Consider the following 72,089-nt stretch of genomic DNA (forward strand, 5'->3'; position numbering starts at 1 on the left):
CCCCCTTCCCCCTTCCCCTTTCCCCCTTCCCCTTTTCCTTTCCCCCTTCCCCTTTCCCCCTTCCCCTTTTCCTTTCCCCCTTCCCCTTTTCCTTTCCCCCTTCCCCTTTTCCTTTCTCCCTTCCCCTTTTCCTTTCTCCCTTCCCCTTTTCCTTTCTCCCTTCCCCTTTCCTCCTTTTCCTTTCCCCCTTCCCCTTTTCTTTTACCTTTTTCCCCTTTCTTTTCTCCCTTGCCCTTTTCTTTCCCCTATTATCCTTTTCCATTTTGCTGTCCCTTCTTCCTTCCATTTCCCCTTTCTTTCTCCATTCCTCTTTCCATCTCTCTTTTATTCATTCCTTCCTCCTTCCATTCCCCTGTCCCTTCCTCCTTCCATTTCCCCTTCCCTTTTCCCTTCCTCTTTCCTTCACTCTTCTGTTCCCCTGTCCTATCCATCTTTAATTTTCCCTTCCCTCCTCTCTTCCCTTCCCTCTTCCCTCTTCCATTCCCCTGTCCCTCCCATCTTCAATCTCCCCTTCCACTTCCCTTCCCTCTTCTGTTCCCCTGTCCCTTCTGTCTTCAATTTCCCCTTCCCTTGTCCCTTCCTCTTCCCCTCCCTCTTCTGTTCCCCTGTCCATTCCTCCTTCCATTTCCCCTTTCCTTGTCCCTTCCATTTCCCATTCCTCTTCCATTCATTCCTTCCTCCTTCCTTTCTCCCTTCCTCTTCCCTTCCTTCTTCCTTCTTCCCTTCCTTCTTCCCTTCCCTCTTTCGTTCCCCTGTCTTTTCCTCCTTCAGTTTCCTCTTCCGTTGTTCCTTCCTCTTCCTATCCCTCTTCCATTCACTTGTTCCTTCCTCTTCCTATCCCTCTTCCATTCCCCTGTCCCTTCCTCTTCCCATCCCTCTTCCCTTCCCCTGTCCCATTCCTCTTGCCCTTCTTCCTTCCCTTGCTGTCATTGTGATGCTTTGGTCTCAATGCTTTTTGAGCCTCTCACCTGAAAGAGAGTATAAAGATGAATTCTGACTCTTGTTTAGAGCATGCATGATTCTAATCTGTGATGAAAAATACTGTCATCAGTTTGTCATTTCCCCTTCCCTTTTCCCTTCCTCTTCGGTTCTCCTATCCCTTCCTCTTCCCTTCCCACTTCTGTTCCCCCGTCCCTTCCATCTTTAATTTCCCCTTCCTTTTTCCCTTCTTCTTCCCTTCCGTCTTCTGTTCTCGTCCCTTCCGTCTTCAATTTTCCCTTCCCTCTTCTGTTCCCCTGTCCCTTCCTCCTTCCATTTCCCCTTTCCTTGTCTTTTTCCATTTCCCCTTTCCCCTTTCCTTGTCTTTTTCCATTTCCCCTTTCCTTGTCCCTTCCCTCTTCCCTTCTGTCTTTTCATCCTTCAATTTCCTCTTCCCTTGTCCCTTCCTCCTCCCATCCCTCTTCCATTCCCCTGTCCCATTCCTCTGGGCCTCCTTCCTTCCCTTGCTGTCATTGTGATTCTTTGGCCTCAATGCTTTTTGAGCCTCTAACCTGAAAGAGAGTAGAAAGATGAATTCTGACTCTTGTTTAGAGCATGCATGATTCTAATCTGTGATGAAAAATACTCTCATCAGTCTTGGGCACAGTCAGCAACCAGCATCCTCCCCCCACATACAGTACAGTTATCGAATAATAGGAGCACGTTAAAGTTTGATTGACATTTGCAAAATAGTAATAGTTTTTTTATTTCAGCTGAAATTTTCCTTTTTTTTTTCTTTTTGATAGCTTGAGAAAGGGTTCCCCAGTGGGACACAGCATGGTACAAACCGGGGTTCTGACCCTTCCCGCCACTATATCCAAAACGTAAATCAAAAGTGTTGGCCAGAGTACCAGAAGTGGCCCTCCCCATGGCCAAAGAGAATGATTCTTTCAGTCTTCTTTATTAGACATGTAGGAGGGTGGTTGTTGTCAAACACTAGTTTTTGCATTTGATCAGAGCGCTGCTGTAATGTTCAATAATGTTTAATAACAAGTCGCAACAAAGGGCTGTTTGGCCCGCATTGTCTGTAATACAAATGGATTTTAATAGGATCTTCTCCGTTCACCAAAGAAATACCAAGTAGGTCAAATGCAGCCTCAGAAATGTCATTCATACTGCTCCACTGAGTTAATGGAATCTGCTGAACTTGACATCAAACACATGAAAATACCTCCCCTATACACAAAGCTGAAGTTCCCAAAAGAGCATTACACCATATGTTCCTTCATGCCAAACTGGCCAAACCATGTCTTTATGGAGCTGGCTTTGTACACAGGGGGCACAGCCATGCTGGGACAGAGAAGGGTCTTCACCAAACTGTTACCACAAGGCTGGAAGAGCACTAATGTCTAAAATATCTTTGCATGCTGTAGTATTAACAATACCCTTCGCTGCAGACACCTGACCGTCACACCTTCACATTACAAATCCATGGTTTAATATGGAGTTGCCCTCCATCCTCCCCACTAGCCATTAATATGGAGTTGCCCTCCATCTTCCCCACTAGCCATTAATATGGAGTTGCCCTCCATCTTCCCCACTAGCCATTAATATGGAGTTGCCCTCCATCCTCCCCACTAGCCATTAATATGGAGTTGCCCTCCATCCTCCCCACTAGCCATTAATATGGAGTTGTCCTCCACCCCCCCCCCCCCCCCAGGCCTCCCTGTGTGGCTATAACATCTTCCAATCTTTTGGGAAGGCTTTCTACAAGATTTTGGAGTGTCTGCGGGAATTTGTTCCCATGTGTGAGGTGAAGTACTAATGTGTGATGAGAAGACCTGGTTCACAGTTGGTGTTCCAGTTCATCCCATAGGTGTTCAGTAGGGTTGATGTCAGGGCTCTGTGCAGGACACTCTGGTTCTTCCACAACAAACTGGTTAAACCATGTTTTTACGAAGCTGGCTTTGTACACAGGACAGGCATACTGGATCACTTGGGCATTCCCAAAAACTGTTACCACATGGCTGGAAGCACAATTGTCTTCAATGTCTTTATATGATGTAGTATTAACATTACCCTTCACTGAAGACGCATGACCATCACACCTGCATCAGCCTGTTGGACACCCCATTTCAAATCCATGGTCATTAATTTAGGGTTGCTCTGCCACGCTCCTAACACAGTCCCCCACCATCATGGCCATTATTGTGGAGTTGCCCTCCATCACCCCATGGCCATTAATATGGAGTTGGTCACTTTTTGTAGCTATAACATCCTCCACTCTTCTGGGAAGGCTTTCCCAAACGTGTCTGTGGGAATTTGTTCTAATTTGGAAGGTCAAGTATTGATGTCAGATGAGAAGACCTAGTTCAGAATTGGTGCTCAATTTCTTCTCAAGGTGTTCAGTAGGGTTGAGGTCAAACATTTTGTGCAGGACACTCAAGTTCCTCCACACCAAATTAGTCAAACCATGTCTTTATGGAGCTGGCTTTGTACACAGGGTTACAGTCATGCTGGAACAGGAAAATATCTTCACCAAACTGTTACCTCAAGCCTGGAAGAGCACAATTGTTTACACTATCTTCATATGATGTTATATTAACAGTACCGTTTACTAGAGACACCTGACCATCACACCTGTAATCGGCTTGTTAGACACCCCATTTCAAATCCATGGCCATTAAGATGGGGTTGTTTTCCATCCCCCCCATGATCATTAAAATGGAGTTACCCTCCATCCCACCTTGGCCATTCATATGGAGTTGGTCACTCTTTGTGGCTATAACATCCTCCACTCTTCTGGGAAGGAAAGATTTTGGTGTATCTGTGGGAATGTGTTCCCATTTGTATGGTTGGGAAATGATGTTGGATGAGAAAACCTGGCTCACAATCTGTTCAAATTCATCCCAAGTGTGTTCAGTAGGGTTGAGGTCAGAGCTCTTTGCAGGACTTTTGAGTTCCTCAGACTGGTCAAACCATGTCTTAATGAAGCTGGCTTTGTACACAGGGCACAGTCATACTGGAACAGAAAAGGGTCTTCACCAAACTGTTACTGTAAGGCTGGAAAGACAAAATTTTCTACAATGTCTTTGTATGATGTAATATTAACAGTACTCTTCACTGGAGTACTATGGAGTATGGCATTGACTTCCTCTCCCCCCCCCCTTGAATCTTAATATGGGGGTTTCCTCCCCCCCCCACCCCCATGGCTAACAATATGGAGGTGCCTTCCTCCCCCCCCCCCCCCCCCATGGCCAGTAGTATGGAGTTACCCTCCATCCCCCACAAATGACCATTCATATGGAGTTAGTTCCTCTTTGTGACTAGAACATCCTCCACTCTTCTGGGAATGCTTTTTACAAGATTTTGGAGTGTGTCAGTGGGAATTTGTTCCCATTTGTACAGTCAGAGACCAATGTTGGATGAGAAGACCTGGCTCACAATCCATTCCAATTCATCCCAAAGGTGTTCAGTAGGGTTGAGGTCAGGGCTCTGTGTAGGACACTTGCGTTCCTCCACAACAAACTGGTCAAACCATGTCTTTATGGAGCTGGCTTCGTACATAGTGGCACAATCATACTGGAACAGGAAAGAGTCTTCACCAAATTGTGATTACAAGGTTGGAAAAGCTCAATTGTCTAAAATGTCCTTGTATGATGTAGGATTACCAGGTCCGTGGTTCACGTTCTTGTCCATCTAGTGTAAAAATAAGTTAGAATGTAGCACAGCTTTTCTTAACACAGAGGAACCCTTAAAATAACTTTCTGGTCTCAGAGAACCCCTACTAAAAATTTTTATATATATAACATGTGAAGCAATAGTGAGGTGTCCATTGGGAAGAAGTACAGTTGTGTTCAAAATACTAGCAGTCAGACATCACTAACCGGATCAATCCCTGTTTTTGGTGGAAATGATATTTCTACATGGCAAATAATTTCCTAGCAAGTGTAGTAGAGTAATAGAAATCCAACAGACCCAACAGTCATGACATGCATGCTGCTGATTCTGTGTCATTGAATCACTCATTGAAAGGGGCGTGTTCAATATAATAGCCGTGTGGAGTTCTATTAGTGAGGTCATTCATTCTTTGAAAAACAGGCGGCAGTTATTGCCCTTATTTAAGGAAGGAAGGCAAAAAATGTTGGACATGCTGGTTACAGTGCATTTCTCTCTGAAATTCTGAGGAAAATGGGTCGTTCCAGACATTGTTCAGAAGAACAGCGTACCTTGATTAAAAAGTTGATTGGAGAGGAGAAAACATATAAAGAAGTGCGGAAAATGATCGGCTACTCAGCTAAAATGATGGCAAATGCTTTAAAATGGCAACCAAAACCTGAAAGACGCTGAAGAAAGCGAAAAACTACCATTGGAATGGATAGAAGAATAGCCAAAATGGGGCGGACTCAGCCAACAATCAGCTCCAGGAAGATGAAAGAAGGTGTGACATTCCCTGTGAGGACTCAGCCAACAATCAGCTCCAGGAAGATGAAAGAAGGTGTGACATTCCCTGTGAGGACTCAGCCAACAATCAGCTCCAGGAAGATGAAAGAAGGTGTGACGTTCCCTGTGAGGACTGTTACAATTAGAAGACGCCGATGTGAAGCCAAGCTATCTGCAAGAAGTCCCCGCAAAGTCCCACTGTTGGGAAAAAGACGTGTGCTGAAGAGGTTACAATCTGCCAAAGAGCACATTGACCGGCCTAAAGAGAAATGGTGCAACATTTTGTGGACTGATGGAAGTAAGATTGTTCTTTTTGGGTCTAGTGGGCAGAGACAGTTTGTCAGACGACCCCCAAACACTGAATTCAAGCCACAGTACACAGTGAAGACCGTGAAGCATGGTGGTGCAAGCATCATGATATGGGGATGTTTCTCATACTACGGTGTTGGGCCTATTTATCGCATAGCAGGAATCATGGATCAGTTTGAATACATCAGAATACTTGAAGAGGTCATGCTGCCTTATGCTGAAGAGGAAATGCCCTTGAAATGGGTGTTCCAACAAGACAACGACCCCAAACACACCAGTAAACATGCAACATCTTGGTTCCAGACCAACAAGATGGACGTTATGGAGTGGCCAGCCCAATCCCCGGATCTTCATCCAATAGAAAACTTGTGGGGTGACATCAAAAATGCCGTTTCTGAGGCAAAACCAAGAAATAGAGAAGAACTGTGGAATGTGGTCCAATCATCCTGGGCTGGAATACCTGATCACAGGGGCCAGAAGTTGGTTGACTCCATGCAACACAGATGTACAGCAGTTCTCAGAAACAGTGCGACTACAACCAAATATTCATGAAGTCATTCAAAGGAAAGCAAAATCTTCAAACATTTCTCAGTTTATATAGTGAATGTTTGAGTTTGTAAAGAAGAATACAAACACGGCCATTTTTTTGAACCGTCTAATATTCACTTTTCTTCCATTTTTTTTAGAGGAACAACACAAATTTGATGTATTTTTCTTCATGTTTTGATTTGGAATAGAATGTGTCGTGTTCCCAATGCATTTGTGTGGATGGAAATAAAAGTATTAGAAGGATTTTCAGCTTTTTTAACTTTTTTCAACACTCTGCTATTATTTTGAACACAACTGTACGCCCTTGTAGATAGCTAAAAAGATCAATGGTGCCAGTAAGAAGTTATCTGAGAGGCAGGAACCCTTAGCAACCTCTGGAGGAACCCTAGTTGAGAAACCCTGATGTAGCAAAGGAATCACAAAATATAAAGGAAAAAAAATTATTTTATTTCCCTGTAAATAATTTTTACAACAGAATAGACCTCCACTCCCCAGATTTAATCAAAAAGTAACAAGTTATTGCAATATGTCAATCTAACATAAAAATGACAGTTGTACTAAAAAGCATTTAACGTCCAAACTGAAGCCATAAAAAAAAAAAAAAAACTGAGATGTCATCAGATTCATCCCCTTAGATCTTCGGACACTCCGTATTGCCTCTGACGCGCGTGAAAATGGATTGGAAAATAATCTGTGCCAAGAGCTAATTTACCCCCCCAGAAAAAGATGAATGTGTGGCGACCGGCCAGCATGATGGACTGGTGAGAACAATGGATTAAAACTAGTGCATGTTTAAAGTAAACTTGTCATGGGAGCCTTATGGGGCAGCCATGGATGATCTCCTTCTGTAAATGGCCTTCAAACCGACCCTCTGGCTTTGATACTTTTGGAGTCACGGACTTGGCACAAGCATCCAGGTCAGGAAAATCGAGGAAAAGTCCTCATCTGCATGCTTGCTTTGAGACTCTGGGCTCCAATTGAAGCCAGAAGACCAGCAAGACAGCCAGGCGGTTAGCATTTTAAGAAGGATGGTCAGCTATGGCGGCCTCCAAGTCTCTCTTGTGACAGGTTTCCTTTAACCCCCCCCCCCCGCTGCTGCGATAAGGGTGCGCAATGTGTGTTGCCGATGGCGGTGGTGGGATTAATGTGAGACACACATGTAAAAGGTGCAATGGTGTATATTTTTTTTTTTTAGGATCGGGTCGTCATTCATCCCCTCCTCAAATCATGCAGTTTGTGGGCGACATTTTCCAGCTCAGCCTCGATAGCGGCCAGGCTCTCCAGTTCTTGATCCTGCAGGAAAGGAAGAGAAATGGAATCTCGTTTTGGCATTTTCAGCAGAATTTTAGAACAGAAGCTCAATAACCCACCTTGGCCAATAGGATCTTTACATTGCATCAGTATTCAGTATATGTTGGACGAAGGCCACAGGTATTTGCCCAGCCCAGACAAATTCTGACCGTATTTGTTCAATACACCGATTTCCTATTTTCATCAGAATTTTATAACAGAAACTCAATAACCCACCTTGGCCAATAGGATCTTTACATTGCATCAGTATTCAGTATATGTTGGACGAAGGCCATAGGTATTTGCCCAGCCCACACAAATTCTGACCATATTTGCTCAATACACCCATTTCCTATGAGCTCCATCTAGTGGCCACAATGCAGTATTTTTCCTGGTTGAGTTATTTCAGGCAAATACCACATTATGGTCAGTAGAGGGAGCTATCAATCATCACTGTCAATCATCTCTGTATTAAGCAAAATATGGCCTGAATTTGTGGGCGCTGAGCCAATGCTTGTGAAATTTTCCCAGTTAATTTTTATGGCTAGACCCCTAACAGGGGTAAACCTAATTAGTCAAATCTCATCTGAGCTTTAACATGTTAATGTATTTCAAAGGGGATTTCAAATCCTTTGCTGCTTTTATTACAATATTCCCTGGTGATCCGGCTATAAAGGTCCTTTCAAATCCTTTGCTGCTTTTATTACAATATTCCCTGGTGATCCGGCTATAAAGGTCCTTGTTCAGGCACTTCCTGTTATAGCGTGACAACGCTTTGTCTCTGTCTCCTAATTGTGCTCCTCTTGTTGTCACCCTGTTCTAAGCACTTCCAATGGAGGTTAATGTGTGCTTGGCTGTACAACACACTTGACGCAGGACCGGTGTGGTCACCATCAGGAAACCCACCCTGGGAAAGGCTATGCAGTGCATGCAGACATGAAGTGGCTGCAAAGAGCCTTCAGAAGATGGGTAGCAGCGCACAAAAACAAGAAATTCATTTTAAAAATATGGCAATTATTTCTATCGTACTGTATTTAAGAAAGATGAGAGCAAACATCATTTTCTTCACACAAATAGAGCTTTCTTCTGGTGGTATGTGACCGCCAGGGGCAGACTGACAACTCATGGGGCCCCTGGGCAATAGGGGATCATGGGGCCCCTGTGTCCTTGCCCAAACTCAAAAAAGCCTATGAAAAAGGTACCAGGGACATATCATGGGGCCCCCTACTGACCCCGGGCCCTTGGGCAGTGCCCGAGTTTTCAAATGGTCAGTCCGCCCCTGGTGATTGCCACTAGGATTTCTATTCTTTATTATATAAATAAATATATGTAAAAAAAGACTGCCAATTAAAAAAAAAAAAACAACATATTATCTACTTCATGTTATAAAACATATATAAAAAAAATAAAATCTAATTGCGCGATCATGCAACACTGTACCCAAATTAGATCATTTTCTTGCAATCACCACTGGGATTTCTATTCTTTATTATATAAGTATTTTTCAAAAACAAAAATACATATTTTCTATTTCCTGTTATAAAACATATCCAATAAAAAAAATCTAATTGCGCGGTCATGCAACACTGTACCCAAATTAAATTTATATAATTTTCTTCACACAAATAGATCTTTCTTCTGGTGGTATGTGATCACCACTGGGATTTCTATTCTTTATTATATAAATAAATATATAAAAAAGACTGACATTTTTGAAAAATAAAACATATTTTCTACTTCCTGTTATAAAGCATATCCAATAAAAAAAATTAATTGCGCGGTCATGCAACACTGTACCCAAATGAAATTTAGATCATTTTCTTCATACAAATAGAGCTTTCTTCTGGTGGTATGTCATAGCCACTGGAATTTCTATTCTTTATTATATAAATAAATATATATGAAAAAAGACTGACATTTTTGAAAAAAAAAAAAAAACATTTTCTACTTCCTGTTATAAAACATATCCAATGAAAAAAAAATCTAATTTCTTCATAAATTTAGGCCAAAATGTATAAAATAAATCATATTAAGTGTATATTGATTGATTTTTGTGAATGTTATAGCATCTACAAACTATATACTGTATACAGGAATTTACGCAGCTAGAGACGATATACTACTAATGGCGGAGATATAGTTATAGTGGAACTGTGACAGTGTGGTGGGCAATCTGGTGCTAACAGACACTGGCTGGGAAGATAACTAACTAACTGACACTGATGTCGCTATTGACACTAATAAAGTGATCAATGATAATACTATACACTGTACTAATGACACTGGCTGAGAAGGGGGTGATATCAAGGGGAAATCGAGTGGGTTAACTGTGTGTCTAACAAGTGTGATACGTATTATAAAAGTCCTGGATTCTTTCTTGGATACACAAAATATACCTGAATATAACATTTATAGGTAAAGTTGATCCAGGGAATATCTGATTGCCTCTCGGGGGATCAGGAAGGATTTTTTTTTTCCCTGCAGGAGCAAATTGGATCGTGCTTTGCTGGGTTTTTTTTTTACCTTCCTCTGGATCAACTGTGGGTGTCGGATTATAACTTTTTTTTTCTATGGTTGAACTGGATGGACTTTTGTCTTTTTTCAGCCAGACTAACTATGTAAGAAACTATGTATAATATGTGCTGCTTTTACTCACAGATCTGGCTGTTTTTGTTCCCTGCTTTTCAGGGAGAAGAAACAGCCAGACTGCTGTTCTCTGTGTTACAGAGTTCTGTGTGTTTGTGAACACAGAACTCTGTGCTGTGATTGGACATAACCAATCAGCAGGTTTCCACCGAAATCACTGACTAAAATCTGATGCCAAATTCGTGCTGTATCCAATCGCAGCAGGGGTCAGCAGAGGGGTCCGCGCATGCGCGCTGCCAAACCAGGAAGTGCCTGGCTGTGCTACCTGCTCACAGTTGATCTACTGTGAGCAGGTCAAACTAACACATTCCTGTGGTTCTAAGGTGCCATTATCATGGCTTTAACTATATGAACGCTTTTTGGACTCTATTCAGGGCCAGGCCAGGCCAAGCAGTAGGCAGAAGAGGTGGCCTCCTTGGATGATTAAGCATGCGAAAAGTGCAGGAACTGCAACCTATGCTGCTGAAGTTGTTCATATCTCATGGTTGGGTGCCCTTTGGCCTTTTCGTCTTGGTTGCTAAAGTACCTTTTCCCAGCACTAAAGCTGGCCATACACACTTCTAAGAATCAGCAGAGGAATGAACCTCACGCTGAGGCTGCAGGTGTGAAAATATCCCAACAGTGGCTGCATCTGATTATATGAAGCCACTCTTCGGCCAGCAATTTTCTGCTTGACTCCTTCGCTTTTGCAATCGGAGGATGTTGGGTGGGAAGGGGATAAGCAGGGCCACCCACTAAGAAAATTCTCACAGTGTATGGTGAAGCTAACTCTTGAGGTGGTGCTCCATCAATTCTAGGTATCTCATGGTTTGCACCCTAGGTTCTACTCAGAGCATCCCCAAATCTGTATAGGAAATGTAATCATGGCAATATGGTACGAGAAGTATGTAAAAAGTGCAAGGGTTGCATTATGTTCAGATCTACAGCATGATGGGATGGTGGTGGTGTATGGTGGTGGTGGTGATGTATGTTGGTGGTGATGTATGTTGGTGGTGATGTATGGTGGTGGTGGTGTATGTTGGTGGTGATGTATGGTGGTGGTGATGTATGGTGGTGGTGGTGTATAGACATGTCACGGTTATGGACAACGTACCATTGTGTAGTGGACAATGGCACGAGCTGCTGCTTTTACTGTGACCATTCTGATGTTCTAACACCAACCTCGGTCTTCCTGTTGGCACTGCCCTCTTCCTCCTTCCTCTCTTCTGGCCGTTTGGATATTTTAGGCTCCATGTCCTCTCTTGAGGTTTTCTGCTGTTGTCTGTCTTCATGCTCCTCGCTAGCCGGCTCGTACTTCTGGTCTTTGATGGGAATTTTCATGGACCGGTCTGGGTCCTCCTCACTAGTATCACGCTTGGCGCATCTCTTGGCTCGAAGCTCCTTGGCCAGCTCATCCATTTTGTTCCATCGTTTGGAATCCTCGAGGTCTTTGGTGGTTTCATCGTCAGAACAGTCAGCTGTCTCACTTTCCTGTTGTTTGCTTTCCTTGCTGGTCTCCGCTTCTGATCTGGTGTCTTCAGGAATCCTCATCGAATCTAAGAAGGCAAGGAATTAATGGACAAGTCGAATGGGTTCTGCTACTCCTTCTATCTAACTCTACTCTCCTTAAATACTCTGTACTGCTGAAGGACTCTGCTCCTTCCTCTATAACTCTCCTCTCCTGAAATACTCTGCGCTGCTGAAGGACTCCGCTCCTGCCTCTTCCACTCCTCCTTCTCATTTTCCTCTCCCCTGTTCCCAAAATCCATTCACTATATCCCTCTGCTCCTCCCAAACATTTGTATATTGTGCCCTCACTGCTTCCCTCACCCCTCTATGGCACCCACCACCTCCTCCTATTACTCCACTCTCCAACTGACCCCAACACCTCCACTAGTAGTTTCTCACGCTCCTGCACATCCCGCTCCCATGCCACCTTTCTCACCCTTCTCCTCCTCATAACCGCGGGGGACATCTCCCCGAATCCTGGCCCTCCACCACCCGCACAAAACCCTCCCGCCTCCACGTCCTGCCGCAACCCCCGCAACTTAGTATCTGTCCCCCTGCTCCCTAAAATCTCCCCCCCGGTTTCATGTGCACTCCTGAACGCCCGATCGGTGTGCAACAAGCTTACCGCCATCCACGACCTCTTTGTTTCCCGCTCCCTCAACCTCCTGGCGATTACGGAAACCTGGATCCAGCCCACTGACTCTACCTCCCCTGCTGCACTCTCCTACGGCGGTCTCACCTGGACCCACTCACCCAGGCCCAACGGTCGTAAAGGTGGTGGGGTTGGCCTGCTCCTGTCACCGCTGAGCACCTTCCGAGTCCTCCCAAACCCCCCCTCCCTATCCTTCTCCTCCTTCGAGGCCCACTGCGTCCGACTATTCTCCCCAACCCTCCTGAAGATTGCTGTGATATACCGGCCTCCTGGATCCATACCCCGCTTCCTGGAAGACTTCTCCTCCTGGCTACCCTTCTTCCTCTCCTCTGAGCTACCCACTATCATCCTTGGGGATTTCAACATCCCTGTCAACCTCGACAACCCGGACACAGCCCGTCTCCTCCACTTAACCTCCTCCTTTGCACTTGCACAGTGCATACAATCCACCACCCACTCCGACGGTAATATCCTTGATCTTGTCTTCTCCAACCGCTGCGCTCCCCACAACCTCACTAACACCCCCTTCCCTCTCTCTGACCACAACCTGATTACTTTCTCTATCTCCTCATCCTCCAACGCCTACCCTTCCAAATGTCACACTACTACCAGCCGTAACCTCCGCAACCTTAACCCTGCCTCCCTCCACTCCGCAGTTGATCAACTCCATGACCGCATCCTCCCCCTGTCCTGCCCCGACTTGGCTATGACCGCCTACAACAATGCGCTGTCAACCGCCCTTGACTCACTAGCGCCTTTAACCACACGCAACATCAGACCCCGACCGCTCCAGCCCTGGCAGACTGATCACACCAAAACCCTCAAACGACACAGTCGTGCCCTGGAGCGACTATGGCGCAAAACCAAATCCCAACAAGCCTTCACCCGATACAAATCTGCCTTCCACACCTACACCTCCTCCCTCCATACTGCCAAACAAGCCTACTTCCTGACCCTCATCAAGGCCCTCTCCTCCAATCCTCGCCGACTCTTCTCCACCTTCAACTCTCTACTCTCGCCACCCCCACCTCCACCCAGCACCTCACTCACTGCCCTTGAGATTGCCAATCACTTCAAAAACAAGATTGACACAATTCGCAAGGACATTGCCGCAACTCACACGCCTTCTCAACCCGTCCCCTCTCACACAGCTACCCCCTCATCCCCCCTCCCCCTCGACATAACCCACAGGGACTTCGTCGCTGCTCAAACTCCCTCCAACCCCCTTCCCCCTCACTCAGCTACCCCCTCTACACCCCTCTCCCACGGCCCCACCACTGCTCTGACCTCCTCTCCCACCCCACCCTACATTCCTCATACTGAAGCTCCCCCAACACTCCGCACCTTTGACCTTACTACCATCGAAGAAGTCTCCGAGATCCTCTCTGATGCCCGCCTCACCACCTGCCCCCTTGACCTTATCCCCACACAACTCCTACAACCTCCCTCCCCCTCCATCCTATGCTCCCTCACCCACATCTTCAATCTCTCCCTCTCCTCCGGCACTTTCCCTTCCCCTCTGAAACATGCACACATCACCCCCATACTTAAAAAGCCCTCCCTGGACCCCAATGACCCGAACAACCTCAGACCCATCTCCCTGCTCCCATTTACATCTAAACTCCTCGAGCGCCTAGTCTACGCCCGCCTATGCTCTCACCTCAACGACAACAACCTCCTCGATCCCCTACAGTCCGGCTTCCGTCCCCTACACTCCACCGAAACTGCCTTACTCAAACTCTCCAACGACCTGCTAACCGCCAAAGCTAATGGCCACTATTCAGTGCTCCTACTCCTTGACCTCTCTGCGGCCTTTGACACAGTCGACCACCCCCTCCTCCTCAAAAAACTACACTCCCTCGGCCTCAGAGATTCTGCTCTCTCCTGGCTCTCATCCTACCTGTCACAACGCTCTTTCAGCGTTACCTATAATGCCACCACCTCCCTCTCACTCCCCCTCTCTGTTGGGGTCCCTCAAGGCTCTGTCCTCGGGCCCCTTCTCTTCTCCATCTACACCTCCTCCCTTGGCCAACTCATACACTCTCACGGCTTCAACTACCACCTCTATGCCGACGACACACAAATCTATCTCTCAACCCCCCACCTCACCCCCTCGGTCTCCGCCCGAATCACACACCTGTTGAGCGACATATCAGACTGGATGTCGCTCCACTTCCTTAAACTGAACCTCTCCAAAACCGAGTTTCTTGTCTTCCCCCCAGCCCGGACACCACCCCCCATTGACTTCTCCATCATGTCCAACAACGCCACCATCAAACCCGCCCCGCAGGCCAGAGTACTTGGTGTCATTTTGGACTCCAACCTATCCTTCCAGCCCCAAGTCCACTCTTTAACAAACTTGTGCAGACTCCACCTCCGCAACATCGCCAAAATCCGCACGTTCCTAACTCCAGAAACCACTAAACAGCTCATCCACTCCCTCATCATATCGCGACTCGACTACTGCAACTCCCTCCTCACTGGCCTGCCTCGCCGCTGGCTATCCCCGCTTCAGTCCATCCTGAATACGGCTGCCAGACTCATTCACCTTTCCAACCGCTCCGTTTCCGCCACCCCCCTCTGCCAATCCCTCCACTGGCTTCCGATTGCGCAACGGATCAAATTCAAAATCCTAACGCTGACGTACAAAGCTGTCCACCATACTGCCCCGAACTACATCACTGACCTAATATCCAAGTACCGCCCAACACGCACACTCCGCTCCTCACAAGACCTCCTTCTCTCTAGTTCCCTGGTCTCCTCCTCCCATGCCCGCCTCCAGGACTTCTCCAGGGTGTCACCCATCCTCTGGAACTCCCTGCCCCAACCCATCAGATTATCACCTACTCTCCTCTCCTTTAGGCACACCCTGAAAACCCATCTCTTCAGGGAAGCCTACCCCGCCCCCTGTTAACTTGCCGACCTCCTCCACTCTTCCTACCACTCCATCCCCCACAGCTATCTCCTCCTGTACCACCATCCCCTCCCTCCTAGATTGTAAGCTCCAAGGAGCAGGGCCCTCGATCCCCTCATGTTTTGCATTGTATTGGTATGGTTCTGTCACATGTTCTGTCCCCCTTTGTAATGTACAGCGCTGAGCGAACTATCGGAGCTTTATAAATACTGTATAATAATAATAATAATAATAATAACTCTCCTCTCCTGAAATACTCTGCGCTGCTGGAGGACTCCGCTCCTTCCTCTATAACTCTCCTCTCCTGAAATACTCTGTGCTGCTGGAGGACTCCGCTCCTTCCTCTATACGTCTCCTCTCCTGAAATACTCTGCTCTGCTGGAGGACTCCGCTCCTTCCTCTATAACTCTCCTCTCCTGAAATACTCTGCGCTGCTGGAGGACTCCGCTCCTTCCTCTATAACTCCTCTCCTGAAATACTCTGCGCTGCTGGAGGACTCCGCTCCTTCCTCTATAACTCTCCTCTCCTGAAATACTCTGCACTGCTGGAGGACTCCGCTCCTTCCTCTATAACTCTCCTCTCCTGAAATACTCTGCACTGCTGGAGGACTCCGCTCCTTCCGCTATAACTCTCCTCTCCTGAAATACTCTGCCCTGCTGGAGGACTCCGCTCCTTCCGCTATAACTCTCCTCTCCTGAAATACTCTGCCCTGCTGGAGGACTCCGCTCCTTCTCTATAACTCTCCTCTCCTGAAATACTCTGCACTGCTGGAGGACTCCGCTCCTTCCTCTATAACTCTCCTCTCCTGAAATACTCTGCGCTGCTGGAGGACTCCGCTCCTTCCTCTATAACTCTCCTCTCCTGAAATACTCTGCACTGCTGGAGGACTCCGCTCCTTCCTCTATAACTCTCCTCTCCTGAAATACTCTGCGCTGCTGGAGGACTCCGCTCCTTCCTCTATAACTCCTCTCCTGAAATACTCTGCGCTGCTGGAGGACTCCGCTCCTTCCTCTATAACTCTCCTCTCCTGAAATACTCTGCACTGCTGGAGGACTCCGCTCCTTCCTCTATAACTCTCCTCTCCTGAAATACTCTGCACTGCTGGAGGACTCCGCTCCTTCTCTATAACTCTCCTCTCCTGAAATACTCTGCACTGCCGGAGGACTCCGCTCCTTCCTCTATAACTCCTCTCCTGAAATACTCTGCACTGCTGGAGGACTCCGCTCCTTCCTCTATAACTCCTCTCCTGAAATACTCTGCGCTGCTGGAGGACTCCGCTCCTTCCTCTATAACTCTCCTCTCCTGAAATACTCTGCGCTGCTGGAGGACTCCGCTCCTTCCTCTATAACTCCTCTCCTGAAATACTCTGCTCTGCTGGAGGACTCCGCTCCTTCCTCTATAACTCTCTTCTCCTGAAATACTCTGCTCTGCTGGAGGACTCCGCTCCTTCCTCTATAACTCCTCTCCTGAAATACTCTGCTCTGCTGGAGGACTCCGCTCCTTCCTCTATAACTCTCCTCTCCTGAAATACTCTGCGCTGCTGGAGGACTCCGCTCCTTCCTCTATAACTCCTCTCCTGAAATACTCTGCACTGCTGGAGGACTCCGCTCCTTCCTCTATAACTCTCCTCTCTTCATTGTCTTTCAATATCCTGTTTATTCTGTATTTCTCCATATAATCTCAGATATCTGTCACCATCTTTACAGGTATGTAACCAGAACGTACTGTCCTCCCTCTGAGTGTCGTCCTCCTCGTTCTCTGTCTCGTTACTTTCCTGCTTCAGATCTTCCTTGTCGTGGTCTCTGATCTCCTCGTCCTCAGGATCCTTCTTGGACTTGGCCTCCTTCTCCTCGGATGCTCCATCGCTGACGTCTTCCTGATTGTCCTTGGGAAGCTCCATGTCATTGATCTCATCGGTGATACGATTGTCGATCTCTTCTTCCTCCGGGGTCTCCTCTCTCTTGCTGATCTCGTTGCTCTCCAGCTCCTCGCCGCTGTCACCTTCCTGAGAGTGCTCTGAGCTTGCCTTCCTCTCTTCATCTGGCTGCCTCTTGGCCTCCTCGCTTTCCGAGAATTTACCGTGAAACTCGTCTGATTTTTCTGCAGAGAAAGAGAATAAATTGTTTACAGGTCAGAAAACTGGGGCGCCTTCTGGGGGGGGGGTATGCTCTCTGACGCTGCATTCTAATGACTTCCCCCGGTGTGCCTCAATATCTGACCTCATTCCTGCGGGCCTGGAAGATCTATCAGTGTTCACCGAACGTTTTATTAGAGGAGCGAGATCGATTGGATGGAGAAAACCCATCAGAAGAAAATAAAATGGCAAAAATAATAAAAGGCATTTATGACGTCTTTTGTATACGAATATTGTGCGTTCTGATATATTTGAGTGTAACTCCTTCATCCTCTCACCATCCCCCACACCAACTTTATTCCCACCATCCCCTGCACCCCCTCCCCCTTCTCACCATCCCCTGCACCCCTTCTCACCATCCCCTGCGCCCCCTCCCCCTTCTCACCATCCTCTGCACCCCTTCCCCCTTCTCACCATTCCCTTCACCCCCTCTCCTTTTCTCACCATCCCCCAAACCCCCTTCACCTTCTCACCATCCTCTACATCCCCTTCTCCTTCTCACCATTCCCCGAACCCCCTTCCCCTTCTCACCACCTCTGCACCCCTCCCCCTTCTCGCCATCCCCTACACCCCCTCCCCCTTCTCACCATCCCCCGAACCCCGTCCCCCTTCTCACCATCCCCCGTGCACCCTCCCCCTTCTCACCATCCCCTGCACCCCTTCTCACCATCCCCTGCGCCCCCTCCCCCTTCTCACCATCCTCTGCACCCCTTCCCCCTTCTCACCATTCCCTTCACCCCCTCTCCTATTCTCTCCATCCCCCAAACCCCCTTCACCTTCTCACCATCCCCCAACCCCCTTCACCTTCTCACCATCCTCTACATCCCCTTCTCCTTCTCACCATCCCCCTGCACCCCCCTCCCCTTCTCACCATCCCCTGCACCCCCTTCCCCTGCACCCCTCCCCTTCTCACCACCTCTGCACCCCTCCCCTTCTCACCACCTCTGCACCCCTCCCCCTTCTCACCATCCCCTGCACCCCCTCCCCCTTCTCACCATCCCCCGAACCCCCTTCCCCTTCTCACCATCCCCCGAACCCCCTTCCCCTTCTCACCATCCCCCGAACCCCCTTCCCCTTCTCACCACCCCCTGCGCCCCCTCCCCTTCTCACCACCTCTGCACCCCTCCCCATTCTCACCATTCCCTGCACCCCCTTCCCCTTTTCACCATCCTCTGCATCCCCTTCCCCTTCTCACCATCCGCCGAACCCCCTTCCCCTTCTCAAATCCCCCGAACCCCCTTCCCGTTCTCACCATCCCCCGAACCCCCTTCCCCTTCTCACCATCCTCTGCATCCCCTTCCCCTTCTCACCATCCCCTGCACCCCCTTCACCTTCTCATCATCCCCTGAACCCCCTTTCCCTTCTCACCATCCCCTGAACCCCCTTTCCCTTCTCACCATCCCCTGAACCCCCTTTCCCTTCTCACCATCCCCTGAACCCCCTTTCCCTTCTCACCATCCTCTGCATCCCCTTCCCCTTCTCACCATCCTCTGCATCCCCTTCCCCTTCTCACCATCCCCTGAACCCCCTTTCCCTTCTCACCATCCCCTGCATCCCCTTCCCCTTCTCACCATCCCCTGCACCCCCTTCCCCTTCTCACCATCCCCTGAACCCCCTTTCCCTTCTCGCCATCCTCTGCATCCCCTTCCCCTTCTCGCCATCCCCTGAACCCCCTTCCCCTTCTCGCCATCCCCTGCACCCCCTTCCCCTTCTCGTATCCCCCGAACCCCCTTCCCCTTCTCGCCATCCCCCGAACCCCCTTCCCCTTCTCGCCATCCTCTGCATCCCCTTCCCCTTCTCGCCATCCCCTGAACCCCCTTCCCCTTCTCGCCATCCTCTGCATCCCCTTCTCGCCATCCCCTGAACCCCCTTCCCCTTCTCACCATCCTCTGCATCCCATTCCCCTTCTCACCATCCCCTGCACCCCCTTCCCCTTCTTACCACCCTCTGCATCCCCTTCCCCTTCTCACCATCCCCTGCATCCCCTTCCCCTTCTCACCATCCTCTGCACCCCCTTCCCCTTCTCACCATCCCCCGAAACCCCTTCCCACCACCCCCTGTGCCCCCTCCCCTTCTCACCACCTCTGCACCCCACCCCCTTCTCACCATCCTCTGCATCCCCTTCCCCTTCTCACCATCCCCCGAACCCCCTTCCCCTTCTCACATCCCCCGAACCCCCTTCCCGTTCTCACCATCCCCCGAACCCCCTTCCCGTTCTCACCATCCCCCGAACCCCCTTCCCGTTCTCACCATCCCCCGAACCCCCTTCCCCTTCTCACCATCCCCCGCACCCCCTTCCCCTTCTCACCATCCTCTGCACCCCCTTCCCCTTCTCACCAGCCTCTGCACTCCCTTCCCCTTCTCGCCATCCCCTGAACCCCCTTCCTCTTCTCGCCATCCTCTGCATCCCCTTCCCCTTCTCACCATCCCCCGAACCCCCTTCTCACCATCCTCTGCATCCCCTTCTCACCATCCCCTGAACCCCCTTCCCCTTCTCACCATCCTCTGCATCCCCTTCTCACCATCCCCTGAACCCCCTTCCCCTTCTCACCATCCCCTGCACCCCCTTCCCCTTCTCACCATCCTCTGCATCCCCTTCTCACCATCCCCTGCACCCCCTTCCCCTTCTCACCACCCTCTGCACCCCCTTCCCCTTCTCACCATCCCCTGCATCCCCTTCTCACCATCCTCTGCACCCCCTTCCCCTTCTCACCATCCCCCGAACCCCCTTCCCACCACCCCCTGTGCCCTTCCCCTTCTCACCACCTCTGCACCCCTCCCCCTTCTCACCATCCCCTGCACCCCCTTCCCCTTCTCGCCATCCCCCGAACCCCCTTCCCCTTCTCGCCATCCCCCAAACCCCCTTCTCCTTCTCGCCATCCCCCGCACCCCCTTCCCCTTCTCGCCATCCCCCGAACCCCCTTCCCCTTCTCGACTTCCCCTGAACCCCCTTCCCCTTCTCACCATCCCCTGCACCATTTCCCCTTCTCACCATGCCCTGCACCCCTTTCCCCTTCTCACCACTCCCTGCCCCCCCTCCCCTTCTCACCACCTCTGCGCCCCCTCCCCCTTCACACCATCCTCTGCGCCCCCTCCCCTTTCTCAGCATTTCCTGCGCCCTCTTCCCTTCTCACCATCCTTTGCGCCCCCTTCCCCTTCTCACCATCCCCTGCACCCCCTCCCCCTTCTCACCATCCTCTGTGCCCCCTTCTCAGCATTCCCTGCGCCCCCTTCCCTTCTCACCATCCCCTGCACCCCCTTCCCCTTCTCGCCATCACCTGAATCCCCTTCCCTTTCTCGCCATTCCCTGCACCCCCCTTCCCTTCTCACCATCCCCTGCACCCCCCTCCCCTTCTCGCCATCCTCTGCATCCCCTAACAATTGCGTGGTCGTGCAATGCTGCAGCCAAATGAAATTTACATCCTTTTTTCCCCACAATCAGAGCTTTCTTTCGGTGGTATTTGATTGCCTGTGCAGTTATTATTTTTTGCGCTATAAACAAAAAAAGACTGACAATTTTGAGAAAAAAAACAATATTTTTGACTTTTTGTCCAATAAAAAAAATTAAAAAATCAAATTTCGTCACAAATTTAAGCCAAAATGTCTCCTGCTCCGTGTCTGTGCTAAAACAAAATCCCAATATGTGTAAATTAATTGGTTTACATGAAAGGTATAGAGTTTACAAATGGCGGGATAGATACTGGAATTTTGTTTTTCATATATACTGGTAATAGCGGTCATCAGCGACTTATTGCGGGACTGCGGCAGCCATTCGGACACTGGGGGGGGGGGACGACTGACTTGGTGTCACTGACATCCCCAGTGACACCAGTACAGTGATTAGTGCTAATAAAAAGCACTGACACTGTACTAATGGCACTGGGCAGGAAGGGGTTAATGCCCTACTCGCCGAGAGGCCGTATATATGCACCAGGTCGTCGGGAAGTGGTTAATAGTCTTTTCCCTCCCTAAGCCTTTGGCTGGAAAGTCAATGGAGAAACAGAAGACTAATAGGGTCACCTCTCTGTCACTCTGCTCTCTACTCCTATCAGCGTGCTTCTTGCACTGCAGCCCTGATATGATTTTATACATTTTTAGCATACTTAATAATTTTATAAAATGTCCCTTTAAGCAGTTTCTATCATTATGATCAGATGGGAGATATCACATTTCAGCTGAACAGGAAAAACCCAGGATCTGCTCATTTCACAGATTGTCACCATCAGCCGCAGTATTAGCAGGGTATCATATAAACGCAGGGTGCAGAACACCAAGGTCACCGGATAAAGGGAGATGGATTTCAGAGTCACAGCGACACAAACCGGAGTCAGGGGCTTTGTCATCCTGCTTCTCGAGGACGCCGGAAAGCTCTTCCTCGTAGCCGCGATTCTTCTTCGCTTTCTGCAGCCTCTCCATGGCCCCTGTGGACAGCAAATGCTATGTAAATGATCAGACTGCGATCACACATGGGTTATGGCCGCAAAAATAAAACACCCCCCCGGCGCGGGGCTAGACCGCCTGTGGTGGTAAATTCCATGGTGGTGTCACTGGAGGGGGCCTGCCGTGTTAAAAGACAATCCTAAATTATGGGGGGGCACCATCCACCTCCTGGGAACACTTCTAAATTCCAGACTCTACCCACCTTCCATGACCATAACGTGGGAGTCTCACTCTAACTGCTGCAGTCTCCATTTTATTTCTTTACATTACAGACAATACAGAAGGAGGTATAAGGTGCACCCTTAACTGTGCAATATATGGGGACCTTATTGTAAGGGGGGACTCTGCTGAGGATCTTAATGTAAGGGGGACTCTTATGGGGACCTTATTGTAAGGGGGACTCTGCTGAGGATCTTAATGTAAGGGGGACTCTTATGGGGACCTTATTGTAAGGGGGGACTCTGCTGAGGATCTTAATGTAAGGGGGACTCTCATGGGGACTTTATCGTTGGGTGGGACTCTGCTGAGGATTTGTAATGTAAGGGGGACTCTTATGGGGACTTAATTGTAAGGGGGACTCTGCTGAGGATCTTAATGTAAGGGGGACTCTGCTGAGGATCTTAATGTAAGGGGGACTCTTATAGGGACTTTATTGTAGGGGGGGGAACTCTGCTGAGGATCTTAATGTAAGGGGGACTCATATAGGGACTTTATTGTAAGGGGGACTCTCCTGAGGATCTTAATTTAAGGGGGACTCTTATGGGGACTTAATTTTAAGGGGGACTCTGCTGAGGATCTTAATGTAAGGGGGACTCTTATAGGGACTTTATTGTAAAGGGGACTCTGCTGAGGATTTTAATGCAAGGGGGACTTTATGGTAGGGGGGGACTCTGCCAAGGATTTTTTCATGCTGCAGATATTTGTACAATCTATGGCATGGCCTTTGAAGTGAAACGTTTGGAGACTCCAATCTCACTCATCGCAGACCTTTACTCTTCTACAATATGTGTCTATGCCCCTCCCACAAAGCGGCGATGAAGGGGTGACTCTGATACAACCGGACTCTGCGATAGTTAGCTTGCTCTGCATTATGGAGAATCCGCCGGCGCAGGGTGGCGCCATCGTGTGGTGAAGGCAATGGTTGCTGCCTCCATGACAGGTGCACTTTATAGCATCACTTGTGGCTTTGTCAGCCAGAAATCTATGGAGGTGCAGAGAGGACACGGGGGGGGGGGGGGGGAGTACCAGGCCGGGAGCAACTGACGCAATGGTCGCTTCCGCCGCCATCGGCTGCTTACGCCGCATCGTGTCTATTATTATCCCTCCCCTGCGTCTCTATGGCGATTGCCGTTGTCTGAGCTGCTGGGATTTGGTCTCAGAGGGAGTAACTAAAGCAGAGCTCCAGGCAAATGTCACCAAAGAAATCCACTTATGCCTTTTGCCGGCCATAGACGGGTCGAAAATCGGCCGATTTTTCGTCCAAAAAAAAATCAGCCAATTTTTGGACCGTTAGTGGGTTAATTGGTTGGCCTTTTTACGGGGTTTTTGCACATTTTTTTTATCGGTCATGGTGGAAAATTTGCGGCCGATTTTGATGATCAGACGATTTTCCCGGCAATGATGGGCAAATCGGAAGGGGAAGAAGAAGAAGAAAGAAGAAGAAGGAAGAAGAAAGAAGAAGAAAAAGAAGAAAGAAGAGGAAGAAGAAGAAGGAAGAGGAAAGAAGAAGAAGAAAGAAGAGGAAGGAAGAAGAAGACGAAAGAAGAAGAAGAAAGAAGAAGAAGTAAGAAGTAGAAGGAAGAAGAAGAAGAAGAAAGAAGAAGAAGGAAGAGGAAAGAAGAAGAAGAAAGAAGAGGAAGGAAGAAGAAGACGAAAGAAGAAGAAGAAAGAAAAAGAAGTAAAAAGTAGAAGGAAGAAGAAGAAAGAAGAAGAAGAAAGAAGAAGAAGTAGAAGGAAGGAGAAGGAAGAAGAAGAAGAAGAGGAAAGATGAAGAAGAAAGAAGAGGAAGGAAGAAGAAGACGAAAGAAGAAAGAAGAAGAAGTAAGAAGTAGAAGAAAGAAGAAGAAGGAAGAGGAAAGAAGAAGAAGAAAGAAGAGGAAGAAAGAAGAAGAGAGAAGAGGAAGGAAGAAGAAGACGAAAGAAGAAGAAGAAAGAAAAATAAGTAAGAAGTAGAAGGAAGAAGAAGAAAGAAGAAGAAGAAAGAAGTAGAAGAAAGAAGAAGAAGAAAGAAGTAGAAGGAAGGAGAAGGAAGAAGAAGAAGAGGAAAGATGAAGAAGAAGAAGGAAGAGGAAAGAAGAAGAAGGAAGAAGAGGAAGGAAGAAGAAAGAAGAAGAAGGAAGAGGAAAGAAGAAGAAGAAAGAAGAGGAAGGAAGAAGCAGAAAGAAGAAGAAGAAGTAAGAAGTAAGAAGTAGAAGGAAGAAGTAGAAAGAAGAAGAAGGAAGCAGAAGAAAGAAGTAGAAGAGGAAGAAGAAAGAAGAAGAAGAAAGAAGAAGAAGTAGAAGGAAGGAGAAGGAAGAAGAAGAAGAAGAGGAAAGATGAAGTAGAAAGAAGAGGAAGGAAGAAGAAGACGAGAGAAGAAAGAAGAAGTAGTAAGAAGTAGAAGGAAGAAGAAGAAAGAAGAAGAAGAAAGAAGAAGAAGGAAGAGGAAAGAAGAAGAAGAAAGAAGAGGAAGGAAGAAGAAGGAAGAGGAAAGAAGAAGAAAGAAGAGGAAGGAAGAAGAAGAAGTAAGAAGTAGAAGGAAGAAGAAGAAAGAAGAGGAAGAAGAAGGAAGAAGAAGAAAGAAGAAAGAAGAAAGAAGAAGAAGTAAAAGGAAGGAGAAGGAAGAAGAAGAAGAAGAGGAAAGATGAAGTAGAAAAGAAGAGGAAGGAAGAAGAAGACGAGAGAAGAAAGAAGAAGTAGTAAGAAGTAGAAGGAAGAAGAAGAAAGAAGAAGAAGAAAGAAGAAGAAGGAAGAGGAAAGAAGAAGAAGAAAGAAGAGGAAGGAAGAAGAAGGAAGAGGAAAGAAGAAGAAAGAAGAGGAAGGAAGAAGAAGAAAGAAGAGGAAGGAAGAAGAAGAAGTAAGAAGTAGAAGGAAGAAGAAGAAAGAAGAAGGAAGAAGAAAGAAGAAAGAAGAAGAAGAAAGAAGGAAGAAGAAGAAAGAAGAAGAAGGAAGAAGAAGAAAGAAGAAGAAGGAAGAAGAAGGAAGAAGAAGACGAAAGAAGAAGGAAGAAGAAGAAGAAGAGGAAAGAAGAAGAAGGAAGAAGAAGACAAAAGAGGAAGAAGTAGAAGGAAGGAGAAGAAGAGGAAAGAAGAAGAAGGAAGCAGAATAAGAAAGAAGAAGAAGAAATAAGAAGAAGAAGAAAAGGGAAGAAGAAGAAGAAAAGGGAAGAAGAAGAAGGAAGAAGAAGAAGAAGAAAGAAGAAGAAGGAAGAAGAAGAAGGAAGAAGAAGGAAGAAGAAGACGAAAGAAGAAGGAAGAAGAAGAAGAAGAGGAAAGAAGAAGAAGGAAGAAGAAGACAAAAGAGGAAGAAGTAGAAGGAAGGAGAAGAAGAGGAAAGAAGAAGAAGGAAGCAGAATAAGAAAGAAGAAGAAGAAATAAGAAGAAGAAGAAAAGGGAAGAAGAAGAAGAAAGAAGAAGAAGAAAAGGGAAGAAGAAGAAGAAGAAAGAAGAAGAAGGAAGAAGAAAAAAGAAGAAGAAGAAGAAAGAGGAAGAAGGAAGAGGAAGACGAAAGAAGAAGAAGGAAGAGAAGAAGGAAGAAGAAAAAGAAGAAGGAAGAAGAAGAGGGAAGAAGAAGGAAGAGGAAGACGAAAGAAGAAGAAGGAAGAGAAGAAGGAAGAAGAAAAAAGAAGAAGGAAGAAGAAGAGGAAAGAAGAAGGAAGAAGAAGACAAAAGAAGAAGAAGGAGAAGGAAGCAGAAGAAGAGGAAAGAAGAATAAGAAAGAAGAAGAAGTAGAAGGAAGGAGAAGGAAGAAGAGGAAGAGGAAAGAAGAAGAAGAAGGAAGAAGAAGAACACTTCCAGTCTACATGCATTTGTTCAGCACTGGTCGCACATTATTGCTTTGGACCCGGTTCCTGATGGTGACAACAGTAGACCACGGCTCTGAAATGCGTGTAGAAGTGGTCGCTGTGTGTGCAGTGCAGGGTTAGGTGTCTTTACCTTGGGAAGCCAGTTCCTGCAGCTCCTTCAGTAGATTCTGGTGCCTGAGGATGGAGATGATCCTTTCATCTGCAATATAGACATCAGAAATACTTTACAGGGTCAACCATACTCAAAGGTAACATTAGTAACAGGGCCCTGGATCAGGGGGGTACCACCCAGATGGGGGGAATCGGGTGTGGCCAGGGAGAATGATGGGTATGGCGGGGGGATTACTGGAACCGATCCCCTGTATGGTTCTCTCTGCAGCAGCTGAAAGTTGGCTTCTTCTCCTCTCCCTCCTGCTGGCAGCTGCTGCAGAGAGAGCCATAGAGGGGATCGGTTCCAGTAATTCCCCCCCCCCCCCTGCCGTACCCATCACTCTCCCTGTGCACCATACATTTCCCCCTGCTGTCCAGGCCCCCCCCTGTTTGCCCCCACCCCCGCAATGCTGCCGGCCTGGCATCCCTCCTCTCCTTTCCACCAGGAGCTGCAGGCATGCAATAGGATTCCTGAGGATGGAGAGTGGGGGAAGGGCCCGGTAAATAGCTCACATTTACCAGCCTCTTTGTTTCCTTAAGAACACAATCAATGAGTGATCGGTACTGATTGCACACTGTGTTCATTCATAAATTGTGTTTTGTGGGGGGGGGGGGGGGTGTCAGGTTGGCTGTATGGGGCTCCGTGGTTTCTAACAGCAGCCTTGATTAAGGATAATATATCAGTTATAGGTGGAGATCCTTCGATCTCCTATGATCTCCCAGTAAATAGGTCACATTTACCAGCCCCTTTGTTTCCTTAATGAACACAATGAGTGATTGGTACTGATCACTCACTGTGGTCATTCATAAATTGTGTTTTGTTTATTTGGGGGGGGGGGGGGGGCTGTCATGTTGGCTGTATGGGGCTCCGTGGTTTCTAACAGCAGCCTTGATTAGTGATAATTTATCAGTTATAGGTGGAGATCCTTCTTCTATCTCGTATGACCTTCCAATAAATAGGTCACATTTACAAGCCCCTTTGTTTCCTAAATGAACACAATGAGTGATCGGTACTGATCACTCACTGTGCTCATTCATAAGTTGTGTTTTGTTTTTTTTTTGGGGGGGGGGGGGCTGTCAGGTTGTCCCTAACAGCAGCCTTGATTAGTGATAATATATCAGTTATAGGTGGAGATCCTTCTTCTATCTCGTATGATCTCCAGAGGTGAGATCTCCCTGATATACAGCAGTTCCCCATGCTGTTCCCCTCCACAATAGAGCCCTTTTTCTGCTACTTGACGGGTCTCACTTCTTCCTCTATTCCTGCAGTTCATCTTTTCTAAAGCAGTCACAGCCTGAGTAGAAAAGCCTGTCCCTGCCAGCATGCTGCAGAGAAGGACCCTTGTTCTCTGTGTGGTAGCAGTGGTCTCTCTGCAGAGGCCCAACATGCGTCCTGATGAGTCAGACCTAGAGCTCTCCAATCAGCAGAGAGCATGAGCTTTACTGATTGCAGAGATATAGTTCTGATTCAGCAATGGGTGTGTTGCAGGGAGACCGCTGCTTCCATACAGAACAGGGGGTCCTACTCTGCAGTGTGCTGGCAGGGACAGGCTTTACTACTCACACTCTGCCTGCTTTCTACATATATCCAGCTGTAATGAACCCTCACTGCTGGGTCAGAAGTAGAGCTCTCCAATCAGCAAAGCTCATGCCTGCTGCTGATTGGGGGGCTACAAGTCTGACTCAGCAGGGGGGGGGGGCACACAGGGACATATTTGCCACGAGGCAAACAAGGCGTTTGCCTTGGGTGGCATTTTTCAAGGGGGCAGCACCGCCGTCCCCCCGGAAGAAGGAACGCTGGTTCTCCTGGGCACCAGGTCTGGATAGTGAATCTCTCTTCTTCTCTCAGGGGGTGGGATTGTGGTGATGTGGGGGGGTCGTAAGTGGGGGGGCTGCAGGGGCGGACTGACCATTTGGAAACTCGGGCACTGCCCGAGGGCCCGGGGTCAGTAGGGGGCCCCATGAGATGCCCCTAGTTCCTTTTTCATAGGCTTTTTTGAGTTTGGGTAAGGACACAGGGGCCCCATGAGTTGTCAGTCCGCCCTTGGGGGGCCCCATGAGTTGTCAGTCCGCCCTTGGGGGTCTGGTGCCCTGCATTGTGATCCCCTCTCCTCCAGTGTGATGAGGCTGCTGGCCAGTCCAGTGCCAGTCTGTGCCTCGCCCTGGCCGCCCTCGGCTTCCTGGAGGTGGCTCTCAGCATCAGTCACTGGTATGAGACGGAAGCCCGGGGACACCAGGACCAGTGCGGGAAGCTGGGGGGAAGAGGAATGATCCGGGATACACATACACCTTGGGCCAGCACCTCCCCTTCTCAGGGGGGGGGGATCACAGACCACCTGGGGAGGAGAGCCGCTGTTCAGAGGAGTGCACCTGCTCTCCAGGGTGGGGGAGGTGCTCACACCGGGAATACCGGAACCGGGAGATCCCCTCCCCCCACCCATACATGGCCATGGACAGCCACTGCACCCACTGCTTCAACTCCACCGTCACTGGGCTCTGGAGGAGATGTCACCAGGAGGGGGGGCAGCAGATTTTTTGTGTTGCCTAGGGCAGCACAAAGTTTAAATACACTCCTGGGGGCATGTAATACCTTTGCAGAGAGACCACTGCTTCCACACCAAGAGAAAAGCTCCTTCTCTGCACCATGCTGGCAGGGACAGGCTTTTATACTCAGGCTGTGGCTGCTTTCTGAAGAAAATCAACTGTATGTCTTTTCTTTAGCTGATTCATACAGGGAGTTCATTTGGGCTTTGCGGGTCCTTTCACACAGAGCGGATCCACTTGATCAGCATGGGATCTCTCCGCTGATCCCCACTGAGCAAGCGGATGACAGGTCTGTGTCCCCCTCCGCTGCTGCAGAGCGGGCACAGAGCAACTCGCTGTCCTCAATGGGCGGTCGGATGAAAATGGACCACCTGTTGATCTCCATCCGTCCGGATCCGACGGACGAAAGGAGAATTGGACCCCCAATTCGTCCCTTTTTTGTGGGTTCGGATCAGATTGGATGTAGGCGGCACATGTCTGTTTACTCCTGCCGCTCCATAGAGGAGAATGGAGATTCCGATCGGATCCACCTGCGAAACGGGCAGGCGGACCCGATCAGAACGTCCGTGTGTAAGAGGTCTAACGTGTCAGATGCCCAATCAGCATTGTGGATAAGGGGGTACCATCAGTCCTCTTGTATGGGACCCAAGATAGCAGAGGGGCCCAGGCAGCTGGGTAAATCGGATGTGAGCAGGGAGAGTGATCAGCATGGCGGGGAACAATTACTGGAACCGATCCCCTGTATAGCTCTCTCTGCAGCAGCTGAAAGCTGCCTTCTTCTCCTCTCCCTCCCACTGGCTTTCAGCTGCTGCAGAGAGCGCCATACAGGGGATCGGTTCCAGTAATTGCCTCCTGCTGCACCCGATGATCACCCTGCCTGTGCACAGGGGCGTATTTACCACAAGGCAAACAAGGCATTTTCCTAGGGTGGCATTTTTTAGGGGGGCAGCACTGCCCCCTGGAAGAAGGGACATATGCGGCATGGGGAACAGATGGGATCCAAGAGAAGCTGAGGGCTGGCTGATGGTGTATGCAGAGCCCAACTGCCATTCTCGTGGATGTCCAGAGCTGTGAAGGTGAGTGTCTCTCTGTCTCCATGGGGGGTGGATTTTAGTGGAAGGCTCTCTCGGGTGGGAGGGGGGGATGGGGCAGGGGTGTTGTTGGTCACTGTCAGGCTCTTTCCCCGGGGGGGAGGGAGATTGGGGGGTCCCAGTGTTGGTCGGTGTCAGGCTCTCTCCCTGCACCAGATTTTTGTGTTGCCTAGGGCAGCAAAAAACCTAAATACACCACAGCCTGTGCACTATACATTTCCCCCTGCTGGCCAGGACCCCCTGTGTGCTCCTACCCCTCCACAGTGCCGGCTTCCCCCCTCTCCTTCCCACCGGCAGCTGCAAGCACACAACAGGATCCTTATGGATGGAGAGCGGGGGGAAGGGTCCAGGGGGAAAATGTCACATTTACCAGCCCCTTCCTTTCCTGAATGAACACAATGAGTGATCGGTACCAAACACTCATTGTGTTCATTCATAAATGTGGGGGGGGGGGGGGGCTGTCAGGTTGGGTATATGGGGCCTCATGGTTTCTAACAGCAGCCCTGTACCCAACTACATTGTGTCCTAATGGTAGAAAATAAAGCTGCTACTGTGCCACACTATATGCAGGCGATATATAAATACGGGAAATGGATCATATAAGTCATCATCCTCATTAGTGAGACCTCCCTGCTGCTGATGCATGCTCTGAGATGGAAGGACACCATTGTATATGTATTGCGCTCATGCGCCTCCTTGTCTCTCTGGATTTCTGCTGCTCTCACCTCCTCGGAGTGTCTCCAGGCAGTCCTGAGTGATGGGGACGGGGTTGGGTTTGGACAGCGTGTCAGAAATCACTTCAACGATGCATTTCATCACCTGCCGGGAGGAAACGGAGGAGAATGAATAGCTGGAATCATCGCATGAGAGACCTGATGGCTAAAGAGAACCTGTCACAAAGCAAGGCACCTGTTCCAGAAGCCTCTGATGGAAGTAGCCATTCCCTGACATACAGGGGAACAGGGGCGGACTGACCATTTGGGCACTCAGGCACTGCCCGAGGGCCCGGGGTCAGTAGGGAGTCCCATGAGATGCCCCTAGTACCTTTCATATGCTTTTTTTGGGTGTGGTTTGAGTGTGGATGAGGACACAGGGGCCCCATGATAATGATAACTCTCTCCATCACATAAACATGTATGCTCTGGAATGTTCATGAATAACTGTCAGGAAAAACTGGAATTAGGCACCATTCAGGATCACCAATGGAAGCTGCAGATTAAGCAATACTAATATTGATCTTTGAAATATTAGGGACCCCTTTGGGGCTTATTCACACCATTTTGTCGCATCACTTTGAGCAATTATTGCACACTTTACAGCAATGAATGTTACATTGGTGCGTTGTGTGTTGAAACTCATTTAATTGGCATCCCAAGGCATCTTGCTGATGGATGTGCGTTGCAGCAAAGTGCAACATGTGGCAACAAACTAACATGTGTTGTTGTGTTCTGTAAAAAAAAAATGGGGCATGCACTATTGTTTGGTGGCACCACCAATGTGCATGTTAATTAGTCAGGGAATTGCCGCAAAATGCAATGCTTGTCAGAAGGGAAGGAGCTTTGGGGTGCCATTTATTTGAATAGAACCCCAACACACCTTGCCAAGAGACAGCACAGTGCAGTGCACATGAATGGGCGGCATTACACGCATTGACGCACTTCAGAAATTTAAATGGGCCCGTTATATGAGATTTTATCAATTACATCTACTTTAATAGATGTGTTCTATTTTACTCAGTAATGGCCTGAAATTAGCAATGACAATATGTAGAGGATAGCAGCCTCCACCAATCACATGTCAGGATACCAATTGCAGGTCAGTGACAACTTCTGATTGGTTGCTCTGGGTTCATTTACATATATAAAAATATAATAATAAATATATATATATATATATATATATATATATATATATATATATAGCATATCCTAGTATGTCCTGTATATAATAATTTTTATAAATATATATGTATACACACAGGATATAATAATGTTTGTGTATATATATATATAACCTGTACATATAGATAATATATCCTGTATATCCTGTATATAAATTTTTTTATAAATATATATATATATACACAGGATATAACATGTGTATATGTATATATATCCTGTATATATTAATTTTAACAGGATATAATAATTTGTGTATATATAAATATATATATCCTGTATAATATATATATATATATATATCCTGTACATAATATATATCCTGTATAATATATATATATATATATATATATATCCTGTACATAATATATATCCTGTATAATATATATATATATATATCCTGTACATAATATATATCCTGTATATATATATAGATATATATATCTATCTATATATATAGATAGTATATCCCGTATATAATAATTTTATATATATATATATATACATATACATGCATACACACAGGATATAATATGTGTGTATATGTACATATATATATATATATATATATATATGTATGTATGTATCCTGTATATAATAGGCCTACAAGCCTTGCAGATATTTCCATGCTCCTCTAATGAGGCAACAGTACCAGGATTGGTCCCAGAGGGGACGGCCCCGGGGCCCGCAGCCAGCTGATCCCACTTCTGGAACCCCAGAGAGGGACTACAACACTTCATCTTCATTGTTGGGTAAAATCATCCTTTGATCACCGCCGTGGGTTTTATATTAAGCGGAAACTTTGAATCCATGGAACGGTGTCAAAGCCCGGTGAATAATTAAGTGTGGAAGTCTATGAATGATTTAAATCCCGCCTGTGACCCACATTTATCAAAGACAAAGCCGGGCTTTAAATATCCCGTCTTTGTAGGTCAGGTTAGGGAGTGAGCTCTCCACTGTGAACAGAAAAATGACTGCCGTGCTCCTTGCATCTGCTTTGTTCAATGACTTCAGCCCCAAAGTCATGACTTGTATACAGCACACGCCTTCAGTGAAGTGTACAGCTGCATGTGCAAAAGGAAATGTGCCATGAAAAGGAGAAGACGCCGGGGTATTTTCTGATGCTACATGAAGGACGGCACAGGGCTTGCTCATGCTGACAGTAAGCTAACCTCAGGAGGGCGTTACTGTGTATGCATATGCGGCCTCCCTAAGAACACCCACTCCTCCAGACTGACATCCACCCAGCAAGGCATTTTGATGTTTGCATAACTCCTCCCTAGACCCAGCCCAGTGTTGCCATTATAGCTGAGGGCTATTGATAGGAGTACCAAGGCAGAGTGTAGTGATATTTTCAGGAAGCTATGTACAGCCCCTCCCACTAGAAGCATAGAGAAGCATAGAGACCCAGTGATGACATCACTGGCTCTAATATAAGTTACATAATAAAAATGGATTTCAAAAAGGTTTTTGAAACCTTCAGCTTCAAAACGTAACTATAACCTGGACCCCCTATTCATATCCCCCTTATTTATTCCTTCAATGCATTCTCTTTAATCTTCATACATTCTATATAGATAAATCGATAAAACGTCTCTCATTTGCTTTTTTCTGGTCTGTTAAATTTTACCAAAGAAAGAGTTTTGTTTGTAAGCGGAAGACAACCCCCTGTGGATCCTGCCAAAAATCTGGCGAGCTGATAACTTCCTGTGCTGTCTGGCTGTACTGCCTTGTTATCAGTTACATTGTTCCCGGGGCTCTTCGAGGAGTTCAGAAAACCTGCTCTATGTTATGGAGATGAGGGTGGGGCGGGAGGTCTGTAGTCCTGGCCCAGGGTTCTAATCCTTCCACTTTCAGGTTAAACAATTCATCCGGGCCAAGCTGGCCCAAACAAACTAATCCTTCCACATTCAGGTTAAACAATTCATCCGGGCCAAGCTGGCCCAAACAAACTAATCCTTCCACATTCAGGTTATACAATTCATCCGGGCCAAGCTGGCCCAAACAAACTAATCCTTCCACATTCAGGTTAAACAATTCATCCGGGCCAAGCTGGCCCAAACAAACTAATCCTTCCACATTCAGGTTATACAATTCATCCGGGCCAAGCTGGCCCAAACAAACTAATCCTTCCACATTCAGGTTATACAATTCATCCGGGCCAAGCTGGCCCAAACAAACTAATCCTTCCATATTCAGGTTAAACAATTCATCCGGGCCAAGCTGGCCCAAACAAACTAATCCTTCCACATTCAGGTTATACAATTCATCCGGGCCAAGCTGGCCCAAACAAACTAATCCTTCCATATTCAGGTTAAACAATTCATCCGGGCCAAGCTGGCCCAAACAAACTTTTTCATCCTTTGACTTTGTGTATATTTTACATACATTACACACACTGAATGTCCACAAAGAGTCCGGCATGAATAAGTAGATCTCAATCCCTGCATCAAATGACTGTCTTACCTTGGTGTCATCTTCACCTTCCAGACTGGACACAGGAAGGGACAAAACTAAAAAGAAGAATATTGAATAATCAGAAGATTGGAATTAACCCAATTCATCTTATGGCACAAAATAAACATAGATCATCTAATAATATTCCCAGATTCCTGGTGTCACCCGAAGTCTTCGGCTATACTGAATTCCACTTTCAATTCATGTGACTTCACTTGAATTCACACGATTTCAAAGTCGGATGTGAGTCTGATTTCAGGTGCGACTTGGAAGACATCTGTGCAACTTCATGCGCGAATGTCTAGGCAAGTCACGTCCGAACTTTCAAAAAGTAGTGCTTGAAGAACTTTCCAAATCGGTGTGACTCCGACCGTGCACAGCTGACAGGGGAGAGACCTGTGTGTAAACAACACAGATCTCTCCCCTGTCAGCAAGGACATGCTGCTTTGTATCTCTCTAGTAAAACAGCACACAGTTAACCCCTTGATCGCCCCAGATTTTAACCCCTTCCTGACCAGTGCCATTAGTACAGTGAAGGGGCAGAATGGCCATTTGGAAACTTGGGCACTGCCTGAGGGCCCGGGGTCAGTGGGGGGCCCCATGAGATGCCCCTGGTACCTTTTTCATAGGCTTTTTTGAGTTTGGGCCAGGACACAGGGGCCCTATGATCCCCTATTGCCCGGGGGCCCCATGAGTTGTCAGTCCGCCCCTGGTACAGTGCCAGTGCTTTTTATTAGCACTGATCACTGTAATAGTGTCACTGGGGATGTCAGTGGCAGTTAGTCAGTCCCCCCCCCCCCGTGTCAGAAAGTCCTGCTATAAGTCGCTGGTTGCCGCCATTACTAGTATAAAAATAAATTCCAGTAGATATACAGTATATATATATTTGTAGACGCTATAACTTTCATGTAAACCAATTCATTTGCACGTATTGGGATTTTATTTTTTTAACAAAGACGCGGAGCAGAATACATTTTGGCCGAAATTTATGACGAAATTTGATTTTTTTATTTTTTGTTACTGGACATGTTGAATCGTAAAAAGTAAAAAATATTGTTTTTTTCTCAAAATTGTCGGTCTTTTTTTTGTTTATAGCGCAAAAAATAAAAAATGCAGAGGTGACAAAATACCACCGAAAGAAAGGTCTATTTGTGGGGAAAAAAGGACGTAAATTTCATTTGGGTGCAGCGTTGCATGACCGCGCAATTGTCAGTTAAAGTAACGCAGCACTGTATCATAAAAATTGGCCTGGTCAGGAATGGGGGGGGGGGGGGGGGAATCCTCTGGAGGGCGTGTCGTGATGACTTATCAGCGGACGAATGTAAACAAAAACAAAATGATGAAAAAATAGTATTCACTAATTACATTGTATCTTCATTCCTATATAGAAGTATCTGGTGTAGCGAATCGTTACAATGTTGCTTTTCATCACAGAAGATCTTAAAGTGGCATTACCAATTCCTAAATGTGGTGGCTGCATTGGTTTTCTTTTTTTCTTTCACCTCTTGAGTAGCAGCCTATCATGGCCTTCCATTATCAGGCAATTGTTTTCATTTTCAACACAGTGATTATTTGACCAATAATTACTCCGTCACACAGCACTGTATTCAAATCATTTTTTGAGAGAGAGAGAGACAGAGCTTGCGTGCCCCCCCCTTCCTCCCATCCATATACCAGGTCCTTCAGGTCTGCTATGGATTTTAAGGAAAACCTCTCACGGCAAAATAAAAAAAAAACAAATAAATTCTCTTTAAAATGTCATATATGTATATAAATGTGTGAAAATTTAATAAAATGTTGATTACAAAAAAAAACAAAAAAAGAAAACCCTTATGCAGGCCATAGACAGTTCGTTTATCGGCCAAATTTTCATCCAAAAGAATAATCGGCCAATATTCCCACCATTAGTGGGGCAATGTCATCGTTCCTCCTCATTTCTTTTATCGGTCATGCTGCAAAATTTACAAAAAATGGCTGATTTTGGCCTGGTGGCAACAGAATGACCGATGTTTCATTTTTTTCGGCCGAAAATTCGGCCGATAAACGAACCGTCTATGGCCTGCATTAGGCCTGGTATAGATTTTGCGGGAACCTCACTGCAACATTTTTTAAAAGTGGTTTGGGGGTCCCCCCAAAATACATACCAGATCTAATGCAGGCCATAGACGGGTCGAAAATTGGCCAAAAAAACGATTTTCGCACCGTTAATGGGTTAATTGGTCGGCCGTTTTTCGGGGTTTTGGCACATTTTTTTTATCAGTAAAGTTGGAAAAAAATTGGCCGATCGGGATTGTGTTCCCGGCAATGATGGGCAAATCGGCCAATCGTTTTACCGATAAAAAATCTACGCATGAGCCGAGACCTGAAAGAAGAAGAAAAGAAGAAAAAGAAGAAGAAGAAGAAGAAGAAGAAGAAAAAAGAAGAAAAAGAAGAATTCCAGTCCGCTATTATAGTTGACATGGAAAAGTCTTGCGGTTGCAACAATGTATCCATTTGTATCCGAATAAAAACATCTGTATCCGAAATGGATACAAATAGATACATTGTTGCAACCGCAATACTTTTTCATGTCAAATATAATAGCGCAGCTCTCTGCAGGGACAGAAGTAAATACTTCGCTATTATATTTGCCAGCTGTAGACGGGACGAAAATCGGCCGATTTTTTTTACCATTGGTGGTTACGTCGGCCTATTGAACGACCGATTTTTCATTTTTATTTTTTTTTTAGAACGCCCAGTTTTCAACCCGTCTATGACTTGCAAAAGGGTCTAGTATGGATTTGGGGGGAACCCCACACCATTTTTTTTTTATTTTGGCATGAGGATTCCCCTTAAAATCCATACCAGACCTGAAGGGCCTGGTATGGAATGAGGGGGGGAGGGACCCCCACGCTGCATCTGAAAAAATCGCATCTAAATATTGCATTTTTTTTAAATGTTATGTTCCTTTTGTGAATAGGACTGTGGATTGAATTTAAATCCCCCATTCCAGTGAAATTCCCCTCCCCCAATCCCCCCTCCTAGCACAAATCTCCCCCCAAACGTCACCCCCTCCTCATAGCACAAATCCTCTAACCCCCAAATTTCCCTTCTCAGCACAAATCCTCTCCCCTCAATCCAAATCCCCCGTTCCAGCAAAATTCCCCTCCCCAATCCCCCCTCCTAGCACAAATCTCCCCCAAACTTTCTCCCCCTCCTCATAGCACAAATCCTCTAACCTCCAAATTTCCCCTCTGAGCACAAATCCTCTCCCCCCACTCCGAATCCCCCGTTCCAGCACAAGTTCCCCTCTCCCAATTTGCCTACCAGCACAAATCTCCCCCCCTAAATTTCACCCCCGAGCACAAATACCCCCCTCCAAATAATCCATACTAACCCTACTGCTCCCCCCCCCCCAAAAAAAATGTCTCCTCCTAGCACAAAATCACTTGCTTCCTACCATATCACCTTTTCTAGCGCAACCCCCCCAAATCCCCCCTCCTAGAACAAATCACCTTCCCCCTCCCAACACATATCCCCCCAAATCACCACTCCTAACACACCTCCCTCAATTTCCCTCCTAGAACAATTCTTACCTCCTGCTGCCCCCCCCCCCCGATTCCCCCTCCCATCACAAATCTTTGCCCCCCCCCCATCCCCTCCTCCAGCTCAAATCCTCTCTCTCCTCATATGCCCCAAGAACAAATCCCCCCCCACCAAAAAAAAAAATTTCCTCCTCATAGCACAAATCCTCTAACCTCCAAATTTCCCCTCTGAGCACAAATCCTCTCCCCCCACTCCAAATCCCCCGTTCCAGCACAAGTTCCCCTCTCCTAATCCCCCTCCTAGCACAAATCCCCCCCAAATGCCCCCCCGAGCACAAATACCCCCCTCCAAATAATCCGTACCAGCCCTACTACTCCCCCCCCCAAAAAAGAATTCCCCTCCTAGCACAAAACCACTCACCCCCTACCATATCACCTTTTCTAGCGCACCCCCCCCCAAATCCCCCCTCCTAGAACAAATCACCTTCCCCCTCCCAATACCTATCCCCCCAAATCACCACTCCTAACACACCTCCATCAATTTCCCTCCTAGAACCTCCTGCTGCCCCCCCAGATTCCCCCCCTCCTCCAGCTCAAATCCTCTCTCTCCTCATATGCTCCAAGAACAAATCCCCCACCCCCCGAAAAAAAATTCTTCTCATAGCACACATCCTCTAACCTCCAAATTTCCGCTATGAGCACAAATCCTCTCCCCCCACTCCAAATCCCCCGTTTCAGCACAAGTTCCCCTCTCCCAATCCCCCTCCTAGCACAGATCTCCCCCCCTAAATCCCCCCCCAAGCACAAATACCCCCCTGCAAATAATCTGTACTAGCCCTACTCTTCCCCCCCAAAAACCACTCACCCCCTACCATATCATATTTTCTAACACAAACCCCCCAAATCCCCCCTCCTAGAACAAATCATCTTCATCCTCCCTAAATTTGCATGTGTCTGCATGTGACCTGTTTGTTAACCCCTCCATGCCCCCTCTTCCCCTGCGCGTGCCATCTCCATGCTGTCTGCATGGGACCTGTTTATTAACCCTTCCATGCCCCCTCTTCCCCTGCGCGTGCCATCTCCATGCTGTCTGCATGTGACCTGTTTGTTAACCCTCCCATGCCCCCTCTTCCCCTGCGCGTGCCATCTCCATGCTGCCTACATGGGACCTGTTTGTTAACCCTTCCATGCCCCCTCTTCCCCTGCACATACCATCCGCATGCTGTCTGCATGTGACCTGTTTGTTAACCCTTCCATGCCCCCTCTTCCCCTGCACATATTAACCCTTCCATGCCCCCTCTTCCCCTGCACATACCATCTCCATGCTGTCTGCATGTGACCTGTTTATTAACCCTTCCATGCCCCCTCTTCCCCTGCACATACCATCTCCATGCTGTCTGCATGTGACCTGTTTATTAACCCTTCCATGCCCCCTCTTCCCCTGCACATATTAACCCTTCCATGCCCCCTCTTCCCTTACACATACCATCTCCATGCTGTCTGCATGTGACTTGTTTATTAACCCTTTCACATCCCTTCTGCGGCTCATTTGCGACCAGTAACATTAACCCCCCTCCTCCTTCCTCTATGTATGACCCGTACATTAATGTATCTGGTGCTTCTTTAACAAGCTCTGTGTTTAACCCCCTCAATACTGGCATATTTCTTCATTTCCAAAAAATTGGCAAAGAAATTAGTTCACCTTCATGAAAAAGGATCATATGGGGGGGATTGTACTATTCTGGTGTTTTATTTTAACAGCAAGTAAGGGAAACTTTTGGTCTTTTATAGTAAAAAAATTTAAATCCCAGCAAATATTACATATCACCAATCTTAAAAAGAAAAATTATTTGTGTACAGTGCTGTGTGACAGAGTAATTGTTGGTCAAATGATCACAGTGTCAAAAATTTAAAAAAAAATGCCTGATAATAAAAGGGTATAATAGGCAGGTACTCAAGAGGTTAAAGGGAAAAAAAGCCTAAAAAGAAAACCAATGCAGCCACCACATTGAAGAATTGGTAATGCCACTTTAAGAACTACTGTGATGAAAAGCAACATTGTACCAATAATACACACCAGATACTTCAATATTGGAATGATACAATTAGTGACTACTATTTATAAGACTCCCTTTCCTGGCCTCCAGCCCATCACTAAGGTGTAGTTAAGCTTCAGATGAGTTAAATGGAAGACATGACTTGAGAATGATTCCTCCTCCCGGGTTCTGTGCTGCTTCATTGATCCGTCCAGCCATCCCCCTCCATTCCCAAAGGTGACCTTGCCAATTTATTTCCATTGGTGTCACTATCTAAAGAACTCTTAAGAGGCCGGAGACTGTTTATATACAGTATTAGATTCCATACTGATAATTGCATCCAGGATGGTGTCACTGAGCCTCCTGCACCCCCTCCATGGGAGTACCCACATCTTTTAATCACAATGCCTTCTGATGTACTAATTATCTCTGTCTTTATGTACACCAGTTTAAAAACAGGTATAAAAAAATAATCTGTCTCCCTTCAGGTCCCATGTCTGTTGCAGGAGATAACACTAGAGAACGGCCATGACACCGAATGATTGTTCTGGAAGCTAGAATGTTCCTTTGATCACATACATCACTGCTATCATTATCATACATAGGACACACAAGAGAAGTGATAGACCTGGAGATGCCCCAAATTCAGAGATGATGGGAAAAAAATGACCTTGTGCCCCCTGATGATGGGGTCCTAATGTTGGAATGTGTGTCCCTATGCCATTGGGCAGTGATGGAGGTCCTGATGGTGGGATGTGTGTCCCTTAGAAGTGATGGGGTCCTAATGTTGGGATGTGGGTCCTTTAGAAGTGATGGGGTCCTGATGGTGGGATGTGTGTCCCTATGCCACTGGGCAGTGATGGGGGTCCTGATGGTCGGATGTGTGTCCCTTAGAAGTGATGGGGCCCTGATGTTGGGATGTGAGTCCCCTGGCAGTGATGGGATCCTGATGGTGGGATGTGTGTCCCTATGCCACTGGGCAGTGATGGGGGTCATGATGGTGGGATGTGTGTCCCTTAGAAGTGATGGGGCCCTGATGGTGAGATGTCTGTCCCCTGCCACTGGGCACTAACGTGCTTTATGCAAAGATATATATCCTTGGTGTGTGATGGGCCTCCTGATGCTGGGATGTGTGTCCTGTGGAAGTTATGGGGTTTTGATACTGGTATGTGTGTCCCCTGGCAGTAATGGGGGTTCTGATGCTGGGATGTGTGTCCCCTGGCAGTAATGGGGGTTCTGATGCTGGGATGTGTGTCCCCTGGCAGTAATGGGGGTTCTGATGCTGGGATGTGTGTCCCCTGGCAGTAATGGGGTTTTGATGCTGGGATGTGTCTCCCCTGGCAGTAATGGGGGTTCTGATGCTGGGATGTGTGTCCCCTGGCAGTAATGGGGGTTCTGATGCTGGGATGTGTGTCCCCTGGCAGTAATGGGGTTTTGATGCTGGGATGTGTGTCCTGTGGAAGTTATGGGGTTTTGATACTGGTATGTGTGTCCCCTGGCAGTAATGGGGGTTCTGATGCTGGGATGTGTGTCCCCTGGCAGTAATGGGGGTTCTGATGCTGGGATGTGTGTCCCCTGGCAGTAATGGGGGTTCTGATGCTGGGATGTGTGTCCCCTGGCAGTAATGGGGTTTTGATGCTGGGATGTGTGTCCCCTGGCAGTAATGGGGGTTCTGATGCTGGGATGTGTGTCCCCTGGCAGTAATGGGGGTTCTGATGCTGGGATGTGTGTCCCCTGGCAGTAATGGGGGTTCTGATGCTGGGATGTGTGTCCCCTGGCAATAATGGGGGTTCTGATGCTGGGATGTGTGTCCCCTGGCAGTAATGGGGGTTCTGATGTTGGGATGTGTCCCCTGGAAGTAATGGGGGTTCTGATGCTGAAATGTGTGTCTCCTGGCAGTAATGGGGGTTTTGATGCTGGGATGTGTGTCCCCTGGCAGTAATGGGGGTTCTGATGCTGGGATGTTTGTCCCCTGGCAGTAATGGGGGTTCTGATGCTGGGATGTTTGTCTCCTGGCAGTAATGGGGGTTCTGATGCTGGGATGTGTGTCCCCTGGCAGTAATGGGGGTTCTGATGCTGGGATGTGTGTCCCCTGGCAGTAATGGGGGTTCTGATGCTGGGATGTGTGTCCCCTGGCAGTAATGGGGGTTCTGATGCTGGGATGTGTCCCCTGGCAGTAATGGGGGTTCTGATGCTGGGATGTGTGTCTCCTGGCAGTAATGGGGGTTCTGATGCTGGGATGTGTGTCCCCTGGCAGTAATGGGGGTTCTGATGCTGGGATGTGTGTCCCCTGGCAGTAATGGGGGTTCTGATGCTGGGATGTGTCCCCTGGCAATAATGGGGGTTCTGATGCTGGGATGTGTCCCCTGGCAGTAATGGGGGTTCTGATGCTGGGATCTGTGTCCCCTGTCAGTAAAGGGGTTCTGATGCTGGGATGTTTGTCCCCTAGCAGTAATGGGGGTTCTGATGCTGGGATGTTTGTCCCCTGGCAGTAATGGGGGTTCTGATGCTGGGATGTGTGTCCACTGGCAGTAATGGGGGTTCTGATGCTGGGATGTGTGTCCACTGGCAGTAATGGGGGTTCTGATGCTGGGATGTGTGTCCCCTGGCAGTGAATGGGATCCTGATGCTGGGATGTGTGGCTCCTGGCATTGATAGGGTTCTAATGTTAGGATGTGTGTCCCCTAACAGGGAGTGATTGGGGTCTTGACGCATATGATAGTGGGACGTGTGTCCCCTGGCAGTGATGGGGTCCTGATGTTGGTATGTGTGTCATTTGCAAAGTTGAGTGAGCTAGGTTGTGTTGCTGTTATGTGTGTTCCTTGGATGTGATGGGGTCCTGATGCTGGGAAGTTTGTCCCCTAGCAAATATGGGTGTCCCATGGCAGTAATTGGGGTCCTAATGATTGGATGTGTATCCCATGGCAGTGATGGGGTCCTGATAGTGGGATGTGTGTCCCCTGTCAATTATTAGGGTCTTTTTGCTGAGATGTGTATATCTGGGTAGTGAAGGGGGCCCCGATGCTGACATATGTGTCCTCTGGCATGGGCAATGAGGAAGGTTGTAATGCAAGGATGTGTGTCACCTGGTATTGATGGAGTCCTGTTGCTTGGATGTGTGTCCCATGGCAGTGATGTGGGTCCTAATGCTGGAATGTGTGTCTCTGGGTAGTGATGGAGGTCCTGATGCTGGGATATTTGTGCCCTGGAAATAATGGGGTCCCAGTGGTGGGACTGGCAGTGATGGGGGTTCTGATGCTGGAATGAGTGTCTCATGGCAGTGATAGGGTTCCTAATGCTGGGATATGAATTCCCTGGCAGTGAAGGGGTCCTGATAGTGGAATGTGTGTCCCCTGGCAGTGATGGGGTCCTAATGCTGGGATGTGTGTCCTCTGGCAGTGATGGGGTCCTGACAGTGGGATGTGTGTCCCCTGTGAAGGGGTCCTGATAGTGGGATGTGTGTCCCCTGGCAGTGATGGGGTCCTGATAGTGGGATATGTGTCCCCTTTCAGTGAAGGGGTCCTGATGGTGGGACGTGTGTCCCCTGGCAGTGATGGGGTCCGGATAGTGGCACGTGTGTCCCCTGGCAGTGAAGGGGTCCTGATAGTGGGGTGTGTGTTCCCTGGCAGTGAAGGGGTCCTGATAGTGGGACGTGTGTCCCCTGGCAGTGATGGGGTCCTGATAGTGGGATGTGTGTCCCCTGGCAGTGATGGGGTCCTGATGCTGGGATGTGTCTCCTGGCAGTAATGGGGGTTTTGATGCTGGGATGTGTGTCCCCTGGCAGTGATGGGGTCCTGAGAGTGGGATGTGTGTCCCCTGGCAGTGATGGGGGTTCTAATGCTGGGACTTGTGTTCCATGGCAGTGATGGGGTCCAGATAGCAGGACATGTGTCCCCTGGCAGTGATGGGGTCCTGATAGTGGGATGTGTGTCCCCTGGCAGTGATGGGGTCCTGATAGTGGGATGTGTGTCCCCTGGCACTGATGGGGGTTCTAATACTGGGACCTGTGTTCCATGGCAGTGATGGGGTCCTAATGCTGGGACGTGTGTTCCATGGCAGTGAAGGGGTCCCAATGCCGGTATACAGGAAGGCGCCCAGTAAAAGGTGACCTTGTACAATGCTTGTAGTTTGAGCCTCAGAATTGGCTCCCTGCGCAGACTTCCACCCAAACCCCCTTGTAAAGTCCTGATGTAATCCTATTTAGCCTTGTCTGCCGCAGGTCATCCCAAGGAGGTGCTGAAGCTGCATTACCATCCCCAGCCGCTGTCCTTGGTGCTGGAAGGACAGAGACTGCAGACAGCACAGCATCCCCCATTGGCACCCAACACACACATATTGGCTCCTACCTTGTGCTGCACACAGGGCGAGGGACAAGACTCCTACAGAGAGCATCCTGGGATCCGGCTGGCTGCAGTCTGCTGGGAAATGCTGCAATCACTCCTTGGGGTCCAATCCCTGCATAAAATACAAGGGGACAATGTTACTGGAAGGGAGAGGAGTGAGGAAGGAGACAGAGCAGGCAGATTAGAGGTGTCTGCCTAAGAGGATGAGGAGCATAGCCACCTTCCTCCCTCCCCTGCTCGCTCTTGGTGCCTAGTGAGCACTGCAGCATTGGGTTATATATGCCAGAGATGGTGGAAGTGACATCATGCAGCCCCCCTCCCTCTGTGGCACTATGGAGCAGAGGAGGAGGAGAGGGGAGGTGGAGGGAAGAGGCTAAGCAGCTCTGCTTTGTATGGGTGACATGCACCTATCACCTAGAGCGCTGCTCGCAGGCACGGTGCAAAACTGCTGTGCAAGGCGCATGTGCGGCATTGCTGGAAGGTTGGTCAAAGCAATGGAAACTGCAGGTCAACAATTCTAAATTCAGAATAATGTGATTCAGGAAAATGTATCTTCTGATAGAGAACAAAATTGGGGGTGCAGTGCTGGCCAGAGTTACAGAGGAAAAAATGATTTGGGGTGCTTGTTTCAGATGAGTGCAAAATGAGTAAACAGAGCAGACATTAGAGAAAGTGATGAGAATTTTGATTTGCATCACTAAAGATGTCACCAGCAAGATGAAGGAGGTCCCGTTCTCTCTATATAGATCTTTATATTACTGGAAGGATCTCCAGCAAGAGGAAGGAGGTCCTGATCCCTCTATATAGATCTTTATGTCACTAGAGGGGTCACCGGCAGGAGGAAGGAGGTCCTGATTCCTCTATATAGATCTTTATGTCACTAGAGGGGTCACCGGCAGGAGGAAGGAGGTCCTGATCCCTCTATATAGATCTTTATATCACTAGAGGGGTCACCGGCAGGAGGAAGGAGGTCCCGATTCCTCTATATAGATCTTTATATCGCTAGAGGGGTCACCGGCAGGAGGAAGGAGGTCCTGATTCCTCTATATAGATCTTTATATCGCTAGAGGGGTCACCGGCAGGAGGAAGGAGGTCCTGATTCCTCTATATAGATCTTTATATCACTAGAGGGGTCACCGGCAGGGGGAAGGAGGTCCCAATTCCTCTATATAGATCTTTATATCGCTAGAGGGGTCACCGGCAGGAGGAAGGAGGTCCCGATTCCTCTATAGCAGCGGTTCTCAACCTGGGGCTCGCGACCCCTTTGGGGGTCAAACGACCATTTCACAGGGGTCGCCTAAGACCATCGGAAAACACATATTTCCGATGGTCTTAGGAACCGAGACACCGCTCCTGTTTCAGGCGATCTGTGGGCGGGATGATATGCTGCCCCTGTAACCTGGCCACACCTCCGGGATCACTCAACAGCTCTGCCTCCTCGCCGCTGATTGGCCACCGGAACTGTAGCTCAGGAGAGGCACACAGGCGGCCAATCACCGGCGAGGAAGTGGAGCTTGGAGAGGAGGAGCCGAGCGGCAGCACGCGCAGATCAAAGAAGATAGAGGGAGCTGCAGGAGCGAGTGAAGAGAGAGGCCAGAGAAGGAAGACAGCTGACAGGTAAGTGCAAATTTTGCTGCTGCAGCCAGGTATGCAGGATGTAGATGGGAGAGGGAGAGAGCGAGCCCAGGCTGGAGCAGGAGTCAGCAAGGTAAGTATCATTGGTGTCAGTGGGAGGGATAGTGCCCCATCGTTGGTGTCACTAATACCAACGATGGGGCACTATTCCTCCCACTGACACCAATGATGGGGCACTATTCCTCCCACTGATACCAATGATGGGACACTATTCCTCCCACTGACACCAACGATGGGGCACTGTTCCTCCCCCCACTGACACCAACGATGGGGCACTATTCCTCCCCCCCACTGACACCAACGATGGGGCACTATTCCTCCCACTGACACCAACGATGGGGCACAATTCATCCCACTGATACTAATGATGGGGCACTATTCCTCCCACTGACATCAACGATGGGGCACTATTCCTCTCACTGACACCAACGATGGGGCACTATTCCTCCCACTGATACCAATGATGGGACACTATTCCTCCCACTGACACCAATGATGGGGCACTATTCCTCCCACTGACACCAATGATGGGGCACTATTCCTCCCCCTGACACCAATGATGGGGCACTATTCCTCCCACTGACACCAATGATGGGGCACTATTCCTCCCACTGACACCAATGATGGGGCACTATTCCTCCCACTGACACCAATGATGGGGCACTATTCCTCCCACTGACACCAATGATGGGGCACTATTCCTCCCACTGACACCAATGATGGGGCACTATTCCTCCCACTGACACCAATGATGGGGCACTATTCCTCCCACTGATACCAATGATGGGGCACTATTCCTCCCACTGATACCAATGATGAGGCACTATTCCTCCCAATGACACCCACAATGGGGCACTATTCCTCCCAATGACACCCACAATGGGGCACTATTCCTCCCACTGACACCCACGATGGGGCACTATTCCTCCCACTGACACCCACGATGGGGCACTATTCCTCCCACTGACACCAACGATGGGGCACTATTCCTCCCACTGACACCCACGATGGGGCACTATTCCTCCCACTGACACCCACGATGGGGCACTATTCCTCCCACTGACACCCACGATGGGGCACTATTCCTCCCACTGACACCCACGATGGGGCACTATTCCTCCCACTGACACCCACGATGGGGCACTATTCCTCCCACTGACACCCACGATGGGGCACTATTCCTCCCACTGACGCCAATGATTGGGCACTATTCCTCTCACTGACGCCAATGATTGGGCACTATTCCTCCCACTGATGCCAATGATAGGGCACTATTCCTCCCACTGATACCTATGATGGGGCACTATTCCCCCCACTGACACCAATGATGGGGCACTATTCCTCCCACTGACGCCAATGATTGTACACTATTCCTCCCACTGACACCAATGATGGAACACTATTCCTCCCACTGACGCCAATGATTGTACACTATTCCTCCAACTGATGCCAATGATGGGGCACTATTCCCCCCACTGACGCCAATGATGGGGCACGATTCCTCCCACTGACACCAATGATGGGGCACTATTCCTCCCACTGACACCAATGATGGGGCACTATTCCTCCCACTGACACCAATGATGGGGCACTATTCCCCCCACTGACACCAATGATGGGGCACTATTCCTCCCACTGACACCAATGATGGAGCACTATTCCTCCCACTGACACCAATGATGGGGCACTATTCCTCCCACTGACACCAATGATGGGGCACTATTCCTCCCACTGACACCAATGATGGGGTACTATTCCTTCCACTGACACCAATGATGGGGCACTATTCCTCCCACTGACACCAATGATGGGGCACTATTCCTCCCACTGATACCAATGATGGGGCACTATTCCTCCCACTGACACCAACGATGGGACATTATTCCTTCCACTCACACCAACGATGGGGTACTATTCATCCCACTGATACCAACGATGGGACACTATTCATCCCACTGACATCAGTGATGGGGCGCTAGTCCTCCCACTGCAAAATTACAGTTATGAAGTAGCAACGAAAATAATTTTATGGTTGGAGGTCACCACAACATGAGGAACTGTATTAAGGGGTCGCGGCATTAGAAAGGTTGAGAACCACTGCTCTATAGAGAACTTTATATCACTAGAGGGGTCACCGGCAGGAGGAAGGAGGTCCTGATTCCTTTATATAGATCTTAAAATCACTAGAGGGGTCACCGGCAGGAGGAAGGAGGTCCCGATTCCTCTATATAGATCTTTATTACCTGTTCCATTTGTTTCATCAGTTCAGTCATGTTTTTTTGAAGAAAAAATGGATCGGTTCACATCATTTTCTCTTCAGTTTCTTATCAGTTTTTTATATCCTTTACCAATGCAAAAACAGATGCAAAAATGGACCGTATATCCATTTACATCAGTTTTTTGTCCGTTATGTTTTTTTTTACGGAACAAAAATAGGGCTTCCTCCAATTAAAAAAAACAGATGTTAACGGAAGCGAATGTAAATGGATTTCAACGGATGATCATCCGCTAGCCAATAGAAATGTATCCATAACCGACATACGGAACGCCCGCGTGAAAGTGGACTAAATCACTAGACGGATCAGCAGACTTCCAGCAGAGGTAGTAAGGCAGTCAGCAGAGAATTTCAACATTTGGGACAGTCTCTTTCTAACATTGCTGGGTATGTGATGGTATTGGATAGTCTCCAGTCGGTTCCCAGATGATGCAGCAATTCTAACTACAATGAGAGAATGTTATCATTACCATAACCAGCATGGAACCCTCTCATCGGACACCATCCTTAACCCCTTGACGCCGATCGCATGCAAATATGCGGCCTCTCGGCGTCTGGGCCTTGTCACCAAGTGCCGCATATTTGCGTGCAATTAAAAAATACATATAGTATGTGCTGAAAGTGCGCACCCTGCACGCTCCCAGCATATATGTCCGCTACTCCCAAAAAGGTCCTGATCTCCCCTTTTGATCGGGACCTTTTCTGATCTCGTGACCGCCGTCATGGCAAATCACGGCGGTCACATGACCCTAAAACCCCGCCCCACCTCCCAGCTTCTAAAACTCTGAAAGGGCCAGGAGGCGCCGGCGCCAAGAGGTTAAAATAATAATTCAATCACAATGAAAATGATGTTCAGAAAGAACAGCCCAATTGGTCAGTTGCCATTACGAGGTTTGTGATTGGGCATTAAAACGGCCTCGCACTGCGCGGGATCCTCCGCCATTCACTTACAACACATTCATTTTTCGAATATATTACAGGCAGATTCTGCAGATGCCATTCCAATCTGCAATCAATATCTGAGTGGACACTGCAGCCCCATCCTGCCTGGCAGATCTGCTGGTAATCATCGTAATTGGAAGTTCCTGTAGTCTGGCATTGCGTTCATACCGGATGCTGCGTGTGAGCGGAGACGTGCTCCAGCTTTTACCAATGTATGCTGCTCAAAAAAATCAAAGGAAGACTTTGAAAACCTATCAATGGGGAAATGGAATCAATGATCTCAATGGGGAACAATCTCCTGCTAGATATCTATATCTATACAGCGATAGATGCGGCACCAGGGGTCTTTGCACGTCATTTCATGGCCTCAGCTATGGAAGAAATTTGTCTTCTAAACACAGTGAAGAATTTCCTTTTCACGATTTTTGGTGGTTATGTACGTTATGTATTCCATATGGCTAATTTTCTGTTGTTTAATTGTAAGGATGTGTATCAATTCTTGTTTCATTGATAACAATTATTGTTATAGAGTGGTATCCTTTCCCTGAAGAAGAATCTGTACTAATGTATTCAAAACGCATTGGCTCCCAGGATGAATATATATCTGCAGTCAAACTTGAGGTTGCGAGATGGAAATCAGCTTTTGAGGGATACCACTGGATACATACTGCATAAACCACAAATTGGTGTCGTAAATGCTTTGTTATAAACCATTGCTGTTGATATTGGTCGAGTATGCACTACCTGAGATACTTCAATGTGTCAAAACAAAAACGATTTTTTGCTAAAATAAAATAATGATCTTTTTAACAAGTGACTTCTTTGTATATGTTTAAGTTTGCCTTAAAAATCCCTGAAAAATGTAAGCTAAAAATTCTCTTTGTATCTATACTGACATGGACGGGGGATGGGTGAGGAATGTAAGGACGCCCCATCGTTTGATGGAAACGAAAATGATCGACCTACAGAGGACTGAATTCAAAAACACCCCGAAAATCATAGTGGAAAAATGATGCAGCAGACGAGTCCATTTTGGTGAAATGTCATTGCAGCAACTCAGAATGGTCCTCAGTAGTCTGTATGGCCCCCACGTGCTTGTATGCATGCCTGACAACGTCGGGGGAGGGTCCTAATGAGACCACGGATGGTGTCCTGGCAGATTCCCTCCCAGATCTGGACAAGGGCATCACTGAGCTCCTGGACAGTCTGAGGTGCAACCTGGCGGCGTTGGATGGATCGAAGCATGACATTCCAGAGGTGTTTTATTGGAGTTAGGTCAGGTGAGCGTGGGGGCCATTCAATGGTATCAATTCCTTCATCCTCCAGGAACTGCCTGCATACTCTCCCCACATGAGGCCGGGCATTGTCTGCACCAGGAGGAAACCAGGACCCACTACACCAGGAGGGACCCAGGACCCACTGCACCAGTGTAGGGTCTTACAATGGGTCCAAGGATTTCATCTCAATACCTAATGGCAGTCAGGGTGCCATTGTCTAGCCTGTAGAGGTCTGTGCGTCCCTCCATGGATATGCCCCCCCAGACCATCACTGACCCACCACCAAACCGGTCATGCTGAACCATGTTACAGGGAGCAGAACGTTCTCCACGGCTTCTTCATTTTGTAGGGCTCTGGCAGGGCTCATTCTGTTCCTCTTTGTACAAAGGAGCAGATACCAGTCCTGCTGATGGGTTAAGGACCTTCTACAGCCCTGTCCAGCTCTCCAAGTGCCTGTCTCACCAATGATGGGGCACTATTCCCCCCTGTGTCACCAATGACGGGGCACTGTTCCTCCAGCTAATACCAATGATGGGGCACTGTTCCTCCCACTATCACCAATGATGGGGCACTATTCCTCCCACTGTCACCAATGATGGGGCACTATTCCATCCACTGACACCAATGATGGGGCACTATTCCTCCCACTGTCACCAATGATGGGGCACTATTCCTCCCACTGATACCAGTGATGGGGCACTATTCTTCCCACTGACACCAATGATGGGGCACTATTCCTCCCACTGACACCAATGATGGGGCACTGTTCCTCCCACTGATACCAATGATGGGGCACTATTCCTCCCACTGTCACCAATGATGGGGCATTGTTCCTCCCACTGACGCCAATGATGGGGCACTGTTCCTCCCACTGTCACCAATGATGGGGCACTATTCCCCCCACTGTCACCAATGATGGGGCACTGTTCCTCCCACTGTCGCCAATGATGGGGCACTATTCCCCCCACTGTCACCAATGATGGGGCACTGTTCCTCCCACTGTCGCCAATGATGGGGCACTATTCCCCCCACTGATACCAATGATGGGGCACTATTCCTCCCACTGATACCAATGATGGGGCACCATTCCTCCCACTGACGCCAATGATGGGGCACTATTCCTCCAGCTAATACCAATGATGGAGCACCATTCCTCCCACTGACACCAATGATGGGGCACCATTCCTCCTACTGTCACCAATGATGGAGCACCATTCCTCCTACTGTCACCAATGATGGAGCACCATTCCTCCCTCTGTCAGCAATGATGGGGTACCATTCCTCCCACTGTCAGCAATGATGGGGTACCATTCCTTCCACTGTCACCAATGATGGGGCGCTATTCCTCCCACTGACACCAATGATGGGGCACTATTCCTCCCACTGATACCAATGGTGGGGCACTATTCCTCCCACTGACACCAATGATGGGGCACTATTCCTCCCACTGACACCAATGATGGGGTACCATTCCTCCCACTGTCACCAATGATGGGGCACTATTCCTCCTATTCCCCACTTTCCACTGACTACAAGCACTATGTAATTCTTTTTTTACTCCTACTTTACGCTGGGACATTTTCGACTCCCACTGGCCACTCCGGCCCCTCTAAAGTCTGAAGGACAGTAAACCGACCCTTTGTATAGAAAGTTTGGAGACCCCTGAGCAACAGGATCATTTTCCAGAAAAGCTCCACTTTTAATCATGAAAAAGCTGCCCTTGAACGCCATCGCTGCCGCCGGAGTTGTACAGTCAGCCGTGGGCATGGCTTTCCTTCCTTCATGAACCTGCTGCACCCTGTGTACCTGGACATGAATATGAGACGTATTCCTCAATCCCGGGATTAGGCTTCATCCCGCTCATCTTCTGCGGCAGCCGGAAAACAGCTGCTCTTCCATTATTCAACGTGATTCTCATTACTTTACCCGGCTTGGACTTGTATCCAGGAGTCACCACTAGGGCTCAGGTTACAGGTAAGCAACCGGCAAGTGAAAGGTGGTGTGGACAGGAAATAAAAATTGTTTATCTAACATAAATCACTGTATGTGTGTGATGAAAGAAATCTTGTTCAACAAAAAAAAAAGTCGTCTCAGGCCAAAATTTGACTGCATACATTATTCTATATAATTTACATATACTATCCAGATACACTGCTGGCTCCACAGCTGACACTCAGGGGTGTATTTAAAAAAATAAATAATTACTTGTCCAGTGAAACCGCTAGGACCTTTGTTTTGTACGGACTGGGGAAAGCTAAACGTACTCCTATTTCCTCTACGGGTTGAATGTAATTCATTCATTGAAAACAGTGGTTTGAGAAAATGCCACATTATGGCCACTAGATGGAGCTGAGGGTAAATAGATTATTCTTAAGATCCTCAGCGCCATCTACTGGCCACAGTAAGGTATTTTCCCATAAATGAAGAACATTCCTCCTGTAGAGGAAATGGGCTTATGGCATTCAGTTTTGCCCCGTTTTGCACAGAATGAATGTACTAGCAGTTTCACTGGATGAATAGCTATGGGATTTCTTAAAAAAAAAAAGTTTGCAAACAGCTGTTTTTCTATTGGGAGCTCATAGGTGCATGCGTTCCTTGAGTATTGTTTGATGTTTCATTGCGGTGCAAGGTCTCTGACCTACAATTGCATTAAAGCAGTACAGCTTTGTCAAGGACACACCCCCCATCCTACTGATTGGGTAGTGAGGAAGCAGCAGCACACTGATAAGCCATCACTCTTTTCACCTTGGCTGCCTGTGTGATGAACTCCCATGAATGGCTCATTCACACAACAGTATACTACAGCCACTGGTGTGCCCTGTGCAGGGACGTCGTGAATGATGCATTGCACTGTCACAGAATAGCATTTCATTCAATTTTATTCATGGTATGGGATGTACAGGTGACCCGGTCTCTAGATCCTGGTATGGAATGTACAGGTGACCCGGTCTCTGTATCCTGGTATGGGATGTACAGGTGACCCGGTCTCTGGATCCTGGTATGGGATGTACAGGTGACCCGGTCTCTGGATCCTGGTATGGGATGTACAGGTGACCCGGTCTCTGGATCCTGGTATGGGATGTACAGGTGACCCGGTCTCTGGGTCCTGGTATGGGATGTACAGGTGACCTGGTCTCTGGATTCTGGTATGGAATGTACAGGTGACCCGGTCTCTGGATCCTGGTATGGGATGTACAGGTGACCTGGTCTCTGGATCCTGGTATGGGATGTACAGGTGACCCGGTCTCTGGATCCTGGTATGGGATGTACAGGTGACCCGGTCTCTGGATCCTGGTATGGGATGTACAGGTGACCCGGTCTCTGGATCCTGGTATGGGATGTACAGGTGACCTGGTCTCTGGATTCTGGTATGGGATGTAAAGATGACCCAGTCTCTGTATCCTGGTATAGGATGTAAAAGTGACCGAGTCTCTAGATCCTAGTATAGGATGTACAGGTGACCTGGTCTCTGGATCCTGGTATGGGGGGTACAGGTAACCCAGTCCCTGGATCCTGGTGCGGGATGTACAGGTGACCCGGTCTCTGGATCCTGGTGCGGGATGTACAGGTGACCCGGTCTCTGGATCCTGGTATGGGATGTACAGATGACGCAGTCTCTGGATCCTGGTATGGGATGTACAGGTGACCCTGTCTCTGGATCCTGGTATGGGATGTACAGATGACCCAGTCTCTGGATCCTGGTATAGGATGTAAAAGTGACCGAGTCTCTAGATCCTGGTATAGGATGTACAGGTGACCCAGTCTCTGGACCCTGGTATGGGATGTACAGGTGACCCTGTCTCTGGGTCCTGGTATGGGATGTACAGGTGACTCGGTCTCTGGATCCTGGTATGGGATGTACAGGTGACCCTGTCTCTGGATCCTGGTATGGGATGTACAGGTGACCCTGTCTCTGGATCCTGGTATGGGATGTACAGGTGACCCGGTCTCTGGATCCTGGTATGGGATGTACAGGTGACCCTGTCTCTGGGTCCTGGTATGGGATGTACAGGTGACCCGGTCTCTGGATCCTGGTATGGGATGTACAGGTGACCCGGTCTCTGGATCCTGGTATGGGATGTACAGGTGACCCTGTCTCTGGATCCTGGTATGGGATGTACAGGTGACCCGGTCTCTGGATTCTGGTGAGGGATGTACAGGTGACCCGGTCTCTGGGTCCTGGTATGGGATGTACAGGTGACCCGGTCTCTGGATCCTGGTATGGGATGTACAGGTGACCCTGTCTCTGGGTCCTGGTATGGGATGTACAGGTGACCCAGTCTCTGGATTCTGGTGTGGGATGTACAGGTGACCCGGTCTCTGGATCCTGGTATGGGATGTACAGGTGACCCTGTCTCTGGGTCCTGGTATGGGATGTACAGGTGACCCGGTCTCTGGATCCTGGTATGGGATGTACAGGTGACCCGGTCTCTGGATCCTGGTATGGGATGTACAGGTGACCCTGTCTCTGGGTCCTGGTATGGGATGTACAGGTGACCCGGTCTCTGGATCCTGGTATGGGATGTACAGGTGACCCGGTCTCTGGATCCTGGTATGGGATGTACAGGTGACCCTGTCTCTGGGTCCTGGTATGGGATGTACAGGTGACCCGGTCTCTGGATCCTGGTATGGGATGTACAGGTGACCCGGTCTCTGGATTCTGGTGTGGGATGTACAGATGACCCTAATTGACCGCTCCGTATGTAATACTCCACAGGAAGGAAGCCACTCACTATTCCAGTTTATTGGATAAAACCTTGTACAGACTCATCTATCTGGTGTTGCCACCTAACGCATTTCACTCCTACATGGAGCTCATCCATAGAGGAAGCTTTGCTGCTATAATTGAGCTCCAGTGAGTGACGTTGTCTAGTCTGAGATGATGTCATCAGTCTGCTGCAGGCAGGAGGAAGCATTTCCTCAGTCTCTTCTCCCCCAGGGACTGCAACATCGTAACTTTGTAACAAGTCACAAGCAGGGACTGATCTGTGTCAGATATGTGTGAACACAACAACCGAGAACTGCACAGACACCAGGATTTACCTGATTGAATCACATTTTAGGGTGTGGCCTTGGATGATGCCTGAACAGGGATGGTGCTGTCCTTCTGGGGAGAAAAGCAGAGGAATACATTGTCGGGGGGAGGACTGTGATCTCTGTGAGAAATAAGAAATACCTGGAAGGGTTACACCAGGGCATCAGGGGTCTCCAAACTTTCTAAACAAAAGGCCAGTTCACTGTCTTTCAGATTTTAGGGTGGGGGAGGGGGGACTATGGCCATTGGGAATAGAAAAGGCTCTGATGTCAGTTGGAGAAAACAATGTCCAATCGTTGATGTAATTGGGAGGAATTTTGCCTCATCATTGATGTCATAGGGCCCCATTTATGGTGTCACTGGTAGAAATAGTGTCCCATCGTTGGTGTCTTTGGGAGGTATTGTGCCCCATCGTTGGTGTCATTAGGAAGAATAGTGCCCCATCATTGTATCAATAGGAGGAATTGTGCCCCATCGTTGGTGTCAATAGGAGGAATTGTGCCCCATCATTGGGGTCATTGGGAGGAATTGTGCCCAATCGTTGGTGTCTTTGGGAGGAATTGTGCCCCATCATTGGTGTCATTAGGAGGCATTTTGCCCCATTGTTGCTGTCATTGGGAGGAATTGTGCCCCATCGTTGGTGTCATTAGGAGGAATTGTGCCCCATCATTGGTGTCATTAGGAGGAATTGTGCCCCATTGTTACTGTCATTAGGAGGAATTGTGCCCCATCATTGGTGTCATTGGGAAGAATTGTGCCCCATCATTGGTGTCATTAGGAGGAATTGTGCCCCATCATTGGTGTCATTAGGAGGAATTGTGCCCCATCATTGGTGTCATTGGGAGGAATTGTGCCCCATCATTGGTGTCATTGGGAGGAATTGTGCCACATCATTGGTGTCATTAGGAGGAATTGTGCCCCATCATTGGTGTCATTGGGAGGAATTGTGCCCCATCGTTGGTGTCGTTGGGAGGAATTGTGTCCCATCTTTGGTGTTATTTGGCCCCATTTTTGGTGTCATTGGCAGAAACTGTGCCCCTATCATTGGTGTCACTGGGAGCAATTTTGCCCCATCATTGTTGTCATTGGGAAGAATTGTGCCCCATTCTTGGTGTCATTAGGAGGAATTGTGCCCCATCATTGGTGTCATTGGGAGGAATTGTGTCCCATCTTTGGTGTCCTTTGGCCCCATTTTTTGTGTCATTGGCAGAAACTATGCCCCTATCATTGGTGTCAGTGGGAGCAATTGTGCCCCTCCATTGGAGTCAGTGGGGGGTGCCCCCATTGTTGGTATCAGTGGATGAAATAGTGCCCCAAGGGCCCAGAGGAAAGTAAGCAAAGGTCCGCATCTGGCCCCCGGGCCACAGTTTGAAGACCACCGAGTTACGCCGACACATTACTGAGCATGAACAATGATTTGTCATTTCTGATGCTCGGTCCGCGTTCACATCCGGGATTTGTGTATTTTCTGCTCAGCGCACTTTCTGCCCGTCTGGATAATATTTTTCTGTTCTATTTATAACACGAAATGATACAATTTTGCTGCTTTGTAGATAAATAATGTTCTGTCCGCGGAGTGCGGGGACTGTCTGCTCCTCGGGGTGGTCGGGTCCTATAGACGCCTCGTCGCGCGGTGCCACCATGACCTAACAAAGCCTATAGATTGTCGGTAAACAAGACGCCTGTATGTCTTTTCATGTCCATACATCCCCCTGTATACCCAGCTGCCGGCTGATGTCATTGGACGTCTCCATTGAATCTTCTTTCCAGGTGCTCCATGGTCAGGAGACAGATGGACAGATAATGAGGAACCTTCTATCCAGAGACCGAAAAACATCCATTCACAGAGGAACGAATATTGTGTTGGGTTAACGTACATTATCAGTGCTTGTTAAAGGGGCAGTCTGCCCAAAAGTCGGGTTTTAGTAATAGGTGGGGGGGTCTAGGATGCTCCAGCCGAGAGACCCTGCTATTGTCATTCCCAACGCTGCTCCTGCCTACCTTGGAGGTTTTAGGTGTTCCCGTCCTCCCTTGGTGTGTCTCAGCTACTTCTTTCAGCGCAGGGATGGTGGGAACCCCTCATAATGGGCACAGCGGGTGTACAGACCCGGGAACTCAGCACAAGGATGGTGGGAACCCCTCATAATGGGCACAGCGGGTGTACAGACCCGGGAACTAAGCACAGGGATGGTGGGAACTCCTCATCATGGGCACAGCAGGCGTACAGACCCAGAAACTCAGCACAGGGATGGTGGGATCACCTCATAATGGGCACAGCGGGTGTACAGATCCGGGAACTCAGCACAGGGATGGTGGGAACCCCTCATAATGGGCACAGCGGGTGTACAGATCCGGGAACTCAGCACAGGGATGGTGGGAACCCCTCATAATGGGTACAGCGGGTGTACAGATCCGGGAACTCAGCACAGGGATGGTGGGAACCCCTCATAATGGGCACAGCGGGTGTGCAGACCCGGAAACTCAGCACAGGGATGGTGGGAACCCCTCATAATGGGCACAGCGGGTGTGCAGACCCGGGAACTCAGCACAGGGATGGTGGGAACCCCTCATAATGGGCACAGCGGGTGTGCAGACCCGGGAACTCAGCACAGGGATGGTGGGAACCCCTCATAATGGGCACAGCGGGCGTACAGACCCAGGAACTTAGCATAGGGATGGTGGGAACCCCTCATCATGGGAACAGCGGGCGTACAGACCCTGGAACTCAGCACAAGGGTGGTGGGAACCCCTCATAATGGGCACAGCAGCGGTACAGACCCAGGAACTCAGCACAGGAATGGCGGGAACCCCAAAAATGGACAACAAGGTACATGCAGTTAGGAGGAGAGAGCAGAGTGACAGAGCAGAGAGATGAGCTCATAAGTCTAATGCTTTGCTTCTCCATTTACTGTCCAATCACAGACCTCCAAAGGATTTGTATTACTGTCCATTCAGTCCTGAGATTTACACAGCCATGGCGGTACCTTGATTGAGAGTTTAAGGAGTATTGGGTTCTGTAAAAGTTACCTGAACCTGTGCAGGGAGCAGGGTGCAGGATGTGGGGTGCAGGGTGCTGGTTGCGGAGTGAAGGATGCGGGGTACGGAGTGCAGGATGCGGGATATGGGGTGCAGGTGCTGGATGCGGGGTGTGGGGTGAAGGATGCGGGGAGCAGGGTGCAGGATGCTGTATGTGGGGTGCAGGGTGCGGGATGTGGGGTGCAGGATGCGGGGTGCAGGATGTGGGGTGCGGGGTGCAGGAATGCGGGATGTGGGGTGCGGGAGATGTGGGGTGCAGGGTGCAGGATGTGGGGTGCAGGATGCGGGGTGCAGGATGCGGGATGTGGGGTGCGGGGTGCAGGAATGCGGGATGTGGGGTGCAGGTTGCGGGGTGCGGGAGATGCGGGGTGCAGGGTGCAGGATGCGGGGTGCAGGATGTGGGGTGCAGGATGCGGGATGTGGGGTACAGGATGTGGGATGCAGGATGTTGGGTACAGGATGTGGGATGCAGGATGCGGGGTGCAGGATGTGGGGTGCGAGGTTCAGGATGCGGGGTGCAGGATGCGGGGTGTGGGGTGCAGGATGCGGGGTGCAGGATGTGGGGTGCGGGGTGCAGGATGCGGGGTGCAGGATGTGGGGTGCAGGATGTGGGGTGCGAGGTTCAGGATGCGGGGTGCAGGATGCGGGGTGTGGGGTGCAGGATGCGGGGTGCAGGATGTGGGGTGCGAGGTTCAGGATGCGGGGTGCAGGATGCGGGGTGCAGGATGCGGGGTGCAGGATGTGGGGTGCGAGGTTCAGGATGCGGGGTGCAGGATGCGGGGTGCGGGGTGCAGGATGTGGGGTGCAGGATGTGGGGTGCGAGGTTCAGGATGCGGGGTGCAGGATGCGGGGTGCAGGGTTCAGGTGAAGATGGTCGGCTCTAGTATATTACACTATCTGTGGAGGAGGACGAGGGGGGGAGGGGAAGGGAGATTTTATGACTGCTGTGTGACATATCTGGTGGTTTCCATCCTTTAGTTCTCGGTGTTTCCTGAGGAAAATATTTGCTTTTAATATAGCGGACAATGGGCCGCGCTCCCGATTAGCGTGTAAGAACAGAGCAGATGGTTGGTAACATGCGCTGAACACGGCGGCGTACATTGGAAGAACACGCGGGATTGTTGTAAGATCTGAGTCACATGGAATGTTCCGGATCGTCAGGATGGGCCAGAATTTATTTACTGAAGGAGATGAAGATCGGCTGCAACGGATATTTACATTTGTATAAAAAAAATGCAGTTTGGCCCAAAATTGCCCCCTACACATTGCGCAGAGTCGTCGGGATTTGGGTGTCGCCATTTGGGTTTAGTTTGGTGCCCAGATCTGGCCTGTAAATACTGGGGGGGGGGGGGGGGGGTCACAAGAGAAATTATTACCCAGTGTAGCTCTCACCCCTGTACACCCCTATAGCTCTCACCCCTGTACACCCCTATAGCTCTCACCCCTGTACACCCTTATAGCTCTCACCCCTGTACACCCCTATAGCTCTCACCCCTGTACACCCCTATAGCTCTCACCCCTGTACACCCCTATAGCTCTCACCCCTGTACACCCCTATAGCTCTCACTTCTGTACACCCCTATAGCTCTCACCCCTGTACACCCCTATAGCTCTCACCCCTGTACACCCCTATAGCTCTCACTTCTGTACACCCCTATAGCTCTCACCTCTGTACACCCCTATAGCTCTCACCCCTGTACACCCCTATAGCTCTCACTTCTGTACACCCCTATAGCTCTCACCCCTGTACACCCCTATAGCTCTCACCCCTGTACACCCCTATAGCTCTCACTTCTGTACACCCCTATAGCTCTCACCCCTGTACACCCCTATAGCTCTCACCCCTGTACACCCTTATAGCTCTCACCCATGTTCACCCCTATAGCTCTCACCCCTGTACACCCTTATAGCTCTCACCCATGTTCACCCCTATAGCTCTCACCCCTGTACACCCCTATAGCTCTCACCCCTGTACACCCTTATAGCTCTCACCCATGTTCACCCCTATAGCTCTCACCCCTGTACACCCCTATAGCTCTCACCCCTGTACACCCCTATAGCTCCCACCCCTGTACACCCCTATAGCTCTCACCTCTGTTCATCCCTATAGCTCTCACCCCTGTTCATCCCTATAGCTCCCACCCCTGTACACCCCTATAGCTCTCACCCCTGTACACCCCTATAGCTCCCACCCCTGTACACCCCTATAGCTCTCACCTCTGTTCATCCTATAGCTCTCACCTCTGTACACCCCTATAGCTCTCACCTCTGTACACCCCTATAGCTCTCACGCCTGTTCACCTCTATAGCTCTCACCTCTGTACACCCCTATAGCTCTCACCTCTGTACACCCCTATAGCTCTCACCTCTGTACACCCCTATAGCTCTCACCTCTGTACACCCCTATAGCTCTCACGCCTGTTCACCTCTATAGCTCTCACCTCTGTTCATCCCTATAGCTCTCACCTCTGTACACCCCTATAGCTCTCACCTCTGTACACCCCTATAGCTCTCACCTCTGTACACCCCTATAGCTCTCACGCCTGTTCACCTCTATAGCTCTCCCCCTTTTCACCCCTGTTGGCGCTATATAAGTCCGGTATAATAATATTGGAGCAGATCGAACATTTCTGCTATTGGCCTGTTTATTCTGCAATAAATGTGTCCTTATTTAAAGAGTAACTCCACTTTTGTTGAGAAAAAAGCCTTCCCTTTGCTGTGATCTATGCACATTGCAGGGATTTTCATTTTGTTGCAGATCCCTACCTTTTGTTATTCTGAAGAAATAGCTGTTTGTTTCTCTGTGTCCATGTGCTGAGTGAATGTGAATGGCAGAGGCTTTATCAGTCAGCTGTTGCACCTGCAAGGTCCTAATGAGGAAAATGGACAATAAATAAATATTGTTACTGTTGATAAAAAATACAAATGTTATATTGTCATTTATCCTGTTTAAATGGACAGTAAAGTTATGATTCTGGTACCAAGAGCACAACAAAGTCATTTACAAATCAAATGAAAGCTTTTTTTTTTTTTTTGCACTTCTTAATGTGACACTAAAAAAATGAAATTACATAATTAATAAAAATCGGGGGAAAAAGTTTAATATATTCATTTCCACATTATACACGGCTCAAAAAAATGAAAGGAAGACTTTGTAATCCGAGTTGCATCAAGTCAATGACACTCCCGGGATATTGATCTGGTCAGGTAAGTAGCAGAGGGGGGTGGTAATCAGTTTCAGCTGCTTTGATGTTAATGAAATTAACAACAGGTGCACTAGATGGGCAGCAATGAGACGACCCCCAAAACAGGACTGGTGTTACAGCTGGAGGCCACTGACATTTTTTCCCTACTCATCTTTTCTGTTTTTCACTAGTTTTGCATTTGGCCGGGGTCAGTGTCACTACTGGTAGCATGAGGCCATACCTGGACCCTACAGAGGTTGTACAGGCAGTCCAACTCCTCCAGGATGGCACATCAATACCTTCCATTGCCAGAAGGTTTGCTGTGTCTCCCAGCACAGTCTCAAGAGCATGGAGGAGATTCCAGGAGACAGGCAGTTCCTCTAGGAGGGCTGGACAGGGCCGTAGAAGGTCCTTAACCCATCAGCAGGACCGGTATCTGCTCCTTTGTGCAAGGAGGAACAGGATGAGCCCTGCCAGAGCCCTACAAAATGACCTCCAGCAGGCCACTGGTGTGAATGTCTCTGACCAAACAATCAGAAACAGACTTCATGAGGGTGGCCTGAGGGCCCGACGTCCTCTAGTGGGCCCTGTGCTCACTGCCCGGCACTATAGAGCTCAATTGGCATTGGTCATTGAACACCAGAATTGGCAGGTCCACCACTGGTCCCTGTGCTTTTCACAGATGAGAGCAGGTTCCCCCTGAGCACATGTGACAGACATGAAAGGGTCTGGAGAAGCCGTGGAGAACATTCTGCTGCCTGTAACATGGTTCAGCATGACCGATTTGGTGGTGGGTCAGTGATGGTCTGGGGAGGCATATCCATGGAGGGACGCACAGACCTCTACAGGCTAGACAATGGTGTCCAGACTGCCATTAGGTATGGGGATGAAATCCTTGGACCTATTGTCAGACCCTATGTTGGTGCAGTGGGTCCTGGGTTCTTCCTGGTGTAAGGGGTCCTGGGTTCCTCCTGGTGCGGTGGGTCCTGGGTTCCTCCTGGTGCGGTGGGTCCTGGGTTCCTCCTGGTGCGGTGGGTCCTGGATTGCTCCTGGTGCGGGGGGTCCTGGGGTCCTTATGGTGCGGGAGGTCCTGGGTTCCTCCTGGTGCAGGGGGTCCTGGGTTCCTCCTGGTGTAGTGGGTCCTGGGTTCCTCCTGGTGCAGTGGGTCCTGGGTTTCTCCTGGTGCGGTGGGTTCTGGGTTCCTTCTGGTGCAGGGGGTCCTGGGTTCCTCCTGGTGCGGTGGGTCGTGGGTTCATCCTGGTGCAGTGGGTCCTGGATTGCTCCTGGTGCGGGGGGTCCTTATGGTGCGGGAGGTCCTGGGTTCCTCCGGGTGCAGGGGGTCCTGGGTTCCTCCTGGTGTAGTGGGTCCTGGGTTCCTCCTGGTGCGGGGGGTCCTGGGGTCCTTATGGTGCAGGAGGTCCTGGGTTCCTCCTGGTGCAGGGGGTCCTGGGTTCCTCCTGGTGTAGTGGGTCCTGGGTTCCTCCTGGTGCAGTGGGTCCTGGGTTTCTCCTGGTGCGGTGGGTTCTGGGTTCCTTCTGGTGCAGGGGGTCCTGGGTTCCTCCTGGTGCGGTGGGTCGTGGGTTCATCCTGGTGCAGTGGGTCCTGGATTGCTCCTGGTGCGGGGGGTCCTTATGGTGCGGGAGGTCCTGGGTTCCTCCGGGTGCAGGGGGTCCTGGGTTCCTCCTGGTGTAGTGGGTCCTGGGTTCCTCCTGGTGCGGGGGGTCCTGGGGTCCTTATGGTGCAGGAGGTCCTGGGTTCCTCCTGGTGCAGGGGGTCCTGGGTTCCTCCTGGTGTAGTGGGTCCTGGGTTCCTCCTGGTGCAGTGGGTCCTGGATTGCTCCTGGTGCGGGGGGTCCTTATGGTGCGGGAGGTCCTGGGTTCCTCCTGGTGCAGGGGGTCCTGGGTTCCTCCTGGTGTAGTGGGTCCTGGGTTCCTCCTGATGCAGTGGGTCCTGGATTGCTCCTGGTGCGGGGGGTCCTGGGTTCCTTCTGGTGCAGACAATGCCCGGCCTCATGTGGGGAGAGTATGCAGGCAGTTCCTGGAGGATGAAGGAATTGATACCATTGAATGGCCCCCACGCTCACCTGACCTAAATCCAATAGAACCCCTCTGGGATGTCATGTTTCGGTCCATCTGACACCGCCAGGTTGCACCTCAGACTGTCCAGGAGCTCAGTGATGTCCTGGTCCAGATCTGGGAGGAAATCCCCCAGGACACCATCCATGGTCTCATTAGGAGCCTCCCCCGATGTTGTCAGGCATGCATACAAGACGTGGGGGCCACACAGACTACTGAGGACCATTCTGAGTTGCTGCAATGACATTTCACCAACATGGACTCGCCTGCTGCATCATTTCTTCACTTTGATTTTCGGGGTGTCTGTGAATTCAGTCCTCTGTAGGTCGATCATTTTCATTTCCATCCAACAATGGGGAATCCTTACATTCCTCACCCATCCCCCGTCTATGTCAGTATAGAGATCCAGAAGGAGATTTGTCCCCATTGAGATCTGATGGGTTTTCAAAGTCTTCATTTCATTTTTTTTTGAGCCGTGTATTTCATTTCTAGCCTCTAATCTGAACAATCTTGAAGTTTAAAAGCGGAGTTCCACTCACTGTGTAAAAAAATAAGTCAGCAGCTACAAAAACTGTAGCGGCTGACTTTTAAAAAACAGCCACTTACCTGTCCCTTGATCCCGTGGTGTCCTCCCCACAGCCCGTTTCACTAGCCGTCTTCTTTCCTCGGCGCTGGCATCTTCAGTGTGGGCACCCGGCTGTGACAGCTTGCAGCTTCATAGCCGGGTGCCCACCCTCCATCTATGGCCATCTGTAGGTTGCTCCTCCTTCATAGCCGGGTGCAAGAAGTGCTGCACTTGTGAATGGCCTCGTCATCTTCTGGGACTTGTCGCATGTCCCAGAAAACTATGGGGATGGCGACTTTAGCTTCAGATCGCAGCGATCGCAGCGGAAGTGGGAGCGGGTACCTGTCAATTTCGGGTACCCTCACCAGCAAGATGCCAATCCTGAATGGGGAGCGGGGGACCACTCCTTAAAGTGGAACTTCCCCTTTTAGGTGGAGCTCCGCTTTAAACTTCCTTTGTGAAGACCTCACACATTTACTGAGTTCTGTGACCCGTAGTCACTATGGCCGGCGGGTAGCACTGCTGTGTCGCACATTTCACAGAGCCCACCTTCTACTGCAAAGGTGCTAAGAGGTGGAGTTTCAGGAGACAGGAGGCGGAGTCAATACAGGAATCCCAGATCGCAGGCAGCAAGGTACCATGGGATATGTAGTCCTTAAGAACTGAGGAGAAGCTGCAAAGCATGCTGGGAATCCAGTAAGTTGTGGAAAGAGAAGGCCAGGAGACAGGCAGCGCTCACAACATGAAACATACGTGTCTATCGGAGTATCACATATAACTATTGTTTGTGTTATTACAATGCTAATGTTATAAAATAAAAGTGTACGCTAGGACTACAGAAATAACAAATATCTGATGCAGCTGTACACACCAACCAATCAGCTTCCAGGTTTTATAGCCAAAGCTTAAGGGAACAAGCTAAAAGCTAGAAGCTGATTGGCTGCCGTGTACATCTGTAGCAGATTCTGACAGCTCCAGTTTTAGTAAATCCCTTCTCATCTGTAGATGGAATCTCATCCCTCGCATACATGGAAAGTAACATTCTACCACTCCATCTCAGTCTGATCGATGTTTAATGCTTGTCTCTGTACGGCTCCGTTCATATATTGCGTCACGGGAATGAGCGCCATTTTCACTCCATTCCACGTGTCGCACACAGGGCGGCCCCTTCACTTTTATGGACTGCTCTAGGCTTGTTTGCTGTTCAAAAGAAGCTCATGCGCCTTGTTTATAAACAATGTTACTTTGTATCTCTCTATCTCCCGTCTGATCGATGTTTATAAACAATGTTACTTTGTATCTCTCTATCTCCCGTCTGATCGATGTTTATAAACAATGTTACTTTTTATCTCTCTATCTCCCGTCTGATCGATGTTTATAAACAATGTTGCTTTGTATCTCTCTATCTCCCGTCTGATCGATGTTTATAAACAATGTTACTTTTTATCTCTCTATCTCCCGTCTGATCGATGTTTATAAACAACGTTACTTTGTATCTCTCCATCTCCCGTCTGATCGATGTTTATAAACAACATTACTTTGTATCTCTATCTCCCATCTGATCGATGTTTATAAACAATGTTACTTTGTATCTCTCTATCTCCCGTCTGATCGATGTTTATAAACAACGTTACTTTGTATCTCTCTATCTCCCGTCTGATCGATGTTTATAAACAATGTTACTTTTTATCTCTATCTCCCGTCTGATCGATGTTTATAAACAATGTTACTTTGTATCTCTTTATCTCCAAAGTTGTCTCCTGTGTAAATAAATACTGTATCAGAGGGAACTGTTTTCTATAGCAATGGCTGTAGTAGCTGCTGTATTTGTACAGATTTTCCCGGCTATCATTTTGACTGCTGGGAATTGCTGGCCAGTGGTGAATAAATACCACCAAAATAAAGTTTTATCTGTCCCAAAAAAATGCTAAAAATTCATATGGACTGGAAGGGGGGGAAAGTGTCCGGACTGGAAGGGGGTGAAAGTGTCCGGACTGGAAGGGGGTGAAAGTGTCCGGACTGGAAGGGGGTGAAAGTGTCCGGACTGGAAGGGGGGGGGGAAAGTGTCCGGACTGGAAGGGGGTGACATTTTCCGGACTGGAAGGGGGTGAAAGTGTCCGGACTGGAAGGGGTTGAAAGTGTCCGGACTGGAAGGGAGTGAAATTGTCTGGACTGGAAGGGGGGAAAGTGTCCGGACTGGAAGGGGGGGAAAGTGTCCGGACTGGAAGGGGGTGAAAGTGTCTGGACTTGAAGTGGTTAAAGAGTGAGGATTCAGAGAGAGAGAAAAAAATAGGCAGTTTAAACTTCAGCTATAAAAATGTAACTACATGTCTGAGCGCTTTGGTTTGCAAGCGGCAGTTCTGTAATGATGAGATAATATATAATACGGCTTTTATTAATGGACACAAGAGATATTGTAGCAGCTATAGAATGGCTCTCGGCATTGTCAGAGAGATCAGAGACATCTGTATGTGGATACTAAACCTCTCTCTTCAGCTGCAATCAAATGGGGTGACAGGAATCTGCTTTGGATATTATGAGGATCTACTGAGGCTGGCGATTCTCTGGGTGACAAGTCTGTGGAGTCGCCGTGACGCGGATCTTTCATTGACAACAATTCTATCTTAGCAATATAATACTAATGGAAGAGATTGCGCAGCAGCTGCAAAGTTTCTGGGGGAGATAGGAAAGGTTATGGAGAAAATGCATGAACACTGCTGCTTTCATTGTTGTCATGTAATTGGTAACATCCTAAAAGGTTGCAGTCCCTGAGGGCTAAACATGACCTGAAATGGGCAAATATCTGACCATTCATAAATGGATTGTCTGCAGGAGATGATCAACATCAGGACCAACCTACAGTTGGCCATAGATTATAAGAGCAAACTACAGCTGGCCATAGATGGAGGAGCAACCTACAGTTGGCCATAGATGGAGGAGCAACCTACAGTTGGCCATAGATGGAGGAGCAACCTACAGATGGCCATAGATGGAGGAGCAACCTACAGATGGCCATAGATGGAGGAGCAACCTACAGTTGGCCATAGATGGAGGAGCAACCTACAGTTGGCCATAGATGGAGGAGCAACCTACAGCTGGCCATAGATGAAGGAGCAATCTACAGTTGGCCATAGATGGAGCAACCTACAGTTGGCCATAGATGGAGGAGCAACCTACAGTTGGCCATAGATGGAGGAGCAACCTACAGTTGGCCATAGATGGAGGAGCAACCTACAGTTGACCATAGATGGAGAAGCAACCTACAAATGGCCATAGATGGAGGAGCAACCTACAGTTGGCCATAGATGGAGGAGCAACCTACAGATGGCCATAGATGAAGGAGCAATCTACAGTTGGCCATAGATGGAGGAGCAACCTACAGATGGCCATAGATGGAGGAGCAATCTACATTTGGTCATTGATGGAGGAGCAATCTACAGTTGGCCCTAGATGGAGGAGCAACCTGTAGATGGCCATAGATGGAGGAGCAATCTACAGTTGGCCATAGATGGAGGAGCAACCTACAGCTGGCCATAGATGGAGGAGCAACTTACAGCTGGCCATAGATGGAGGAGCAACCTTCAGCTGGCCATAGATGGAAGAACAATTTACAGCTGGCCAGAGATGGAGGAGCAACCTACAGCTGGTCATAGATGGAGGAGCAACCTACAGCTGGCCATAGATGGAGGAGCAACCTACAGCTGGCCATAGATGGAGGAGCAACCTACAGCTGGCCATAGAAAGAGGAGCAACCTACAGCTGGCCATAGATGGAGGAGCAACCTACAGCTGGCCATAGATGGAGGAGCAACCTACAGCTGGCCATAGATGGAGGAGCAACTTACAACTGGCCATAGAAAGAGGAGCAACCTACAGCTGGCCATAAATGGAGGAGCAACCTACAGCTGGCCACAGATGGAGGAGCAACCTACAGCTGGCCATAGATGGAGGAGCAACCTACAGCTGGCTATAGATGGAAGAACAATTTACAGCTGGCCATAGATGGAGGAGCAACCTACAGCTGGCCATAGATGGAGGAGCAACCTACAGCTGGCCATAGATGGAGGAGCAACCTACAGCTGGCCATAGATGGAGGAGCAACTTACAGCTGGCCATAGAAAGAGGAGCAACCTACAGCTGGCCATAGATGGAGGAGCAACCTACAGCTGGCGATAGATGGAGGAGCAACCTACAGCTGGCCATAGATGGAGGAGCAACCTACAGCTGGCGATAGATGGAGGAGCAACCTACAGCTGGCCATAGATGGAGGAGCAACTTACAACTGGCCATAGAAAGAGGAGCAACCTACAGCTGGCTACAGATGGAGGAGCAACCTACAGCTGGCCATAGATGGAGGAGCAACCTACAGCTGGCCATAGATGGAGGAGCAACCTACAGCTGTCCATAGATGGAGGAGCAACTTACAGTTGGCCATAGAAAGAGGAGCAACCTACAGCTTGCCATAGTTGGATGAGCAACCTACAGTTGGCCATAGATGGAGGAGCAACTTACAGTTGAATTTTTTTTTCAGTTCAATTGTTTGTAGATCAATCATTCAGGCAAAAAATGTAATTGAACTTGAGCAATAGGGATAGTAGTCGATCGGAAAAAAAGTGATCGTTCAACCCAATCCAGTCCATGTGGTTAACATGTGTAAGAGCCTTGCACCACTCCACAAGCCTAGCCCTCTGACATGTTTTGCCCCACCAGGGCTTAATCATAGGGATTGCCAAACGTTCTAAAAAAGGACCAGTTTACTGTCTTTCAGCATTTAGGGGGGTTGGACTGTGCCCAGTGGGAGTAAAATGCTCCATCTTTGGTATAAGTCGTAGGAATAGTGCCCGATTGTTGGTGTCAGTGGAAGGAACTAAGTCCCACTGTTGGTGTCAGTGGCAGGAATAATACCCATACGGCCCTTTGCTTGCCTTTTCCGGCCCCCATAGAGACCACTGCTCTATGACTAAGCCCTGATGGGTGGGGCAAAACATGTCAGTGGGTGTAGCTTATGTATTATAAACCCCTTCCATACAATTTCCTGAAAAATATAACCTTTATGTCATTTTAAAAGTAATTGTGAATCTTTTTAAATCTTCATCTTTCATTAAAATTATCCCTGGTGATCCTGCCATGAAGGCCCTTCCTCAGGCACTTCCTGTACTAGGGTGACAGCACTCTGTCCCTGTCTGATGATTAAATGCCTGCTCTGTCACCCTTTCACCACAGTCCTGACTTCGGCCCCCCTATACACTATGCTGTACCTTTACAGAGCCCTATTCCCTGCACCCTATACACTGTTGTAAGTTATAAAGTTCTGACTCCCACACTCTATACACTGTGATGTACATTACATAGTCCTAATCCCAACACTCCACACACTGTGATGTACATTACATAGTCCTAATCCCAACACTCCACACACTGTGTTGTACATTACATAGTCCTAATCCCAACACTCCACACACTGTGATGTACATTACATAGTCCTAATCCCAGCACTCCACACACTGTGTTGTACATTACATAGTCCTAATCCCAACACTCCACACACTGTGATGTACATTACATAGTCCTAATCCCAGCACTCCACACACTGTGTTGTACATTACATAGTCCTAATTCCAACACTCCACACACTGTGTTGTACATTACATAGTCCTGACCCCTGCACTCTATACACTGTGATGTACATTGCATAGTCCTAATCCCAGCACTCCACACACTGTGTTGTATGTCACATAGTTCTGACCCCTGCACTCTATACACTATATTGTATAATACATTGTCCTGACCTCTGCACTCTATACACTATGTTGTATAATACATAGTCCTGACCCCTGCATTCTATACACTATGTTGTATAATACATCGTCCTGACCCCTGCACTCTATACACTATGTTGTATAATACATAGTCCTGACCCCTGTACTCTAAACACTATGTTGTACATTACATAGTATTAATCCCAGCACTCTATACACAATGTTGTATGGTACATAGTCCTTACCCATGCATGCTTTATACTATGTTGTAGATTACATTCTCCTGCCCCTGCACTCTATACACTGTGATGTACATTACATAGTCCTAATCACAGCACTCCACACACTGTGTTGTATGTTACATAGTCTTTACCCCTGCACTCTATACACTATGTTGTATAATACATTCTCCTGACCCATGCACTCTATACACTATGTTTTACATTACCAGTGACAAATGTTTCAGTGGGTGGAGTTGAGAACACCTTGGCAGTACGTTTACGTGATGGTGTTCACAGATCACTAGCTTACCAGTGACAAAAGTTTCAGTGGGTGGAGTCAGTAATACCTGGGTGGTACATTCTCATGATGATGTTCATAGACCACTAGCTTACCAGCAACAAGGTGACTTGAGACCCCAAATTGAGCTCACTGTAGTGCACAGCCCCCGTCATCCAATCAGCGAAGCCAGCAGAGGTTCTGACCCCTGCACTCTATACACTGTGTTGTATATTACATAGTCCTGACCCCTGCACTCTATACATTGTGTTGTACATTACATCGTCCTGACCCCTGCACTCTATACACTGTGTGGTACAATACATCGTCCTGACCCCTGCACTCTATACACTGTGTGGTACAATACATCGTCCTGACCCCTGCACTCTATACACTGTGTGGTACAATACATAGTCCTGACCCCTGCACTCTATACACTGTGTGGTATAATACATAGTCCTGACCTCTGCCCTCTATACACTGTGTTGTATAATACATCGTCCTGACCCCTGCATTCTATACACTCTGTTGTACATTACATAGTCCTGACCCCTGCACTCTATACACTGTGTTGTACATTACATCGTCCTGACCCCTGCACTCTATACACTGTGTTGTACATTACATCGTCCTGACCCCTGCACTCTTTACACTGTGTGGTATAATACATCGTCCTGACCCCTGCACTCTATACACTGTGTTGTACATTACATAGTCCTGACCCCTGCACTCTATACACTGTGTTGTACATTACATCGTCCTGACCCCTGCACTCTAAAGACTGTGTTGTATAATACATCATCCTGACCCCTGCACTCTATACACTGTATGGTAGAATACATCATCCTGACCCCTGCACTCTATACACTGTGTGGTATAATACATCGTCCTGATCCCTGCACTCTATACACTGTGTTGTATAATACATCATCCTGACCCCTGCACTCTATACACTGTGTGGTATAATACATTGTCCTGACCCCTGCACTCTATACACTGTGTTGTATAATACATCATCCTGACCCCTGCACTCTATACACTGTGTTGTATAATACATCATCCTGACCCCTGCACTCTATACACTGTGTGGTAGAATACATCATCCTGACCCCTGCACTCTGACTGAAATCCCAGTTGTGGAATGATTTACCTTTGGCGCAGATAACTTGGAGTAATTCTCCTCCACCACACCCCACACACGAGGGATGCAGCACACAATGAAAGGTGAATGTTTATTGAGAGGACATTTTCCCGGATTTGGATGTAACATTTATAACGACAATCTTCTTATGTAAACTGAATGTTAATTTCCGCACAACATATTGCAGAACAGAAGAGATTTCCTTGTGCTGCCGCCAAAACCTGCTCTCCGTGGATACGCCGGAAAGCGGAGGAGATGATTCCCCGTCGTGTTCTCCTCCGGACGGTGAAATGAGCTCACACACAATGAAGTGACACCGTCGGTTATTAGCTGACCTCAGAGATGGATTCGTGGTCGGGCCCTCCAGTGTGCCGGGCTTGTGGTGGGGCGGACTAATGGTGACCGTTGTAGTGGGGCGGGCTTGTGGTGACCGTTGTAGTGGGGCGAGCTTGTGGTGACCGTTGTAGTGGGGCGGGGATGTGGTGACCGTTGTAGTGTGCCGGGCTTGTGGTGACCGTTGTAGTGGAGCGAGCTTGTGGTGACCGTTGTAGTGTGCCAGGCTTGTGGTGACCGTTGTAGTGGGGCGGGGATGTGGTGACCGTTGTAGTGGAGCGAGCTTGTGGTGACCGTTGTAGTGTGCCGGGCTTGTGGTGACCGTTGTAGTGGGGCGGGGATGTGGTGACCGTTGTAGTGTGCCGGGCTTGTGGTGACCGTTGTAGTGTGCCAGGCTTGTGGTGACCGTTGTAGTGTGCCGGGCTTGTGGTGACCGTTGTAGTGTGCCGGGCATGTGGTGACCGTTGTAGTGTGCCGGGCTTGTGGTGACCATTGTAGTGGGGCG

At 48.7% G+C, this 72,089-nt stretch overlaps 1 protein-coding gene, 1 long non-coding RNA gene and 1 pseudogene across 3 annotated transcripts; 2 read left to right on the plus strand and 1 right to left on the minus strand.

Moving 5' to 3' along the window:
- Nucleotides 1–6,645: 6,645 nt before the first annotated feature.
- CHGA (chromogranin A) lies at nt 6,646–44,191 on the minus strand. Of its 2 annotated transcripts, none has more exons than XM_089665630.1 (9): nt 44,050–44,191; nt 43,833–43,941; nt 33,936–33,982; nt 30,297–30,390; nt 25,917–25,985; nt 21,666–21,764; nt 16,935–17,309; nt 11,249–11,690; nt 6,646–7,512 (listed from the first exon to the last, which is right to left on the minus strand). In XM_089665630.1, the coding sequence occupies exons 2-8, from the start codon at nt 43,876–43,878 to the stop codon at nt 11,284–11,286; spliced, it is 1,137 nt and encodes a 378-aa protein (XP_089521756.1). In that variant the 5' UTR covers nt 43,879–43,941; nt 44,050–44,191; the 3' UTR covers nt 6,646–7,512; nt 11,249–11,283. The 2 variants fall into 2 exon arrangements, with proteins under 2 accessions (XP_089521756.1, XP_089521755.1); XM_089665629.1 differs by having other exon boundaries at nt 11,317–11,690; nt 44,050–44,190.
- LOC149431403 (uncharacterized) lies at nt 40,206–43,307 on the plus strand (annotated as a pseudogene).
- A 3,491-nt stretch (nt 44,192–47,682) lies between the features above and the next one.
- LOC149431404 (uncharacterized) lies at nt 47,683–49,494 on the plus strand. The gene is made up of 2 exons (XR_016309276.1): nt 47,683–49,117; nt 49,211–49,494. It is a non-coding gene; the product is annotated as an uncharacterized LOC149431404 (long non-coding RNA).
- The last annotated feature ends 22,595 nt before the right edge of the window (nt 49,495–72,089 follow it).

The sequence above is a fragment of the Staurois parvus genome, unplaced genomic scaffold (assembly GCF_062004578.1).
Source record: "Staurois parvus isolate SC_StPar_1 unplaced genomic scaffold, SC_StPar_1.0 ptg002279l, whole genome shotgun sequence".
Lineage (NCBI taxonomy): Eukaryota > Metazoa > Chordata > Amphibia > Anura > Ranidae > Staurois > Staurois parvus.

Bases quoted from the DNA above. Each gene is read 5' to 3' on its own strand.
- CHGA (XM_089665629.1), bottom strand. From the start codon at position 43,878: ATGCTCTCTGTAGGAGTCTTGTCCCTCGCCCTGTGTGCAGCACAAG. The intron at 21,765-25,916 runs GTAAAGACACCT...TGCTGTCCACAG, and splicing joins GCAGGAACTGGCTTCCCAAG to GGGCCATGGAGAGGCTGCAG. The intron at 11,691-16,934 runs GTACGTTCTGGT...TTGCCTTCTTAG, and splicing joins CGACACTCAGAGGGAGGACA to ATTCGATGAGGATTCCTGAA.